The sequence below is a fragment of the Dermacentor andersoni genome, chromosome 5, assembly GCF_023375885.2.
Source record: "Dermacentor andersoni chromosome 5, qqDerAnde1_hic_scaffold, whole genome shotgun sequence".
Lineage (NCBI taxonomy): Eukaryota > Metazoa > Arthropoda > Arachnida > Ixodida > Ixodidae > Dermacentor > Dermacentor andersoni.
In genome coordinates, this window is record NC_092818.1 from 156,464,430 (window position 1) to 156,536,518 (window position 72,089).

The window sequence follows — 72,089 nt, forward strand, 5'->3', positions numbered from 1 at the left end:
TACAACAGGGCCCGCTCGGCACAATCTCAACGGTTGGAGGCGTACTATTTTTTAAAAACTAAAATATATGGTTGTGCAAAATAAAAGCTCTAAGCTCGGTAAATTTCTCTGAGACTAAAAATGAAAGCAACCTGTGAACATTCTAAATGCCCCATTCGAATTTACTTTGAGCTTGCTACCATGGTTACTGCTGGCGGCTTTGCAATGACGCAGCGTCTGCTCTTGCGGGTGGCGACCGTGGCCAAGCAGCCTGCTCTCGCCGTGACGTCGGTGACGTTTGGTCTGCGCGAAGAGCGAGATAACGCAGCAGGCAGAGACGGCGGCGTGCGTGTCGATGTGCTGTAGAGGCGTTATCAGTAGACGGCGTTTTTATTTTTATTTTTGTTTGGAGAACTATCGGGAATTTCGTGCGTCGCTGTGGGTATTTCGAATTCAGCCATAAACTCAAGCAGGAGCTATTCCGCATGGTGGCTCCCTGTGTTGGAAAGCGCCATGAAAGAAGTTCCAACTTAGAAGCGACGAAAGGTACGTCAGCTTACTCGTTTCATATTCCGACGTTATTGACGTGCGGGCGAGCGTCGCTCGACAGTGGTCGCGTCGGAACGCGTTGGCCGCGTCCGGTTATGTTGGCTGCAATAGTGCGCCGAACCATCGGTCGAACTATAGACGCTGTTGTTCTCGCCAACGCGACGTAATGTGTGTGCGCGAACTCGCGCTACGTCGGACTATATTTAATCCTTATATGTGCATGAGAGAACAGTTAGCCTGTTGCAGTATCCGGTGAGGAATAGAACTATTTTGCTCGAAAGTAGAAGTAAAACTAGTTGTAGTTGAGCTTTCTGTGCAGGTGGCTGGATTGCATGATGCAGCTGAAGGGTATACAAGTGCCTCCGTGTGTAGTTGCGTTTTTTTTTTTTATTGCGAAGCAATACTACTTTAGGTCGCACTTCAGCCCGTTCCGTGGCGAGGCGGTGGTAGGCACCATTGACCTTTAGCGTGACTTCGCTGCGTGACGTCACACCACGTGACCTAGAGTGACGTCACACCAGCTGTGTAAAAACGGGGCCCCATCTCACGCCGTCGCGAGGCGAGGCGGTAGCCACCAACGGCGGCCTAACTCCCGCTCCTCTCACCAGGGGCGCTACGGTCAGAGTGACGCCACACCAGCTGTATAAAACAGCTCCGCTCCTCTCGCCAAGGCAGTCATACAGCCAGATGTTAACGATGGTGCCTACGAACAGGGCAGCTCGGCAGAATGCAAAGAGGAAGCATCAGCGAGCTACGGAGACGGAAGAAGAACGAGAAGAACGACTTTCTAAGCGGCGTGCCCAGTATGCAGCTCGGCGACAACGTGCAACACACTATTGCTTCGCAATCACCAGGCTTAACCAAGCTAAGCCACGGCCGTTTTTTTTTCTCGTTCCGATGATTGTTTCGACGTCAGTCTGCCCAGTGAGAAGTTCGTGAACCATAGCAGACGTTAGATTGCTCTGTTTTATATGGTTGCAATGGCAGGACGCTCAAAACAACTTTGAACTATAGTCACATGAAGTTGACACGTCGCAAATCGCGTCATATTATTCTGTGACTACACCCCTCGATTCATTCTTTAAAAGTTATCAAAGTGAAGCTTCCCGAAAGTTTAACTACATCACACGAGCGTCAATAACGCGCCATTTTAGCGTCTTACATACGACGACGATGATAAGCGAAACCGGTGGAAGGGCGCACGGACGCATAAAACACTCTCTAGTGTATAAGCGTTGCCTGTACGCCGCGTTGTTCCCTTCAGGACGAAGCACGCCCAGTTATTTGCGTAGTAGACTCACGTGCAATTTTTCATGTCGTCGGTTACTTTAGTCGTCTTATCCTGAGTGGTGACGTTGAGCTTAACCCCGGCCCCAGGAGACCGACGTTAAAAACTGGCAAACCTGACGAATCCCAAGAAATTGTTCTTAACGCCTTTGAGACGTCGACCGAGCTGGCAATGTCTAGTTGCGACAACCCTTCTCTTGAGAAAGTTCTTTCTGATTTAGTTGCTTCTCAGAAAAATATGTCACAGGACACTGTATTTGAAATCAAAAAGGCTGTGAATACACGTTTCGATGCCTTCTGATTGCGTGTGGCTGCTCTCGAAACCTCATGTTCGATGGCAATGTCTGAACAAGAGACTGATCGGCTTCGTTCTAAAGCGGTTTGCCTGAAGCGCACTGTTGCCGAAGTAACTGCCAAATATGACGACCTTGAAAACCGTTCACGAAGAAATAACGTAATCCTTCATGGCATACTAGCAGATACCAATGAGAATCGTGAAACACTGCGCTCCAAGTTTGCGATCGTGTTCTATAGGCTCTCCCTTGACTGTCCGCGTATTGAACGTTTCCATAGGTTTGGCAAAATGCGCTTTGGGCGTTCTCGCCCTATCATTTTAAAATTGCTTGATTACAGCGATAAGCTAGTGATGCTGAAAAACGCTTATAAGTTGAAAAATTCCGGCATGAAACTTTCCTAAGATTTTTTGTCCAGAGTGCGCGCAGCTCGTAAAAAGCTATGGGACGCTTCGTTTGAGCCGCGGAAAAACTGCTTGGTTTTTAAAATGAGTTTCGATCATTTATTTATCGATAACGTTCGTTACAACTGGGACAGTGCCTCAAATATTTAAGTAATAGCTCCTGGTTTTGATTCTAGCGCAAGATTTCTGAATGTATCGTTACTTTCATTAGTTTCTTCATATTCTCCTCATGTTATATGCGTCACAGAAACATGCCTTCATGAAGATATTCCCGACTCAGAATTCACGCCTCCTGGTTACATTGCTGTCCGGCATGACCGCCAGAATAAGAAAGGCGGTGGTGTTGCTTTGCCTTTACGTTCAGGTTTTAACTAAGGCTCTACCAGGTCCTCCTAATGTAGGATCCGTTTGGTGCAAGTTACTAGTGCATAAGCAGGATTTTACAAGTTGTGGTCTTTATCGCCCCCCTAATAGCCCTAGCGACTTGTTCGATAATATTGCGCATATTATACATGACCATAACCGTGACAGTTGTAGCCTTATTGTACTCGGCGACTTTAACGTTCCCGACATTCACTGGCTTTCCCTCACATATTCCGCCACTAGTGCTTGTACCTGTAGAGACTTTATTACGTTTTCATTGTCCCGTAACCTGATACAATTAGTTGATGAGAATACGCGGCAGAACTCGACACTTAGTGCTTATCAGCGACAGCCTTGCTCATTTAGGTTTTAAGTATGATATCTTGAAAGGAATCTCGGATCATAACGCAGTTCTCACACGCATTAACTGTCCTATCCCACATTAACGCTTTAGCTATTCCGCATTTCATGATTTTAACAGAGTTGACGATACGTCTATCACTGATACTCTGGGGGATAATTCTGACTCTTTTTTGTCACTCAGTACCGAATGTCATGTTGACAGCATTGCTGACTGTTTTGAGTCGTTAATGAAATTTTGAATAAATAATTACGTTTCATTAAAAAGGAACAAGGTAATAATAAGCTTCCTTGGATTAACCGGGATATCTTGGCACCTGTCCCGCCGTGTAGGTAAACTACGTAAACCAAAGCATTCTAATCGTGCGTTTCGCGTTCCTCTTGAAAAATACAAGGAGGAACTTCGTATTCGTACCCTAGTACTAAAGATGCTAAAGATTTCTATTTTTCAGTGCTACTCTCTATACTACTTAAATCAAATTAACGCAGGTTCTGGACATCAGTTTCACTTAGTGCAACGTGCAGTCCCTGTTTCAACATTAACTACGCTATTAGTGATGACCCCACCGTAGTTTCGAATGCTTTTAACTCTTACTTCCAATCTGTTTTCACTCCCGATAACCATGTAGTTCCAACGTTTAATTATGATGCACAAACTAATAAACTAGGCGATATGATAAGTTCTGACGGTGCCTTAAACCTAATCTTGAATCTCGGCACTAAAAAGTGTACGGGTTCAGATGGTATCCCGAACTCCTTCCTTGTAAGATACTCCCTATGGACAGCTCAGTGCCATACTGTAACCTTCCAGAAATCCTTAGACTCTGGTGAAGTACCAACTAAATGAAAACATCCAAAGTCCTGCTTTTGTATAAATCAGGTGATAAACAACTTATCTCTAACAACAGGCCGATGTCTCTTACACCCCAGTCATGCAAGATGTTAGAGCACATTATTCACAAACATACAAACGAATTCCTTAACTTTAATGCCGTTCTAACATCTGCACAGCATGGTTTTCTTCATGGTTTTAGCACTGTAACGCAATTAGTCGATTTCATTCATGATATCGCTTCTCACCTAGACATAGGTAATGAAGTGGATGCCACCTTTAATGACTTCTCTAAAGCTTTTGACTCTGTGATTCATTCCAAACTAGCGGTAAAATTAAACGCCGTATTCAATAATGCCTATCTTGTTTCTTGGATAGCCAGTTTTCTTCATTGTCACTCATAATTTGTTTCTTTTAACTTCAACTCCTGTCGACGTTACGACAGGCGTTCCTCAGGGATCCGTATTAGAGCCCTTTATTATTTCTAATATACATCAATGATTTACCTCATAGCACCTCAACCAGAATCAGACTTTCTGCAGATGACTACGTATTATACGAAGCTATAAACTTCATTGAGGACCCCCACCGTCTTGCCTAACCCCTTACGTCTTTCTGCGCTTGATGCAAAACGTCGCAAATGAACATCAACTGTAGTAAAACCGTCGTGATGTCATTTGCCAATAGGCAGAGGCCCCTTTCTTTCGGTTATTCTTTGGATGGCATCCAACTTAAAGGAGTGTCCCAATATAAATACATGTGTGCCATTCTAACAGAATATTCTTCTTAATTGGTCTAAACATATTGAATATGTAAACGGGAAAGCCATAATAAATTAGGTTATTTGCGCCGCACTTAAGCTAAGACCCCCCGGAATAATAAAAAAAAGAACGTTAATTCGCCCTGTTCTAGAATATGCATCTGTCATTTAGTTTACTCCACCTCTAGTCTTTCTGTTTGTAACTATATCACATTTATTAACGCAAGTATTATCCGTAGCGCCCACGCCTTGAACATAATACCTATTTATGCCCGTACTAACACATTCAAATACAGTTTTTTTTCCAAGTACAATAGAGCTTTGGAATGCTCTACTCGGTAAGGCTCGTTCATTATCACTAAAAAATTTTATAGCTACCACTGATATGCGCTTCGATAACACGTAAATCGCTTCTTTTTTGATCATTCAGCTTTTTGTGTATGTGTGTGTTATTAATGTGTAATGTATACTAATGCATAATGTTCTCACTCCTGCTATAGTCCTATATTGGGCTGCAGCATATGTAAATAAACAGTGGGCTTCTTCGATTTTCCACTTCTGGCCACCCGCGGGCTGCCAGAGCCAGCCAGAGCGTCTTCGTTTTTCTCGGGTTGCTCCGCCCACCACGCTACGGACTTCCGCCGGGCGTTCGTTTTGCTCGCGCTGGATGGTTCTGGCTACCTGCGGACTGCCAGAACCTGCCAGGATGGTTTTGGTCTGGCTGCTCTCTGGAAGTTCTCTGGCTAGGAGACGACTAAAAGAGGCGATGGGCGCTTGCCGCCATCTTTGCGGGGACTTCACGGATTGCAACGCGGGCGCTTGAGGACTTAAATTTACCTCGCTCAGCCAACTGTCTATGGTCATCTTCGGATTTCCTTACCTATAGCGTTATCTTTTTTAGGTGCTTACGCTCCGTTCCGCATTGCGAAGCGGTGTGATACGAGCAGTGGTGAACCGTTTAAAGCTTTCGTGTATATATGTGTGTGTCCCCTGAAGGCTTCTTCGCAGCGGGGATCAGCGCGCTGCGCTCTCATGCGTGCATGTTATCTGCATCGTCTTCCACGCAAGTTGTAGTACGCTCATTCGCACATTGCGGTACATTTTGGGTTCGTCTTTCTCTAGTGACTTTCCTTTTCACATATCTGGCGTATGTATATATCTCCTTTTTCTGCAGTTAGCGAAGGCTTTGCAGCTAGCCCGAGTTCGCTCCGTCTCTCCGTCGTATGCTTAGGTGGCAGCTCGAAACCAATGTGTTGGACTGCAGACCGTTGATCTAAGAATGCACTGATTGCACTCGGTACATTAGACACACGTACATTGCTTATTGCTCTCATGATCGCGACTAATGTGTGAAAAGTTTCGCTGATCACAGGCGGCCTGCATTTTCATGCGCCAGCCGCGTCTCCGGCTCCTTAGGGTCAAAATGAGAAGCACAATCAGCCACAACAAACTTTCTGAAATCGAAGCCCAAGCAGGTCGGCACGAAATTTTATGCGTATGAGAAGTACGCACCGATCACCTGCTTTTTCATCCCTTGTGATGACACAGCGCCAACTCGTCAATGTCACCGGTGGGCGACGTGATCGCTGCGAGTATACAATCACTTACGCGTGATTTCGCGTCTTGGCATCCGCCGCGTCGGAGGCCATCTGTCGCGCTGCGCAAGGCGAGGTTGGCCCAGTGCGCGTCCTGCGCCGAGTCGCGTGAAAGTGGTCGTATCCCTGAATGCAACTATACATTTTCAAACTGGCAACGCATAAATGGGCCGACTACGCCGAGCGCTGCCATGCTGGTAGCATGTTTACATTTAGCCAGTTGTACCGGCGTTCGATTTTGCTAACTTCGGGCAGGTTTGGGTTGTCTTGGGATCCCAGCCCACGTGACTTCCTATCAGATCCGGAACTAGCTGGCTGCCATCTGGCTGCCAGCGGGCTGCCAGAACGCCGAAAATCGAGGAGGCCGAGGGTTGGCGTGATATAGTTAAAAAACCGGGAGGGTGCTACTCTATTTCATCCCACCAGGAATGTATTCTCTGAATGTCCACTGAGTGGTCTGTTCATTTCCACGCGCAGTGATTGGATACAGCTCGGAGCCGGTAGGGCAAGCGCCACTCGTCGCCGCCGGCTCTCAAGCTCTACCCATTCAGCGCGCGCTGAAATGGAGACTTCACTCAGTGGAAACGTACAGAAGACCCCCCAGCTCCCCTCGGGGTGGCGAAAGCTGAACTTACGGCGCACATATTCTGAAGCCGCAGGAATGAAGCGCCGGTTTCTCTATGGGCTGGTAACAACGGTACTACTCAAGGATAACGCAAGTTATGTATTGCTACAAAGTTCTGAAGGATTCCAGGAGTCTCAAACTTACCAAGAAAAAAGCTGACAAACACAAACAAACATATCGTTGCACGACAAGTATTCTGCCTCTTTGAATTTGGGGTCCTTTCTTTTTTGTTCTTTCAGTATGGATGTCAGGAATTTATTACAAGGAGCCTTTCAAATTCTTGCAAATGTGCACACATGTTGCACTCTAGATGTTTCCTTTTGCACTTATTAAACAAACTAGAAATTATTTGTTTTACTTGCTTGTTTCTGTATGTCCCTGCTGGTACAGAGCGAACTCCGGAAGGATAAAAAAATGTAACTGTATGATGTCAACAAAGTATTTGAATTTGGCGCCTGCTCCCGCGACTTCCCTCAGTCTAAAGCACGATGGCGTGACCTTATAGACATGGCGCACCACCATCGTATTTCTTGTAGCGCCTCCAAACACCTGGTCACTGATGTGGTGCTGCTGACGCCGATCACGGGTTTTGTGGGAGGGGGGGGGGGGTGAGGTGAAAGAAGTTTCATCAGCCTGCTACTGCTTTATGACGTAATTGGCGTTTGGTTGAAAATATACCTGTTCACTTTTTAAATGCGTAAGGATTTCTTTGCCTACCCAAAAAGAAATTTTCCGTCACGTAAAAAAAATGAATGGCTCATACTCCCTTAAGTACCGGTTCATATCCCCGTATGTCGGAGGCTACGAGCGCTCAGCAAAGTGAAGCGAAGAGTGCATACATTCATTGAAATCACCCATACAACACACAGAACAGCATACGTTTCAATAAAGAACAACCATCAAAACAAGCATTCGAACCATCAATAAAGAATTGCACAACCCCCTCAGGAAATGTAGCGGTGGTTTTGCAACAGCTTCGCTAAATTAGGACTAATTCACCTTAATTAACACTGAAGGTCATGGGTTTGACTCCCACCGAAGGTCAAGGGTTCTATAATATTAAGTAGATCTTAACTAATTGTGTCTAATTAACCTCACCTTAATTAGCACCAATGTCGTGGGTTCGGGTGACGTAATGGGCACTATCTTAATTAAACCTGCCTTATTATGTTCGCTATCGAACATGATAAGCGAACGACCGATGAGTGTAGATAAGGGCTTATGCTCTTCGGATCAAGTTCCATAACATTGATGATGGCACCGGACTGCATGGATGGGAGCAAATGGCACAATGCTTACGCATACTTAGACAACTGCCAGAGCAGTTTCTGTATGAATTTTTCTTATAATTGACTGTACTAAATCACACTTCGACATTTAGGAGCGTGATTCACATACGCATTTGGGATTGCTGGTTAATGACGTGAACAGAAACAGCGCAAGGCAACAGAACGTAAGAAAATGAACAAACAACGGCACTGACAAGCGCCTTTGTCTGTCCTTTCGTATATCTTGTCCCTTTGCGCTGTTTATGGTTGAGTATTGTTTTATCTGTCGATTCGCGCCCAGAGACAGCCCGTCTCTTTGGTGTTCGTGCGCAACGAGCCCCGATATCTGCTGGCGAGTCGGCGAAACAGTTCGCGAGCAGATATACTTTGGCACGCAATACGTTTCGTACAATACCTTCGTAGCAAACATGTTTGAGGGCACTGCTTTCTGATGCGGGTGTACGTGTGCGTACTCACGTGGTATTTGAAAGATTTCAGGGCTTTAGCTACCGGAAAAATAGGTATGGAATGGGTGTCTTGTTGTGAACACCTCTGTTGAATTTTTCATATAATTGACCACAATCATTTCCATTTCGACAGTTAGGAGTGCAACTCACGACTTACATAATTATCGTCATCAAGAAAAATATCACTCGTGAACGCCCAACGTGATTCTGCACAATATGTAGTTGACCGCGTAAAATTATCAACCTTTTTTAAAAGTTCAGTATGTGATAGTTCTGGGCATTATGCTTCATTATCCTAATTGGCTGTAGCGAGATATCTTCCGCTGCCAATACGCGTGCGCGTCGGGCGCTCTAGAAGAATAAGAACATGTAGTTGACGTCGTTGTGTTAAGAGTCATGCGTATGATAACGGTTAATAAGCATCTCATGTATCTTGTGCATGTTACGCTGCTTGCAGGTGCTGATAATACAATTGAGCAAAGCTCACACATTGATTGTCTTCCCTCCATTGCTCTCTTTATACACTGCGTGCCATCAAACAACAATAAGAGATATTCCTACTTTAACCCATGCTCCGGTGTAGCTGACCTTTACCTACGGTCAAAGAGCATAAAGTTACTTAATGATGTGCTCTATCCGTAATCTGGCAACATCACAATGTCAAAAGGTGCGCCTGAATGGGTGTGTTTGGGGGAGACCTTGAGAATAATAAAAGAAAACTTAAGATAGAAAATTATTTTGAAGGGCAAGATATGTAAGTTCGTCCCTTCGAGAACTATTCGTAACGTAGTCAGTAATAACCGCGAAGTATTCCACAACATGCTTGATTTGTATCTGGATAAGTTTGCAAACTCAATATTCGGACACCTCTGCTTTCTGTCGTTAGTGTCAGTTTCATGAACTCATACGAAAGACACACATACATGAAGCAGTCCTCGATGAACCCCTTTTCTTTTCAGGACGGTCCCGTTGAGGGTGGTGTAAAGGTCGGGCACTGAAGAAGGCGCGGCTGTCTTTATGGACCGGGCTTTGGCACAACGTTCTCGGCAACGTCTTCACACCGGGTGAGCGGAAGGGTTGATACTTTCGTTAGTGGTGCTGGTGGAACCAGGTCTCCTTCCAGGCCGCGTATGGGAACGTGCTATATTACGAATTAAAGCGTCCAGAAAAGCGTTATGAGCAGGCTTCTGTTGAAAAGAGACTGTTTGAGAGAAAGGTGACTTCGCGCTCCGCTAGCGAGCTCCACGCTCCGCGCACGACTGCAAAACTTGGCTGAGATCCTCACAGAAACGTGTGCTATCCGTTGATTTTGTCTTTTCACAAAGCCCGATGGGTGGTTAAAAACCCCTTTAAGCTTAGCAAAGGTGATCCCGACCAGTACGTTCTAACAGACACCATAGGAGAAGAAAGAAGATGCCGAAAGCATGTTTGGGTTAAACGTGACTGCTATTGTGCGTCATAAATAAAATGGCTGCAAAACATTACTTAACCATTTCTTTTTTTAATTTACTCGCGGCATCGCACGAACACACACCGCTCATGATATTCTCATCAAGCCATCAAAATCGCATTCTATGACGTCTTCGATGCCCAAAATTGGGGCACAGTGATGATGCTATTGGCGGCCCGCCTAAGATGCTTTCTAGGGGGCACTTCAGGGCGCGTTTAACTGAGCACACTGGGCGTACCGGGGTGGTATATAATAACTCTTGCTTGTCGAGTCTTGGGTACACCTTAAGCAACACGAGATGGTCAAGGAGCCCTCCACCGCCGATGTCTCTTGCCTATGTTTCTAGAGGCCGGAAATCCATCAAATAAATAAATAAATAAATAAATAAATAAATAAATAAATAAATAAATAAATAACCCGAATCTCAAACGTTGTGGCTACTTTCTGCGTACAGGCGGCGCTTTTTCCATTGGTGTGCGTCCACCCGAATAATACGACTATGCCTAAAACCAACAATGCGGGGCTGGTAACGGTTCACAAGCTGGGATGACGAACGAGAATTATTGAAAGGCTTATCGGCCGATTTCGTGTCCTAATAAAAGATTAACGATAAGGGCGATTACAGACGGCAATTATCGAATCAAATCTTTTGTTCGATTCCGTCTGCTATTTGTATAAGGGATTCCTCTCACATTATTTAGAAGTCGTCGGTGTCACCTTGGTTTTGAATATGTAGTGCGGTGCTTGTGACGCGCGTACAATCTAATTGTGGTGAAACCATGCCGCTATCGATGTGACGAGATACGCTCACGATCGAAGGGTCAAGCACAACACTGGCGCATCTCGCAACGGGAAATACTTAATAACAGTGACCACTATACTTGGTGATAGCGATTACAGGTAAAACAATTATACAGATATACTGTGCTCTAGAGTGCGATCATTAATGCAGCGCCCCATTTGACCGATGTACACACTCCCACAAGGTAAAGGAATACGGTAAACAACAGCGATGACACACGTCGGGAAGAACGTTGCGCGCTTTTTTGCGCACACAGACGTTTCCTGTTTGGACATCAGCAAGCAAATCTGTCCTAACTTTCAAGGCACTGAAAGCATCGCGTTCACGCCGTACCTGCTCACTATACTTTCTCGACATTGTGGGTGACATTGTGCATGTTCGGGATAACTTGAACTGGCTTCTTATCCCTTTCCTTATCCCTTTCCTTAACATTAGGGCTACATTCCTTGCACTTTTGGCGCAGACTCTCACATGCACTGGAGACTAGCTGCAAGGGATAACCGGCTGCACACAGACGATCCACGTGGGCATGGAAGCTCTGCTGCATCTGGTGCGGACATGATTTTTTCGAAGGCCGCTGCCTAGGTTCACAGAACAATAGCCCCCTTTTTCGCCGCCTTGCTAATAAATGTACGGAAGGCTTTTCGAGACTGTTTGAAGGACTGTTCTCTTCTATATATATAAAGGGCCAAGCTCTTGATCTTGGTATATCAGTGTATACATAAGGGAAATATCAAAATCCCAAGGGATTCAGATGAAGTGCACGGTCGCTCTACCTAAATTGCACCTCGCCGCTCCCACCTCCTAAGCCGAGCTTCGTCGCACTTGCCGCTCCCCCGTGGGATCTGCAAGCGCGCTCGCGCAGTCGCGCACGGACGTCGACGGGATCGTGTTCGGGCAATCCGACTCTGCGTGAAACGAAGGCAGGCGAGAGAGCCATAGTCGAGGAGAGGCTGCAGACCGTCAGGCCTTTGTTTGATCATTGGGGTTCGATCCTTACGGCAGCAAGACAAAGACTGGCCCCAGCCCGATTGCCACCCTGTCTATTCAAGGAGCAATACACTGAGGTACGTCGTTGCCAATTTTCGTCGCCCTATTAATTTTTCTAATGCCAGTGTAACCGAGTGAATTAGCGCGTTACTGCAAGAATTGGAGCGATACGTTTACCAGGGGAAAAAAATTAAACAGTGATACATAGCTTTGACAGCGCATCGGGACCACCCTTATTACGCAGCATGAACATAGCGCGAGGACAGGTTAATAAACGTCACAGCAACAGCGGTGTCTACTTGCTTGTCCCTCTGTCTCGCGGGGTTCCCATTACAGTTAGTATAATAATCTTTTTTGTGAATCAGTACACTGCCACTCCATTATCCGTAACTCATGTTGTTCGTTTAGGTTTGCTGTTCCGCTTTCGAACAAAAGTTGGTCACTTAGATTCAAGGCCACGACGGTGACATTCCGATTGATTCAGAAAGCCTCTGTATATGCTGAGATTTTGGTGCACGCTAACGAACAAAAGCTGGTCAGTATGGATTCGGTGCTCTCAACAATACGGTGTCGTTCAAAGCGCATCTTACTCCACTACCCAGGCGGCGCGCAGGAACAAGAACTATCACCGTCTCGCGCGGCAACTGAGTCAACACTGGCACGGAGGGACCGGCCCGCCCGCGTTGTGCTAACGTCGAAAGCGCATGCGCACAATTAAGCAACAGAAATGGCGCTAGTATTGCTTTGTGACTTCAACAGTAAAATTACTCGCTTCCACTTACGACAAACGTTGTACGCCGCTGGGCGTGAGAGAACGTGTTTGTTTGTTTGTTTGTCTGTGTTTGTGTGTGTGTGCGTGTGTGCGTGCGTGTGTGCGTGCGTGTGTGCGTGTGTGTGTGTGTGTGTGTGTTTGTGTGTGTACTGGAGTAGCAACACTTAAAACGACAGTAACACACATAAAGCGTTTTTTCAGACGTCGCCATGCCGGATATGAAGTTATCCCTTACAAAATTTTTTATAGAAAGTCCATAGACAGTCTATAGACATTTGTCTATGAAGTCTATAGACCGTCTATAGACATTTCTTTAGACTAATCTATAGACAGTCTATAGACTTATGGCCATACACTTTTTATAGACTAGTCTATAAAAAGTCTGAGTCTATAGACTGTCTATAGACATTTCTTTAGACTAGTCTATAGACTTATGGCCATACACTTTTTATAGACTAGTCTATAAAAAGTCTGAGTCTATAGACTGTCTATACATTGTCTATAGACAGTCTATAGACTTATGGCCATACTTTTTTATAGACTAGTCTATAAAAAGTCTGAGTCTATAGATTGTCTATAGACTGTCTATAGACTTATGGCCATACACTTTTTATAGACTAGTCTACAAGAAGTCTGAGTCTATAGACTGTCTATAGACGGTCTATAGACTTATGGCCATACACTTTTTATGGACTAGTCTATAAAAAGTCTGAGTCTATAGACTGTCTATAGACTTATGGCCATACACTTTTTATGGACTAGTCTATAAAATGTCCGAGTCTATGGAGTGTCTATGGATTAATTAAAATTCATGTTTGTAGACAGTTGTCTGCAGAATGTCTATGGACAAGTGTATAGGCTTACAGTTCTACTTTTGTAGACTGAAGTCTATAGAATGTCTATAGATGACATTTGTCTGTAGACATTTTATACACTTCAGTCTACAAAAGGAGAACTATATATACAGTTCTACTTTTGTAGACTGAAGTCTATGGAATGTCTATAGACAAATGTATATAGATAGTCTATAGACATTCTATAGACTTCAGTCTACAAAAACAGAACTTCATAATCCGATACACTTTTTTCTATGACATTCTGCAGACATTTGTCAACAAACATGAATTTTCATTAATCTATAGACACTCCAAGACACAGACATTTTATAGACAAGTGTACAAAGAGTGCATAAGGCCATAACTCCATAGCGGCTATCTACAAGTTAGTTCACATTTTTCTTTACATGCGGTAGCAAAACGTTTTGAATGTGTTTATGCATGTGCACCTGTTCCTTTTCATCTGCACTTATGCATTACCGTTAGTAGATTAATATTGCTCCTGAACCAGCTGTACTTTTATATATGTTGCATAAACAGAAAGAATTCATATAGTGCTGAATCATGCAGCGCAAAAAATAAAACAAATGCACCGGCAATGCATTAACAGTTTTTATTGCTCGATATAATAGATGAATTCCTTAAATTCATGTCTTATGCTATTATGGAAACAGATTAAGTATTTACACTACTCCTTGGCAAGCATGGTCGCCAGGCTGGCCTTGACCTTTGTGTCATTAGTCCCAAAGGTGCTGCAGGTGTATGCTGCAAATAAGTAGATGCAGCAAAATGAGGCAAAAATAACAAGTGTGTATTTTTTGTATGTTCATTAGGCAGCTTAATATATTTGCTCAAACCATCTAAGTCAATACTTAATGCGGTTTAACTATGACTAATGGCTGCTTGTTAATACAAATCAGTACCTTTATACAATGTTTTCTTGCATGGTATGGTGAACAATTAAACAGTCACAACTGCTGCTCGTGCCAGCAACAGTATGTTCCCTTTTATGAAAAGTTCATATATGATGCATTAATGTACTTATCCCAAATGGTCTCTATATTTATTGCTGAAACGTTACCCAGTTGGGCTGTCTGTACATTTTCTTTGGCTGGTAGTTAAGTATGCCCGTGCAGAGGGATATTTTCAGAAGACGTGACTGGAATATTCAGTATCATGCCTAAGATTGTAATTAATTTTGCTTAATACACATTTAAATGTCTTTCTAATACTTTTAAATGAATGGGTCATTGGCCATAACTTCAACAGAAGGCAGATGGGTTGATTGTATTGATATGGTCACTTAATTTCTTACAGGTAATGAGGCCTCTTGGGCATGCTAACAGGTTTCCAAGTTAGGTATACCACATGAGCACCCGAAATACCACACGAGCACTTTGTGTCATGGCACGAAAGATATGCACCTCCTAGGAAACAGAACTGATAGTATAGTTCGAATGAATTCTATGACAGTAAATTATTTAAGGTGCTTTGAAAGATGAAAATTTTTTCTAGGCTATCGAGGTTCAGGACGTTTAGCTAACGCAAAAAAAAAACATATTGAGTAAGAAATGCCTTGTCAGTATGCTTGACTTTCTTTTTTTTTTAAATAAATAGAACCAATTTCCCTCAATTTTTATGAAGTGAAACGTTTTAAAAATATGTTTAACACAGAGATTCTCTGGAAACTTTGTATGACATATAACGAGACAGCATACCTATGTGGCCATTTTAAAATTTCCCGATCTTTTTCCAAGCCTTCCCTGGCTGTTTTCATGAAAATTTTCTGGCAATCTATGACGCCTGCAGCTTAAGTGCAATAAAAAAATATTGTGGTTTAATGCTTGCCAAGTACTGCCAGTCCATAATATTTTGATAAAACGAATAACACGTCAGTCACTTGACATGTAGTATTAGATGCAACTGACATGAATCCCTTGTTTAATAAAGCTGACAAGGGCTTCGGCAAGTTCGTAATTGATGGCCACACGAGTACAGCACGGAAGACACAGAGACACACGTAAAACAAATGCAACAATGTGAGGGAAAACTATACAATGAGTTATTTTTACGGTTCAATAGTAGTTTTCCATATAATATGCTCTCATCACTTATGCCTCTAGTTAACTTTGTTTACCTCTGACTAAAGACTACATGGCAATATTAATCAGTACCATTATGATGTTTCGTTATACTACAGTATGATAAGCAGTTAGACAACCGTAATGGTCGCCGGTGCCAGTAACGGTACGTTTCGTTTCAAGACAGGTTCACGTGACACACAGTGTACTTATAAAAATAAAAGAAATGCGAGAATCCCAAACGATTCCCATAATAATAATTGTTGAAACAAAGATACCCGGCTGGACTCTGCACATTTTTCAGGTGTTAATGCAATATGCCCGTGCCGAACGAACATGCTCAGCATACTGACTGCAGTTTTGAACAATCACGTTAACATTTGCAATTTATTTCCGCTTAGAACAGTCTGCAATGTCTCTTTTCTCATACTTCGAGATGAATACATTTGCCACACTTTCAGTAGAATGCACATGAATGGGGGCGTACTGATCAGGTTACTTATCAACTAAAACATGTTACGATCTCTTAGGTGTGTTGATAAGGGTAGAACAAATGCAATGTCCACTGAATTATTTGAATAATCTGTGCGTTATCTACTAAGAAAAGACCACCAAATTGATAATCTGGCTCTTTTTTCTTTTGTACAGCGCATATAGTATGCAGTCTGTCCAAGACGACGGCACTACATGCAACAGTAATGAAAACCGGAACACTTATTACGCACGACAAGGGCTTCATACCATGCACGACTGGCACAATGCGAATCTGCGCCAGCAGCTGCCTAGTGATTAAGAGCACGTAAACTGCATAACGCCGAAGCATCGAAAGGCGCTTAACGCTTTTCATATAGCTCGAAAGACAATTTCTGCTGCTAAACTGTTTAAAAAAGAGACAAAAAACAAATCTTCCAACTACCGTCAAACGCAATGCCTTCAGTTTGAAATGTGTAAAGGTGCTTCTCGGAGCGACTAATTTATTGTTCTCCAATTTTTTCGGCTAAGTTGCGAAGCTGCGAGTGACTGAGCTTATCGCAGGTTTCATGCTCCAAAGGCGTTTGTGGTTGCATATAAATAGATTGGGTGAATCTAGTGATTTCTGCTTGATATTTCTTCAAGTCTCGTGTTTTGCTTGCGGTAACTTCCCAAAATTATTTAGATTGGTTGCCAGGAACCTTAAAAATACTGCTACTTTTAAACAATGCGAAAACGGCAGCGCACACACTGCTGATGCATGCCCCGCAAACACGGCCTTTCATCCGAGTACGTTAGCAGTTAGTCAACTATACGTGTCTGTCTGAACATTCTTGATGCCAACACAATTTCGAGATATACACGTAAAGCGTGTCACGAGAATTTCACTACACATGCGGCGCAGCATTCATCGAGGCGGGATCAAGCGCCACGAAATGAGATCTACCACACTGGCTGCCCAACATACACAATCCGCCTAGTGGTAGCTCAGTATCAAGTTAAAACATGGTGTACTACCTTCTTTACGCACCTAAACTATAATGCTAAAATCAACGGCGATTTTACGGCGATCGCTCGCCGTAAAACATTCCGTATAGTAGAAGCGAGAACAAGAGCGCGTTATCAAACCATGTCAACGACAAACCGACACTATACCCGAGTCGCTTGCGCTACATGCAGCCGCTTCGCGCTACGAAATGCGCTCACATAATCATTAGCTATTGACGCAAAACATTTGCTAAAGCTTACCGTCCGGTGTAGTTGACGTGTGATGCCACAAAGAAGACACGCATACACAGACACCAACGTTCAGGCAGACACCGCACACCGGTACAACCGTTTACGTGCCTGGCGCACTCGTTGAGACGACGCACCGCCGCGCATGCGCAAGAGCTCCGAGCATGCGCAGGAGCTCCGCGCCCGAGGGCGTGCGCGCTCGGAAGAGTGTGAGCGCCTTTTCCTTCATATTTTTTTTTTGTCTCTTTCTCTCTCTCCCTGCGCGCCATGCGCTCCGGAACGGGTGGCTTATGCATCTTTATCACCATTATTCATCTTTTTTCATGGACGAAGGAAATGCGCTGGCAGGTTGCATGACAAACGCTGTGGGCTATCGTATGAGACTGGAACGCTAACATGAATGCGCTGTTTGTAAAAGCCGTTACAGGGCCCTTCAGACGTTTCAGACGCATTATTGCCAGCGTCGATTAGTAATACAGCGTACTTGTAGCATATCTTCCAGCCTACCGCCAAATGTGATGCCCGCACGTATGTTAGTGATACTTTTCTGTTCCCATGATAGGTCAAAGCAATCAGTACAGCATTGAGGTACTCATATGCGAGGCTGCGCAGGCATACCGCCGGCGAAACACTGGGTGGGCTCAGAGAATTTGGCACCTATTTCAAGTGAATGAGAAACTTTGATGGGTTTATAGTGCAGGATATCAGTCAACAAAAAACCGCCCGATGTTAGTGACGCAGCCGAGATATGAAGACAATGTGAAAAGTATCCGAGAATCGGACGACACACAACGCGAACACCACATGCACGACATCGGTTCATCGCACATTCACAAAGTCCGCGTTGTCAGCTACAAACATTACGAGTGTCTTTGCTGTTAGCTTGATGCCTGTTTGGAATCCAGTTGTAGCTGAAGCTGGCGTTCATAACATCTATTATAACAATTGGATCGGCGTTTTGCTTTCTTTATTCTACTGCCGCAAAAGTGGTGCGACAACTGTGAAGACTGTCTTGGGATTGCCGAGAGCGACTACGTAGATCATATCATGTGGTCAACAAATGCGGAGGTATACACTATGTGCGTACTAATGTCTACAAATAGGCTCTACAGCAATCTTAGCAGTATACAACTTCAGTGGCTTATATCAAACGCAGCTAAGTATTATCCACCGGTACCTGCGCTTGGTTACAGCGTACACGGGTTGGGCCCAGATTAACGATGTTTGTCTATTGTTAATCTATAGACATGCAAGACCACGACAACTCAGAGGCAGACCAGGTGGTGAATTCACCGCCTGGTCTGCCGGCTTTTGCCACTTATTCACCACCTTTGCCACATCATCACCATCTGACCTTCACCACCTGGTCTTCGCGAACTGTGCGTCCGGGAAGCAGCCAGGTTTAGGGCCTTCGGGTGCCTGGAAGACATTGGTGACTCAGACAGTGCCTGCTCCGCCGCGATCCTCGTTCGGGGAAGCTGCACCGAACGCAGACTAGCAGTCTGCACGGTTTTCCCGCCGCGCCGGGGTTGCGGTGCCGTCGTGCATGAACCAGCGCCATATCATCGCGTTCGCAGAGGGCGGGGGGTATGGGAACTCGGAATTACATATTATCGACTTTCTTCTATAGACATTCAATACACCGGGAGTAGAGAAAAAGAAATAGAAACCTTGTCGACTATTGCCCATAATATAGAGAGTCTATGGACAAAGTATGGACAAAAATAAATAGAAACTGTATCGCCTTTCCTCTACAGGTAGTCCATATAGAGGGGAAATAGACAAAGAAGAAACAAACACCTTATCTAATTTTTTCTGTAGACTGCGAGTAGACAAAAAGAAATTGAAATCTTTTCGACTTTCGTCTATAGAAAGTCTATATACAAAGTATATGGACAAAAATAAATAGACACTGTATCCACTTTCGTCTATAGGTAGTCCATAGAGGGGAAGTAGGCAAAAAGAAACAAACACCTTATCGACTTTTTTCTATAGACCGTCTATAGACTGCGAGTAGACAAAAAGAAATAGAAACCTTATCGACTTTCGTCTATAGAAAGCCTATAGACAAAGTGTGGACAAAGTGGATAGAAACTGTATCGACTTTCGTCTATAGGTAGTCCATAGAGGGGAAGTCGGCAAAAAAGAAACAAATACCTTATCAACTTTTTTCTATAGACCGTCTATAGACTGCGAGTAGACAAAAAGAAATAGAAACCTTATCGACTTTCGTCTATAGAAAGTCTATAGACAAACTATGGACAAAATGCATAGAAACAGTATCGACTTTCGTCTATAGGTAGTCCATAGAGGGGAAGTAGACAAAAAAGAAACTATCACCTTATCGACTTTTTTCTATAGACCGTCTATAGACTGCGAGTAGACAAAAAGAAATAGAAACCCTGTCGACTTTCGTCCATAGAAAGTCTATAGACAAAGTATGGAAAAAAATAGATAGAGACTGTGTCGACTTTCGTCTGTAGGTATTCTATAGAGGGGAAGTAGACAAAAATGAAACAAACACCTTATCAACTTTTTTCTATAGACCGTCTATAGACTGCGAATAGACAAAAAGAAATAGAAACTTTATCGACTTTCGTCTATAGACAGTCTATAGACTTTGTAACAACAAAAGTCCAAATCTATAGAAAGGAAAGGTCGTCTATGAAAAGTCTATAGACTTTCTATAGACAGTCTAAAGTCATTTTTGTAAGGGATGCTTTGAAGTAGCGATTCAATAGAGTGTGCGAGCCCGACTTGGCTCGGTATTCGAGTAGCTCGCTCTTTCAGGCCGCTGCTTCGATGCTTTCGCCAGACCTCAGTTTTCGCTTACTTTAGCTTGCTCATCGCGATTAGCCACTTCTCCAGCTAATGCACATAGGCAGTGATGCCCATTATATTCACGTCACTGAAATGTCAATCCATTTCGCTGGATCCCTGCTATTATGGCCACACTTTGAAGAAAGCGAAATGGAAAACTAAGATTTAGGTGTGCTTTAACTTAGACGTAAATCCGGATTTTCGTAATACGGGAAGCTTCACGGTGGATTTCTGGCGTATTATTATTAAGCACTGCAGCACTATCGCAAGTCGGTGGCAGGCATCACACTAACCTAAGGTAATTTGAAAATATGAATGAATATAACTCGTCTCGAGTTGCAAACCATAACGAATCAGTCCGTTAAGCCAGACACTGCCGCTCCATGTGAACAGCACCTCCCAAGCGCATACCTTCACCGGATGCTGAACAAGAGCCTGCCCTGGCCGCCAGCGCGAGAGCAGATAGAGGGATGAAGCCTGTATACGAACCATCGGTGAAGGAATCGAGCGAGGCATCAGGTCGCCCGTAGCAACAATCTAGAGAAGACATGTTCGTTACGTTAATCTCAATTTATGAAACAATTTTCTCGCTCTAGCATGGCGACCAAGACATCTTAACTAAGCCTCTTCAGAGAGGCAAAAAAAAAAAAAAAACCTCACGCATACGTCCGGCGATGTAGGAATGTAAACTTAAGAGCGCCAAAAACGCCGTCGCCGTTGATTTTAAAGCTTTAGACTAAGCAAGGGTGACGATGTGGAACGGAAAGCGTAAGCGCCGACTCAGGTGTTTGAAAAAAAATTCATTCTGTTATTGAATACGCCAATACCGTGCTGTGCCCCGACCTGTTTCAGAGCCACGAACTGCGCTGTCTTATAGAGTGTCTATTCAGACTGTTCCAGCTAAACTCCTCGGTTAATTTGGTTCCGAATATTTAGGCTGTGGAGCAATAGTGAGTTCTATTTCGTTTATACTTTTTGTTGCTGTGTCACTTCCCGTGCAAAACTGTTCGCAAACCGCACGAGCATGGCTCTCGAGATAGGGTTGGTATAATATCGGTGAATGATTAGTCGATTAAATGATCAATCTTTATCGATGTCCACCTTTCATTTAATCGACCTAATTGATTAGACTTTTTCGATTACACATTTTCGAGGATTTCACAGTAGTGGCGCGAAAATTTTGAAATCGTAGGAACAGTGACTGTGCGGCTGTGGTATAGAGAGACTGTCGACTGTTCTTCCGAGTGATGCCTAGCCGAGCGCTTTCCCTCTCTTCTTCCACACCGCACACGCCACGACGCCACCCGAAAACCGGAGGTTTGAAATGTCCTCGCGATTTAAGGCATAAAATATGGCAACCCAGTCGTTGATCGCCATGCCACTTCCAGTCCACTAAAGACGTGGCAGAGTATGCGCGCCGGTTTGGACCGTGTTTTTGACATTGCGATGGAATTCATGTCGATTCCAGAAAATCTGTGGTGTCCGAGCATCTATTGTCATGTGATGGTTGTATGGCCATTCTAAGAAGGTGTCGCTTTCACCCTTAAAACCCAGCGAATGGACATTCCTTGACTCTGTAGGATCTGTTTTAAAATCCTAAACAAGTAATATTGCTTTCACCTGTGCGTATTACAATCTCTTGCATATCTCAGCGGGACTTCATCTTTCATTTTTGCGATTTTCTTGCTTCTTGTTTAACTGTACTGTACAGGGATTCAGTGGTGCCATGTGTTTTAGTTAATTTTGCACTAAGTGACATTTTATAACATTTATTGTTTATTTTTTCAAAAGTCACTAGTGCCAACTGTATTTAGTCGTTAACAAGTTGAAGATTATACTTTATCAAACGTTTATACACTTCTGTTTCAAACTTGGTTCCACCTCTCAAACATTAAGATAGGGTCCTACAAAAGTAGTTAACTGTGTTTCAAGCTTTTTAGAAGTGCCCGGCAAAGATTTTGATCAATCAATTATTTGATGAAAGAAATCTGCATCGAAGGTCATTAATCAATTAAGGCTAAATGATGAATGACTAATCGTTAGCCGAATAAAAGAATTAACCATCCCGAGATCTTGTGCGCTTGCCGATCTAGGAGTCCGTGTTGGGGGCAACAGTGAGTGCGTGTCGTACACCGAGTGGGATCTCGTATTCTCATCGCTGCACATATGGCCACACATGCCAGAACGGCAAAAAGTACGAGTGGCAGGTTATCGATGCGGACGGCCGTTAACTCGCCTTTATCTTTTTGTGTTCAGCGCCGCACAATCTGGCCGTATGGACGATAAACATTTCTCACTCTCGCGAGAAGCTGACAACCCATCGGTTCCACTGCCACAGTAATTTTCAATGCCAGTGGTTGGAACGCCCGTAACGCTACCCTGACAACAGTCACGGGGTCCAAAGGTCCACAAGGTGGCGGAGACCTAATCGCGTGCTGGCATAGTGCTTCGTGGAGACAAGGTCTGTTTCACATTTTCATCTTAATTTGTCTTCCATTTATGCAAGTGTGCAGCTAGATATATTGTGTGTAACTGTGTGTGTTTAGCTAAAGATTGCTTGAACTAGACAGGCGCTGCAGGCAAGGGCTCTGAATTAGTTTTACAGCGAACTTGAAAAGGGGAGTTCCGCAACTGCTTTTGCGAGGTGACGGTGTACGATGATATGGTCGATATCAAATGTAAATGCAATGCAAAGTGTGTCGGAAGCCCGCATACGCTTCGAAACGTAATGATAAACGATTATAAAATAAAAGTTACCTTGCGTGTATCTCATTCGAATAGACAGGAACTTACATGCACGCTTCTTTTTTTTTTATACCAGTAAACCCTCATTTTTTTTCTCATGTCGAGTTGTACGGATTCCACGTTAGAGGTCAGTTACAAGTGTTTGCGCGGTTGTAGCGCTGAAAGGAGAAAGCTGACGCTGTAGTGCTCTGTATGAGCGCTTAGCTAGGCCAGCATACAGAGCCTTTGTACATATGAAGCGAATAACCCACTTGTATACCGCTTCGTTGTCCTTGATGTATAAATTGTCAGACTGGTAGACATACGTGCAGGATTTTATCTTCTTCTTTTTTTTGGCTACCTGAGAATTTTTACATGCACCGAAATCTTAGTACGGTACTGCAATTTTGTACTGTGTATGTAGGCAAAGCGTAGAAAGGGTGCTTGGGGTGGTACCACCATCAGCAATGCGAAACTATGCCGCATAATGACCACAAATTACACACTTCAGTACATGACGACGATTGTTGCGAAATAAAAATATCGGATCTATAAAAGTGACAATAGTCGGGACGAAAGAGTGCTGGGGGCTTCAAATTAGATCTCAGAACAAACAGTTCATTTGAGTTAGGTTACAGGCTCGGCCACAACGACCACTTTCTTTACTCTGACATGTGCATGCGTTTATCTACAATGATTGCCAATCCAGCGATAACTTTTCACCTTATCCAAGTAAAATCATTAGAATTTGCATAACTAATGTGCCTGTGCCTTTTCGTGTTTCATCAAGTGACATGTCTCATACAAGCACTGAGTGTTTCAGGGCACCCGACTTTCTGTTGAGCGTTCATGAAAAGCTCATGAGCTGTAGCTGCGGCGGTCCCATGCGCTTTATCAGAACTCAAATACTTTTGCTTAGTTTGTATATTTAGATAGCGGCCGTCTGCAAACAAAGACTAAGAGAAAAAATTATCTGTGCTGTGTAAGTGATCGAGTAGGTGTTCCTTTAATGTTTCTATGAGTGTATTCGTTATTGGTATTCGTTATTGTAGCAATATCATTTAGCTTATGTTCAATCACTGTATTTTGCATTGCGTTACACTTTCTTTGAGCCTTTTGTTTCATTTGGAGTTTGTTTGTACACTTTCGATGTGTGATTATGCATGCTGCGGTCCTGTTAGTGTGATTTTATATGCGTATTTATGACTTTGTTATCATATGTGCGTTCAAGGATAGGGATCTATGGAAGGTCATAGCAACCAGTTCCCACGAAAGCGTAACATCATTTTAAAGGGGTACCGACATGATATTATTGGCTATTCAATTTATTTGCACTAAATGAAGGTCCTAGAGCTCTAACCCTCGAAAAAGAAGTTGTGGCAACCCAAGCGGAATTGGCTGATGGCCGACGGTTGGAAAACTGCTTGGGGTACGTCTGCTGCCTACTATCGTGGCCAGCCATAGAAGGAAAAGGTAGGGTCGAGGTTGTTTGCCGACTACGTCTGCATATGGGTGGCCAAAAGACGTGGGACCGGGGTTGCCGTACAACCATTGCCCAGGGCTGGCTGTGATAGGTTGGCACCAATGCGAAGTGGGAACTACGTCGTGCCTAAGTACGTTGCCAACGAATTGCATAAGACGCATTCAAAAGTGTTTTCAGGCCTTTCGACCTCAATGTGAGGTTTTTCGCAAGTGCCTAAATTAGATTTGACTGAATAATAACTGTGATAATTTGATAAAAGTGTTCCGGTTGTCTACTTTGTTATATGAATAAGGAGTTTTTTTTTTTTTTTCATTGCTTAGTTGAGAGCACTATAGCACCTTCCGGAAACCAGTGCGCCTTATAATGGATCTGCATTCTTTCTGTCTTAAGTATTAACGCGACAGCGTTAATCTTAATGTATGACCTAAACACAACCTACAGACGTGAAAGCGTCGGGTTTAAGTTAATTATAGTAGAAAACAATTCTGTTGCGCGGAAACTCAAACACAAACCCTTTTCCGAAGCGGCGAAACAAAACCATCGCGCTCGACTCCGCGCATCCGCAACAAAGATGCGGTTGCCGGGAAGCGTGACAAGCAATCAGAGATCTTTGAAGGCTATCGCGATCCACTGTTAAAGGCAAAGCTTAAGCGAATTGATTAAGTGAATTATTATTTTTTTTGCCTATATGTCATTTTGCATTTGACATTTCTTTACTGTGATATTTTTAATGGCACCAAGCGTATCCTTTGATGCAAGCCAGATACAATCAGTCTGTTTAAAATTGGTAATCATATTTTGATAACGTCGTTCTAGTGAACCATTTGTTCTAGTCAATGGGCACTGGGCTATGTGGCACAAGCTTCAGCATTTTGTGTGATTTTTTAATATAACTGCTTCTAAATAAAATTTTAAATGAACGTGCTCTGTGGTGCAGCACATCTTATACTGTGCATGCTGAACAGCATGCTTGCTTGCTATCGGCTGGGAATATGCAGTTTCATAAGTATAACACATGCAGGAATCCAGCTATGCCCAGTGTAGGCCCCGACATAAGCTGACCTACAAATTTCCGTGGGCCATCCCAGTGAATCCACTTCGTCCGTAGGACATTCGAATCATGTCCGAGTGCCCATGCACCATTTTGAATACCCTATAGTTAACCGATGTAAGAACGATGTCAGTCGCCAAGAACGGCCCGAACGAAATTTCGAAACATGCGCCACATGTGGTACGGTTGGCCAATATATACTTGCCCGACGTGGGGCCGAGCAAAATTTTCCCATTCAGAAGCCTCCTCATCAACAGCCTATTTTATGTCCAATGCAGGACGAAGGTGTCTCCCTGTGATTTCCAATTACCCCTGTCTTGCGCCAACTGATTCCAACTAGCGCCTGCGAATTTCCTAATTTCATCACCCCATCTAGTTTTCTACCGTCCTCGACTGTGCTTCCCTCCTCTTGGCACACATTCTGTAACTCTAATGGTCCACCGGTGATCTATTACATGGCCTTCCCGGGCCATTTTCTTTCTCTTAATGTCAATTAGAATATCTGCTATCCCCGTTTGCTCTCTGATCCACACCGTTTGCTTCCTCTCTCTTAATGTTACGCCTAACATTCTTCGTTCCATCGCTCGTTGCGCGGTCCTTAACTTGTTCTCGAGCTTTGTCAGCCTCCAAGTTTCTGCCCCATGTGTTAGCACCGGTAGAATGCATTGATTGTAGACCTTTCTTTTAAATGATAGTAATTGAACTTGGTAAACGGGCTCCTCCACAGACTCTAGAGGCTGACTATTGAGAAGCCTGAAAGCGCAGTAAATAATTTAATATTGTTCCTGCAGCCACTTTCGGTTTCCTTTCCCTGGACGGTACTGTGTCATGACGTCCCAACACAGTATGTGGTCACGTGGGACCAGGACATTGTGATGTTTTGACGCTCGCTCTTGCACCGTCGTCTTCTACGCTGATACACTGGCGTTCACAACGAGTAGCAGCGTAGGAGGTGACCGAGCGAGCCGGATCGATTGTCAAAACGTAACGTCCTGCTGCCACATACTGTGCCGGGACGTCAGGACACACTATCTGCCTAGGAACGAAACCGAAACTGGCTTTAGAAAAGCTATTATACTAAATTATTTAAAGTGCCCTGAGAATTGTCACTGTTCTGTCTGTGGATTAGAGGCCGTGGAATTTCATCTAACGGACGAAGTGAGTAGTCGAAAATATCATGTCAGTACCCCGATAACTTGAATACTTTGGAAAACTATCCAATGGAACTAAACGACTTGCTGCATTAAGCATGGATATTTAATCTTGAAATCAACAAATAACAGCCACCATTTGTGATATGTCGGAAGTTACCAAACAGGAGGTTGCCACACCGCAATTCGCAGCGTTGTTGGACTTCGAAGCTCGGCCAACTGCTCGACACGGGCTAGCATGGACCGCTGTCCGAATGAAGGGTGCCTGAAGGAGCTTTCGGAAACAGAAGTCAAGGTGTGCCTCACCTATACCAAAGAGCGTTGCTTTAGCAGTTTTATTTTTTATCATGCGATCGCAGCGAGAAAACATTGGCTACTATGAAGCCCGATGTCTCAAAGGCTTATATCGTATAAGCAACGGGACATAAACTCGACATTCCACGAGTTTGACCATCTAACATTTACCACTCTGAGTTCTTGCTGAAGAATTTTGTCTTCTACCAGGAGATAATGTTTCATCGTTAATCTTTTACCAAATGTTAAGTGAGAATGAGCCGCATGGCCAACACATTGTGGAAAATTGTTTATTTATTGTTGCTGCAATGCATGTCGTTTTCGTTATGGTTTCTCATTTATTAAGTAAAGGGTAGTAATTCATAACATATGGTGCAAAACACCATATGTCAAGCACTGCTACAAATGTGAAGGATAGTCTTGCATGTCAGTTCTGCGGAATCCCGCGAGGTGGTGGAAGTGTCATGAAAGGAAAGTCATCCACCCGAATAAAGCACGAAGTATCAAATAAACCCAGACGAGTATCTCTGAAAGAAAGCTTCGCGGTCGAGTAGCATTCTGTCCTGGTCCGCTTAACCACCTGACCCTCCTAGTTAGCTCAGATGTTAGAGCGACCGCCCCTGAAAGGAGTTGGTCCCGTGTTTGAATCGCGGACCGTGACGAATTTTTCTTCAACTGCGAAGCTTTCGTTCTTCTAAGAAACCTTTGTAGCTCCGTGCTATACGTTCGGGTGGATAACAGTTTTCCCTTTCATGAAAGTTATTATTATAGTTCTTATTATTATTATTATTATTATTATTATTATTATAACGTAATTCTACGGAAGGACGACGACAACGCCACGACAACAATGACACCACAATGATACCACGAAAATAACGGCGCGATGACGATGGAGACACCAGCAGAACTAGCCACGATGAAGTCACTACCGTCTATAGCTTAACTATGGCACAGAGTCAAGCAAAACCTAATATTCTGGAAAATGCTATCATGAGTCACTCTGCATCTGATTACCCGCATTAAGGCAAAGCTTTCTTTGCACACCATTCCAGGATTTGATGACCTGCCGCCGCCAATTCCATCAAACTCGCCCAATACTTCACACACAGGACAGCACCAATATAACGAATCTGCTTACGGATACATAATAACAATACCCAAATGTCCTCACTGCAGCACTTCCTTTAATGAAGCTAAGTTTTCGCATGCCTTCCTCCTGGAGCGTGGCGCGCCTGCTCGGTCGGTTTCTTCCCGAGTAAAGTAGGCCGATATTGAATGCAAGCTAACTTAAAACTAAATGGTGTAATCAAAACTGGGCCAATCTCGGATGCACTGCATATAATCGGCAGTCGTGAGGCTCACGCGGCGGGGCTATTCGCGCACTGCAGTCTTGCCGGGTATGCACGTGATCGCTATGTTGCTATGTTGTACAGAAGAGAAACACTTACATGCGCGTGGCCGCGAAGCCAAGTGACACAGAACTTCTGCGATGGGAAAAGAACGGGAAGAGTTCTTTGCATGTATCCGGAGGTAAAACAAAATTGTCAGGAGCGTGCGTTTCTTTGCATAGCATTTAATTGATACGTCTCAATACAGGTTCATTTAACGTTGATTCTAACAAGCGCGTTGGTTCTGTTGTAATTTGTTTCTTTGTACTCACTTATTGCTAACATCTGGCTCTGGGTGTGTCAGTGAGAGGTAACCGCCATTGAAGTCTTGATTTTGCATTTCTCTTTTTCTCTCGCGATCTCTCTCAGCCGCACCTGGAAAGATGCGCCTATCGAAAGACGCGCTGCAATCTGTGCAGCACAGACGTAGTTTTGAACAGTTTCCTTGAGCACTGTACCACCACTTGTCCCAAGAGAAGCGTTATATGCAAGGTCTGCACAGCTGTGATCTTCGCAGGGGAAATGCAGGTATGAAATCGATAACGAGTGCTTACTTTTTACAAGTTTTTCCACTGAGGCAGATATTGACTATTTATAAACGTTTACTCAAGAGTGTTTTTTCTTGTTTCCACTTGTTTGTCGCCAGAGCATTTGGGCGCTCAATCTTGTCTATTCAGCCATTTCAAGCGAGGGCGACCCCACTTAAGATGATCTGATTTTTATGGAAGCATATTAGCTGTGTTTGAGAGATGCTTGGGCCGGTAGGCAGCGTAGGTTACCCCTATTCTTTGACACAATTGTGCAACAATACGCTGCAAATTCGGCAAGCTAAAAGGGGGAAAAATACGCAGTGAGATCAATTCCAATACGCACAAGAAAAAAACGTTCCTAGATAAGTTAAACGAGATCTCTCAACAACGTCCCATTATGAACGCTGGGGAACGTATAAACAAGAACTATCCAAACACAGAAACACTACTCTCGTGAGGAGGTAGAGGGCAGGGCTCCCACTCGAAAACGCTTGCCGCCTATCGTGTGGCGAGTTCTTTCTCATTTATCATAAAAGAAATGAAGTGTTTGTGTTAAAATTAGCCACTAGGGCAAGAGTTAAAAGTACGATGTTTTTATTTCTTTTCTTTTCTTGAGATAAAAAGAAACAGAGGAGTTGTCACCGTTTGCTGACGACGGCTACCCATTTTCTCTTGGTTAATAACATAGAATAAAAAAAAAAAACTTTAATCCTTGCACTAGTGGTACCTAAACAAAACAAAACAATATGTAGTAGATACCAGCTTGAGGAAAAATAGCACATACTCTGAATGGTGGACGCAAAATTGGGTGGTATGTTCAAGTTACCTTCCGTGGGCCATAGGTTCTTATTGAAAGCATTAGAAATTTAAGAACAAAGAAGGCAATGCTTTTCACACACCATGGTTTTAGTCTTGTTCGGCTTATTCTCATAATTAAATTGGAGAGCAATATATTACTCATGCAGTCTCAAAAGCTACACTTTTTTCGCACGCTTTTCAAAAGCTACAATTTTTCGCACGCTTTCTTCCGATAGATGCTACTTAAATGGCGCTTCGCTCGAGTTCTTGCAAAGACTGAGCGCTTGCTGCGACTTCTTTTCAGGAACATTCCAAGACTTGTCACAATGTGGGCGATAAAATAGAAGTGAGTCCTTCTCTTTTATTTTCTTGTTTTCTTGACGCGAAGGATGACCTTGATTGGCATATAGGCAAATAAATATGAACGGCAGCCACAAGTATCGCTTGTTACAGGCAGCAAATATCATAGATACAGAGGTGCGACAGCAGTAATTCATTATGAGCCTTTAAATCGTGAATAAACGCGACAACGGCCGGTTATACTGTTTGCCTTTTTGTCCTACCGGTAACCCTTCTATTTGTAGTCATGAAGGATGAGTAAGCGGCGAACTCTACCTTTTTCCTGCTCTGAACCGTGTTTCAGGGAATATAAATAAAGGGTGTATATTAGAAGACTTCTGAAAATTGTGGTCATAGGAAATTCATAGAATTTAACCTGTACAGAGGATAAACTTCTACGTCACTTTCTGTTGAAAAAATTCCGGTCAACACTAGTTAACGTCGCTCCAATCTTGCATAGCCTTTCAGTCTTGTACAGCATGGAACATTTGCTGAGTGAATTAAGAGAACGTGCTTGTTTGCACTTGCACGCAGCGTGTTTGCAAGTACTGCTTTCTGACGGTAAGTACTTGTAACAGGTCATTAGAGAACAAGAATACAATTCCCTTATCGGCAGAATAATTACACGTTGCCAAAATGTAATGCACCAAAAAGAAAAAAAACAATTCTGCACTCTGTCGGACATCCGAAAAGACGACAACAATTTGTATCTGTCACTTAAGGCGCATTCAATGTTGCAGAAATCTATCGTCCCACAAGGTAAAGGTGCCTCGAAGAAAAAGGCGAAGAGTGGCAACATCAACACGGACGCCGAAATCAAAGAACTGCGGAAACTACTGAACGCTGCGATGAAGGAAATAGCCGAGCTGAAGCTTTCACAGGTGCATGAAATATTCAATACAATAGACTACATAATTGACTTACAAGCATTTATACATTGTTCCGGTAAATGTACTACTGTATGAGGCACTTAATAGACAGTTACACACCTGCCAATGATTGTGACACAGTGAGAATCATGTCCCACAAAAAAAGAAATGGCGTTATTGTCGGATGAAGTGCACTTCATTACAATCTCTAATGTGCCCGGTGTGTTGCTCTCGCGTGCGATTCAATTCACGCAGTAGTACTGATGCGGTCACGGCGATCTGCATGCATGGAGAATTCTTCAAGTACACCATGTGCATGTAAAGATATATAAGGTGGTGGCCCTGACAGTCCGCATTGCTGGAACATTCGATATGCGTGTTCGATAGTAGCTCAATATGGTTGTTCGTTTCGTCGTCGTGCTTTGAAAAGAAGGAACCTTTAAACTAGTTAATAGGTTAAATCTGGCTGATGGTGTAGTGCAGCGTTAAGAATTTCCACAGTTTTCCGGTGTAATACACTGGCATTGCAGTTGTTTTTAGTGCTTTAATGCACGCACAGCGTTTTATCATAAAAGTATACGGTGCATTACTGAATTTCTTACCGCACGTTTGACGGCGCATGTCTCAAAACTGTTGCCATCTTCAGAACTTCTTCAAGGTGCATATACCATGCATGTACACCGGCAACAATTCGTAAATTACAATATGTGCCGCAATGCAATTTGCTGAAAACTTAAATAGCGAGATTTTCACAATTAGTGAATTATGAATTTAATTTTACTGTGTAAACAGGGGCCCTATAATGTAAAACTATTCCAATCTGTTTTTATTCCAATCTCCTGACGTCAAATTTGCGTAACCGCCGAAGCAAGCACCAGGCGGTGACCCGTAGGGTTGTCTGAAAAGACCAACCAAGCGCTCTCCTCGTTCATAGTAGGTCACTTTTGTTTGCTTTAAAGACGAATAACATTGCCTACACTGAGCGTCTTGTCTTATCTAATTGGCTGAGAAGAGGCGAGGAGCACGCTCAAGTGGAGAGGGATTCGATAGGGCCGAGCCACTGCACTGATAGTCGATAACCGGATGAAGAGGGTGCTACCGGCGTTTGCGATTGGTCCACTTTATCTTACTTAGCCTGCGGTGGCTCGTCGAAAATCGCGGCGGCATGCAACGGAAGCTTAATAATGACGCTGAAACGGATGCTCAGCAAAGAAGAGTTGGCAGAACGAGGTCGTAAACGTTCCGAAAGTGCTCGAAAACATTATACGGCCACGAAAAAGGTTTTATTATATACGCAAATAAACCCATGCTCTCTAACAGGTGCGAGTCGCCAGTGCCTGAGCGATCGGCGACAGCCATCTTTTATTCCTTTCGGAAGGGGCAGTCTGCCGCTATTCAGAAGAAAATTCAGTTTTGTTCGGCATATTAATGCATATTTAATGCGTACACGTCACTTCGACGAGTTGAACTTATGCGCTTTTGTGACATCGCGTGACAGGCAGGTGAAGTAGGTGCAGCCCGAAAACTTTTGACCAATAGCCAAGGGCTAATGGCGAAAAGGCATCGAATCAGAAATAACTATTTTTCTTTTTTCGGTCAAATAATGCATAATCAGTGCGTACACGTCTTATCGGATGGGGAGCTATCGCGGTTTTCGTGACGTCGCGTGACAGACAGGTGAAGTGGGGGTGGTCCAAAAAAGTTTTTGACCAATCGCGGAAGGCTGATTACATAATTGGAATAGAAAAGTTTGGAATAGTTTTACGTTATAGCGCCCCAGTATCCGGGCTTTCCCATCGATTACAACTTCGTTATTTGCAACGGGTAATAATAAAAAAAATCCTTAGTCTAAATAATAAACACCTGCTATATATTTCGATATCTTGACGCTGCATCCTCGACCCTCTTCTTTAGAGCGTTCAGGAAAGAAAGACGGCCGCCCTACTGCGTCGAACGGGGGCGTCGTACGTCTGGTGCCTGGAGTCGTACCGCATACTTCGCCAGCATGCGATCTCGCGCCGTGACGACTGTCTCAGTGAGCCAATCTTCTTCGGCCTGGCCGGCTGCAAGTTCAGGCTGCAGGCTAACCTGTATGGCATCGGATGCGGTGCTGGCACGCACATGGCTTTTTTCGTCCAGTCCAAGGTCGTAGATGTGGCCAGAATGGACAGTTGCTGTGTCAAGAAAACAAGGGTGAGCTGCCTCTATCTTTCGCCGCCTATATAAAGGGGGAAAATAAAGCCTCACTCAAAACAATAGATAACAGCCAACTATTTTCACGTCTGGCGCACGGGAAACCTAAGGAGACAAAGAAAACGTTCAACATGTACATCTGGCAATGATGAATGTGTCGTCAGCAAATGTAGGAAATCTACAAGAATTTACGCGCTATCGAGTTGTCATCTTGTTTGTTTTAAATACTTCAATAAATAAATAAATAAATCATTTGATCGATTGCATATTCGTTGATATTTCTCGCTTTAGATGAGCAACACAATTGCATGGCACTGTTCATTGTGCGTGTTCACTTCGAGTCAGTAACCTAAGAAACCAGTCTGTGAATGGGCAGAATGAGCATTTGCGCGACACCACAATGTAACAATCAAGGGTAACTAATTAAAGAGCGCAGATAATCGGAACAGGGAACTTTCAAAATCTTAACGATCCAGTTTACATTTGTCGAAGTTCCTGTGTGCTGAAGCAAGCGATTAATCCCTGTGTCGTAGTACGAACAGCTAGCCACATTGTTCCAAGAGGACGCCTGTATCAGGGACGGATACAGAACAGCCTCGAGAAGAGGTGGGAAATGGAGCTTTCGAAACGCTGAGTTTCGCCAACGTTAAAGTGCCGGCATTCCTTGGGGAGAGAGATAGGGGAAATAGTTGTATGCGCCACTGTCTAGCAGAAAGTGTTTATGCTGCGAATCTGCTTTTCCTCGAGAAATATTGTAACCTTAGAACTGCTCAAGGTAAAGCTGCCGGGCAACAATTCTGGTTATCATCTTTATTACCCTTTCAACCTGTTGATACTTGTGTAGTGTTTACATTATATTTGTGTGCATTTGTGTGCACGTATTTTTCTGTGCCACGCATAATCTAACCCATAAGAGTAACTGTTACGATGTCGCAGTGCTTGATCCGGGTGGCCTCGCAACGGGAGGGCGTGGATCACGTCGACCTTACGTTCGACTTTTCTGTCTCGGGTCAGGACCGTCGACGCTCCACGAGCCGTCCGCTGCACATGTGGAACACGCTTTTCGGCCGCGAGAAGTTCATCCTCTTCGAAGAGCTCGAAGACCAGCGTGTTGGATACGTTGTTGATGACATGTTGATCCTGGAATTCCACGTGATAGACTGATTAAGTAAAACAAACACAAGAACAAGCATGAAGCAAAGAAAGTTGTGTGTTCTGAAGGTGGGTTAAATCCACAAATCATCTTGGGTACTAGGCGCGAACACACACAAGACACAAGGAAGGAGACGGGACAGAGCGCCACTTACAACTGCTTTATTCGGAGGCACATCACACACTTATATACCCGTCTTAGACGCAAGGAGCGCAATCAGGTCAAGGTTGATATAGAAGCGAACTGGTTAAATATTTCTTTTCAGCCATATATAAAGATATTGATGGATCGCTGACGCACATACTTCCTTTCTTTCCGATAAAGAAAGCTTCAATTAGCTCCCGAGCTTTTTTATCTTATACTCTTTGCTAGAATCACGAAGTTGCTAAACTTGCTTTGCTAAGTTGCTTTGCAAAATTCACAAAGTTTCGATCATTACTTGCCGGTTTAGTTCCCAACAAAACCGGAGTGCTCGTCGTCTACGGTTACGTCACCTTAAGAAAAAAAAAAGACAGTTTTGCTGTAAAAGAACGATGGCGCCATCTGGTACCACTACGGTGATACTAGCGGTGATATTGCGACCGTGCGAGCCTGCATATTGTTCAACTTTGAGCTAGTGAATGGAACTTGTCTGTGTAAACTGAAAATGGCTGACACTGATTTCCCTCAGGCAACGGAAAATGTACCACATGGAACTAATTTTTAGACAGCAGACGCCTCTACCTGAAAAAATCCGCATTTTCGTCGTAAAGCGCACTTATCCCACTGTCACAGGGCTCAGAATTACGTTTCAAGTAGCACGAATGATTCCTATCTCCCGAGTTGCACCGGCAGCAAGCTAGATCTGAACATGCACGCCGTCGACTCGTAGGCTGCCGATATCCTGCGTCCTAATGATAGTCTTCCCGCGTACTTTGTGTTCCCTTAAAAATGCAGTTATGAACAAAAACTACGTTAGCCGCTTTCTTAAACCACTGAAAACGGAATACATGCCTTATTTTATACCGCGTTCCGTTTTTAACGCTGTAAATGTGTCTCACGACTGCTTTTTCAGAAAAGAAAAAAAAGGAAAAACACAAAATGAAGTTCGGTAGGTTGTACCGGAGACGCAGCCGCAGTGGGGAAGGTGAAACGTCTTATGCGTGCATAGGGTGTATGGGCACTATAGGATATAGAGAAAAGGCGTTAGAAAATACAGAGGTGGCATTTATTCACGCATTGCGAAGGTTACTTATGATACGGCTGATGGGGTTCCTATAGTCGAATCTTGCAATCGTGCTCGCTCCCTACTCGCAATGGGCCCGCCACAGTCAACATTGGTGGTCCTTGATTGGCATTCCTCTGTCTTGCTGCCCGAGTCTCTTCACGCCATCTCTGGGCCCTACGTGTAGAACGCGGAGGCGCCATAGCCGAGAAACCGTCGAATTTCTGCAACAAATTGCACACTTGTAAGCTTTATAACTCCTAATGAGCACAGATATGAATTTGATCGATTGCGCCTTCCGTACAATGACTCTCTCAAACGCGACCACTCCCGCTCGAATTGACAAACGTACTGCCAAGCTACGCCTCTCTCAACGCCGAACGAGAGACCCAACTGCGATTGCGTCATCTATGGCGCGTTATGCATGCGACCATAGGCGCCGACTACGGGGGGGGGGGGGGGGGGGGGGTGTAGTCTCCGGGGCCCTAGCCCCCTTCCGAAGATTTCCGGGGGGGGGGGGGGCTGAGCCCCCCCCCTCCCCGCTCCCGCACGCCCACCTAAAGTGCCATTACCAGAGCTTCATCCCTCACATCATTTGAGGATTCTTTTGACTTTTCTCAACCTTTTCACTTAAGTTTACCTGGGGCTAATTGCTTACTGCGTCATTGTTGTTGCTCACGTCCACGACTTTTAATTCTTACTTTTACTTTATTTCGCGGCGGAGGACTTCATCTTTGAGTCCTAGCCTACGCACGGATGCTTTAGTACTTATGGCCTCAAACCCTCATGCTAGCGTGCGCGACGTGGCTGCCCAGGTACCAATTTCCAAGTCATCAGTTTGGAGGATTCTAATGACGGCCTTTCACCCGTACCACTTTAACCAGGACTGGTGCTTAGAAGGTAGGGACCCACACGATCGTCTAGATTTCTCGAATTGTGTCCTCACAAAGGCCGATGAGCCACCGGACTTTTTGAGCAACATCATTGGCACAGATGAAGCCAATTTTCACAGAAACGCGCAGGTAAATTAGCATAATGCACGCTATTGGAGTAACTACAATCCACACTGAGTAAAGCGCAATCGGCACTATAGTACCTGTGGTCGTTCAATGTGGGGTTCGGAATTTACGCAGGTGCTATAATCGGCCCCATCTTCGATCACACACTGACAGGACAGCGTTAGTGAACAAATTCCTTGAAGGAGTGGCGGATGAGTTTCTCAGCGAAGTCCCGCTATCACATCTTCCACTTCTGTCGTATCAGCAAGATGGGGAACCCACACACAGAAGCAGCCGAGCATGAAACTGGCTAGATGAGACTTTTTATGCGCCGTAGATTGGAAAGTACGGGCCTGTAAATTGGCCAGCGAGGTCACTTGACCTCTCTCCACTCGATTTCTTTCTTTGGGGTAATGTGAAATATCGTGCTTACATGACCGAGACGGAAGTCACATTAGTTCAAGGCAAGGATAACGGATGTCAGCCGTAGAATTCCGGCGTCGGTTATCAAGAAAGCTACTGAATATTCACTGAAAGCCACTGAAGCAGACATCCTGATTGCCAATACGGCTCACTTAGAAGTGGTATATTTACTTTCTTGAACGCATCGGTTTTGCCTTTGCTCTACACGTTGATCGCGACGCGCTTCCCGGTTTGTTTGTTTCGCTTTTATTTTTTGACACTATCCTTTTTTTGCAGCATGTATACACTTTCATGAAATATAAAATTGTCACTTTAATTTGGCTTTGGTCCGAAGAAAGTTACTGGCGCGAAATATATCTCGTTGCGATGGGAGCAAAGCCGGAATTTTGAAACATTCTATGCCTATTACTTTGCCTTTGGCATTTCGTGCGTGGTCAGAGTTGCACTTCGGCCGCGTTATCAAGGGGCTTTTGTTATCAATATGATCAGTCGGCCTTGAGAGACGGATAATAAAGAAATGAGAGGAAGGAATAACTGCGAAGCCGCGAAACCAGCTGTTGGTGCTCCTTCCATACCATTAACAAGGTGAAGCGCTGTCCCTTCTGGTTTACAGTTGCAGGCAATACAGTTGCTTTCAATAAGCTTATTTGAGAGCGCTGCTGTATGATGCGGGTGGGAGCGCACTCACGTGGTATTTTTCATACTTCGTGAGGTTTCTTTGCCAGTCGGAAAAAATTGTACGCAGTTAGCACATCGCTGAAAACACCGCAGTTAGATGTAATTTTGGGCTGCCTACGAATGCCTCATTGAGACTTTGAAAATTAGGATTGTACTTCTCGAGTTAGATAATTAATTGCAATTACAGGATTAAATCTCAGTAACGAAATAATTACTGGCGGCTACTCCACTGTACTGGAAACAATATGAATTAGGTTTTCTTTGAGTAATGCAACTGCTCTTTCTTCAAGTCTTGGTGCATGATAGTTGGGGCACTCTGTATATTTCATTCAATAACAGAAATGAGGCCAAGCCGGATTCACTCGAAATCAGAATCAACGGCAGTGATACGCAGCAGTGCTTGTACTAGAGAGAGAGAGAGAGAGAGAGAGGGAGAGGGGCTGCAGTTTCGCCGGAAAGGCGAAGCAGCATTAGTGATAGCCAAGTATGTGACAATTACATGAACGAAGATTAAACCATCGAGAGGACTCGGGCTGTGAAATTGAACCGTCCCCTACCATGAAGGTTTGTGTATGCTCATATACCGCCATAACTTCAGCGCTCAATTATATATATATAGACGAGGTTAGGCAAACTGGAAGCTGGTCCTCAGGCTCATCGGCGAATTATGCAGAGCGCGGTGTTTACATACCGTTGAATAAGAACACATCTTGTTAGTGACAAACGTTTAATGTTTAAAGGGACATTAAAACGAAACACTATTCCAGAAACCTGGTAGCGCTTGTTTCGTGCAAATAAAAAAAAAACTTAGCTTACTAGAAATCTGAAGGGCACGCATACATTTAGGGCAATTTAAATCACTCGCACCCGAGCTCGGAGTGGTGACTGTAGGTTAATTACAGCCTTTATAGAAACTTGCTTATTCAAGCGTTCCACATTGTCATACTACTGGTATCCGCTATATTTGCATGAGTCCTATAGAGCAAATGATCATGAAAAAGTGATAATTTACGCTATGTTTCTCAGTGTCTCGAAAGAACTTTATGTTACATAGACTTCATATTTAGCAAAAGACAAGGGGCACATTGTGGGTTGTGCGTAGGCGAATTGAAAATTTGGGGGGCAATTATGGCTCGTAGAATAAATTACGTATTTAGGCGCTCCTAAGTGCATATAATTCAGCTTAACGAGCGGCGCGAAATGTTTCAGGCAGCCCGGGAATAACTATGACTTCCACCAAGATCCCATTTAGCGAAAAGTAGGGGGACGTCTATGGCATGTCATTGTGCGCAGATAACCGGGTGTAGATTTTACATTGTCTTTGCAGAACAACTCTTAATCAAGTGTATCAGTGTGTCGTACTGCTATTATGCACAGTATCTTGCGTAGTGCTTAAACAACTTTACAAGGAACCAACTTCAAAAAAGCTTTCACCGTTCCTGGCTCAATTTTAAGTGTTGCCAATAATGACGAAACTCTTGTTTTTTCTCAATCTTCATGCGTCAAAATGGGTTCGAAGCCGGTTTCTTCGGTGTAGTCAGTGATCTAAACAATGCACCTTGTATACATTTCTCGAAAATAATGGCTATGACTTGAACAATATGTAGGTAAAGTTCAAAGTATGCGATTTAATAGCAGCCTCTGCAATAAAATTCGTATTAAACGACTCCAGAGCGTTAGGGGTGTATTTTACGAACGGCACAAGATTCAGCACGCTGCCCCGGCATAACTACAATGCTGCCAAGATGAAAGGAAGAATCTTGGCACTGATTACCATGGCAAATGTCTGGGCGAATGAGAGTGCCCGTGATTCAAATACACTCTCTGCTGAAGATTCAGTAATCAAGTGTTGGAATGTGTAACGCCACTGTTATCCCCGACGTTTCCCACTGCCCCAGAAAAAGTCCGTGTTTACAGTTTACAAACTTTGTATTCATTTAGAATGGAGGTCATATTAAGTGCAATGGGTTGCGAAATTTTAATGTTTTTGACTTAGGAGCGTTACAAGTACTTATTTATCCCTGGTTCTTTCTGTTTTCCTATGCGTTATATGAGCTCGTCCCGGTATGCTTGGTGAAATAAACGAGGTACCTTGTTTACGTTTGGTGAATATAAGGATCAGATAATGGATGGCACGTAGTTACATTTGAAATGTGTGCATTAACTGCGTAATGTGCGATGTGTCACATATGCGAGCGGTGCTGAGCGTTATGAGTTTGTTTTACGAGCAGCACACAATTTAGGTCGCTGGCCTGGCAGAATGACAAATCCCACGGAGATGAAATTTAGCGGAAAAGGGGGCAATGCTACTGCAAATCTCTGTGCGGCGTTAAACCTGTCTGTGCCGACGGCAGATTTTGCAAGAAAAGAAAAGAAAAAGAAATCTGCATGAAGCGTTCAAAAGTGCCACACAGCCGTTTCCAGCTATACTTGTCAATGTCCCGAGATAACTCTACCTTGAGCCAAGTTTATATATTGTGTAAATGGGGGTCAATTTACGTGCATTGCGTGGCGAAATTTTAGCGTTGCTGGCCTAAGTAGAAGCGTAGCAAATAATTGCCCAACCTTCGTATTTCCCCTTATTTTCGTGCGTCATGCAAGGTTAGTATCTATTTTGCTTCTCCAGTGTCCTTGGTGAACTAAACAAAGCTCCTTGTTTATATTTGGCGAAAATAAGGCTCGCGTTATGGGTAATGTGTAGGCGAGGTTCAAAATGTGTTGACTATATAATAACAGCATTAGGAGCAAATTACGCATGCAAGCGATCCGGAGTTTTGCAGCTGTGTTTTACGAACGCATAAGTTATGCCGCTGTTTTCGTAGAGCTATGACAGCAGCTGAGGTGAAATTTAGCGGAAAGAAAAGGGGAAGGCGTCGACCCTACGGCGAATGTTCTGGCAAAGTAAAATGTGTACGAATGAATTACTGCCTTTATAAACAATTTTTAAGAAGTGTCTGAAAGCGTTATAGGAGGCTGAGATTTCCAATGAACCAGTCATGATACGGGCAACATTTTAAATTATGTGATTTAATTACAGGCACTAGAAATTCTTATTTCAACTGAACAAAGGACACAGTTTCGCTAGAAATTGGGTTGTGATTCTGCAAGGTCGAGCAGGTGTGCCACATTTTTTGTTCTCTCTCGCCAACTCTGGGACAACCTCTGAAGCCTGGGGCATTAACAACGTAACACTACTCCAATCTGTTTTTATTCCAATACTCTGACGTCAAATTTACGTAACCGACGACAAGAGCATCTGGAGATGACCCGCAGCGTTGTTTTAACAGCCGAACCAAACGCTTTCCTGATTCAGGGAAGGTCACTTTGTTTGCTTTGAAAGCGAATAGCATTGCCTAATTTAACAAGTATTTTTTTATCTAATCTGCTGACAAGAGACGAGGAGTCCGCAGAAGTGGAGGGGGTTTCGCTGGGGCCGAGCTAGCGCAGTGAAAGAAGATAACCGGATGAGGAGAGTGATGCCGGTGTCTGCAACTGTTCCTCTTCCGCTTGCTGAGTTGCGATGGCTGGTCGAAAACGGTGGCGCCGTGCAGCGGAAGGTTAAAAATGCCGCTAAAACGCATCCTCAACGAAGAAGAGTTGGCAGAGCAATGTCGTATATGTGCCGAAAGCGCTCGACATCGTTATACTACGACGAAAAAAATTCAGCGACAATTACGATACTCCTTACGCGAAATTTGAGCGCAGCTCTATACGTGTTTTAATTTCGCGATGTATTGCCTGGTGCGGACAATCAATCTATTGCGGCATGTTGCAAACGTAGCGAAGTGTGGCACGACTGCCTCGCTAGTCGGGAGATCGCGAGAGGCAGCGCGCGGGCGAGGCGTGGCCGCGATTCAGAGCAGCCGCCGCAAACAGACCTCCGTTCGTGCGGCGCCTTGTTTCCGTATGTGGCATCTGTGGCGTAATCGGTGAACAGACAACGTCCGCTACTCTGCGCCATTTCGTTGCCATCATCACCGCAGAGCCCGTCTTGCCCGGCGCTACGCTTCTCGCGTTTTCGCCGTACCCACCTAATCCGCCTTCCACCTTATGGTTCCGCTGCACCCTCTTCTTCCGCTTTCCTCCTTGCACTCTCTTCGCTTTCGCCGCTTTCATCCCCCGCTGCGCTCCGCGTTCGCCCTTGCATCCTTCGATGTGCTCGTTCACTCGGTTACGAGGGACACCAACGCCGATGCTCGCCGCATAAACGGGTGTCTAAGGGCTCTCTAAAATATTTATGATACACAAATTAATACATTCTCCCCGGCAGCTCCGCGCAGCCAGTGCCAGAGCAATCCGCTGGCAGCCATATTCTATTCTTTTCGGAACAGGGTAGCGCTATTAAAGAAGAAAGTAAGTTGTGTTCGGCCTAAGTAATACATCTTTATTGCGTACACGTCACGTTGACGTGGCGCGTTCTCAGGGTTTTGCGATGGCGCATGGCAGAGAGGCAAAGTGAGCGCCGTCCGAAACTCTTTGATCAATAGCGGACGGCTAAGGACCTCACAGGCGTAGAAAAGGTAATAACTATCTTTCTTTTGTTCGGTCATACCCTGCACAGTCAGTGCATGTGTACGCGTCATATCAGATATGGAGTTTTCTCGGTTTTCGTGACATCGCGTGAAAGACAGATGAAGTGGCGGCGGCCCGAAAAAAAAGAATTGACCAGTTGTGGAGGGCCGATTGAAAAAAATGGAATACAAATAGTTTGGAATAGCTTTACGTTATAGCACCCCTGTTTTAAACTTTGCAGAAGGTATCGTTCGGCGTGTTCTTGATTCGAGCCATCGAGTCTCACAGAGGTGAAGAAACGTGACGAATGTTTGAATGAACGTTTTCTTGCCGACTTGTGAGAATGTGCAATGAAGCACAAGTGATGGATAGCTTACCTTACTGTGATAATGCAGCATGTGCCTTGTCGTATTTGTCGGAGAAGCCAAAGGTTGCACTTGGTCAGCAACCGTCAATCAGGAACCTCGTCAGGTGGAGTGGCTTTGTCTTGTCTTGTCTCCCAAGCACTGGCGCATACCCACTATGGGGGACTGGCCAAGAAGCAGGCGGTTCTCCGTATTTGTAGAATTAAAGCAAAGCTAGATTCGAATGGTAAAGCGTGGGACTAAAGAACTGTAATTGAGAAGTGCAATGAAAATGTTGTTAATAATTTTGATAAAGTAAGTTACCATAAATAGATGAAGTAATATCAATAATTAATGATTTTAGAAATTCAGCAAGGTACTCTTTCTGTCTCTCTAATAAATTGAAAACTGCAAGAAAAACATCCCTGTGGCTGGATCCCAGTGAAGTCGCCCCAAAAGAAAGAATGGTTGGCGAGGTTAGCGATAGCCCAAGTTCGCTATATGAGTTTTCTATGAGTTTTCTTTGTCTTAGAAAGCGGCGGCACGAGAGAAAGTAATGTTCGATAGATTCAGGTGCACCGCAAAAAGAACATAGAGTGGACATAGCAAGACCAGACTTGTGTAAGTAAAAAGTGAGAGACGGTATACGACATCTCAATTTTGTTAAAGAAACTTCGAATTGCCTTGATGGAAACCAATTATTATTCCATGGGAAGCCAAGATAGTGGAATTCAGAAGACGGTGTTAGCATGAATATTGCAGAGTTTGGCGATATAGAGAAATTTCTGTGCCTAGCTGCCCTGACATAAGCTGATATCGGCAAAACAGATATGATAGAGTCATTGACGGATACTCGTGCTGGTGAATCGGCCATTTCATTCAAGTGCAACCCACGACGTACCGTACAAAAAGCAAGCATACTTTCCGTAAGTGTGGAGGTACTGTCGAACAAAATGTTCGTTGAATTCTTGAATTTACAGATGCAGTAAGTGCTGTGCATACAGATAGCGAGTCAGCCACATTAACAGCTAATGGGGGATTTTGGGGGAGTTTTCATAATGCTAATATAATCGCTAATAATTCTGCCTGAAATATGGGTGTGATGTCTGAAAGGGGAAGGAAGTAAGACCATTGAAGAGATCCAGAGAAGAACCCCACTCCAGCTTTCATTTGTTGTTGTTGTTGTTGCCTCAAAACACGGCTTGGGGGTACCCACGACGGGGATTGGCTACACTGGATTGGTAGAAAAGTACACTCAACTAAATACCAAAAGGCGTAAAGGCAAACATTGAAAATGAAGCATTAGGCAATGAAATGATAACACAAGTTTTGAGAAGGCCTATACATAAACTTAGGAAAAAAAATAGAGTGCCCCACCATCGCAGCGTAATCTTCCGTACACTTCAATGCAGCTCAGAGCAGTAACCATAGTTGATTTAATTTGGTGCCCATAAGTATGGTTCAACCCACTACGGAGATTCGGCCATGAATCGGTCGGCATGAGGTAAAAAACTAAGCAAACTTAAAGCGAAATTTTGTGGGTAAGTGCCGTGGTTGAGCTATGCACCACAAGCTGCGATTTCTCCTTGTGCTCTTCGTCGCTCACTACCATCAAAAATGCCGGAGGGTAGTGATGATGACGATCATTCAATACAGTGGCCCATACCATCTCCACAAAGAGAGATTGGCCAAGATGTGGTTTCGTTAACGTTTTCTTGCGACCACATCACAGCGCGAGGGGGATGGGAGGTCTTGCTCTCCAGCTCGGAGGCGGCGGCCCAGAGGGCTCCAGGCGAGCCGAAGAACTGACGCCAGCGGAGCCCTAGAGAATGGGGGCCCCGACCATCCTGAAGACCACTCGTCATGTTCTGTATAGATTTTCTACTACTGCTACTGGCCAAGATGTACCCGTAGACGTAGGGCCTGGATGTTAGTGGCCCATACCCACTCTAGGGCATTGGCCAAGAACCGTGAAAAATAAGTAAACGAAATGATATAAACGAAATTCGGGAATCAGTAGATGGGAATCAAGATATATATGTAGCTAATGATTTTAATCTAATCACAATATCTAATTGAAAGCAAGAATATGGCTAATCGAAATCGATACTGTAGAAAGATAATAAAACCTAAAGTTGAAATTGTCTACTCGGAATGTCATTGACCCTTCAGTAAAAGCCTGGATGGCATCACCAGCCTTCCTGTCACAGTGTCCAAGGATCGAGGTGCTGAAAGATAGTTAATTTGGAACATTCAATCTAATCCGAGAAGGCGGAATGGTGTTTCTAAGGTTCTTTCTGGCAAATTAGGATATATTTGAGTATCAATGAGAAAATGATCTATTATTCCATGTTTCCAAAAGAGGAACAGTTCAGTGAGGTTACCAGACCCACTCTGCGTTGGTAAAAATTAGTGGGTAGCGTAGTATAGTGAGTGCGACTTTAAGCGACTTCAACGCTAAACAAAGAGGCGCTAACAATTTGAAACCTCGCAAAGGCTGGGAGCTGCTAGAAAGAGTGAGGGAGGAGGCTGAAGACAGATGATCCGTCACGACCAATGCGAAAGGTATCGATGCATTTAGTTTACGGAGGGATAGAATTAACAGGTGAAAAATTATGCTAGAAAGGTAAGTACCAAATCCGGGAAGCGAATAGAAATTAACCAATCGAGAATAGAGAAAATATTATAATTCCACACTTCGCTTTGTGAAGCGTGTGCGGCAATAACTATTTTGATGTTATGTGTGAAATGTAATCATTTAAGGCAGATCTAAACGTCCGGTAAGATAGTACCTTCGCCATCGTCAGGAAATATATAATCAAACTCTACTTTAATTGAATTGGTGTTGCAACAAAGAACAGTCACCTCATGAATTAGGGCCGTTAACTGATCCAGGAGAGTTCGCATAAAACCAATTTGAGGTGTTTGGAATCGCGGCCAGTACAGCCCCAAGAACAAATCAAAGTGACACAAGAAACTGTTTGTGAACGCCTTATAAGGGATTCATATAGCCTTAAGGATGATTCAACAGCAAACAACCCAAAACGCATAACAAGATAAGGGATCGTAGCTTCCACATGTAAAATTTTATTTGCTACAAATTTAGGCACCCCTAAACATAGTAGCAACGCCTGCATCTCTAGAAAAACAAGGGGGTGAAGTTTATACGCAGGAGCTGAAGAGTACAACACACACCCTAATTCCAATGCCATGTGAACATACATGCTGTAGATTGATAAAATCATGTTTCTTCGCCTTACTGATAGACAATTGCACAACCTACGTAGCAAACCAACTGCACAAGCACCCCTTGCTGCAGTATAGCCTATGTGCGTCTTCCCAGATGAAGAGCAGTCATATATCACACCGAGATACTTGACAGCCCTACTTGTGGGATGATGTCCAGATAAGAGAGTCATATATATGGGGTCCTTTAAAGGCAACGCGAGCACAGAGCATTTGTTCACCCTGAGATAGAGATGTATCTGACCAAGCCATCTTTCTACAATGGATAAGTATGTCTGTAATATTTGATAAAGCTTTTGGTTGTCATTTGCCGATGAGAAAAATGCTGTATCATCGGCATGCACGTAAGTATGTACATCAGCATGACATGGGATGGAACTCATCAAAATAGCAATGACTGCAGGCGGTAAAACCACGCGAAAATAGTAATAGTTTAGTCAGAATATTAAAAGCCGGATATTATTATTATTATTATTATTATTATTATTATTATTATTATTATTATAATTATTATTACTTCAATACACTATTAAGAATAGGGGAATAAGAAGCTCGTGCTAGCAGCCAGTCCACCAATAAAGACCTGAAAGAATTGAAAACTGGAAATAAAGATGGCATAACAGCATATAAACAAACCAGGGGAGCTTGAAAAGGAATGAAAAGAAACTGAGAATTCGCCTGAGAATTTCGTACAAAATGTTAGCGAGATACTATCGTAACAATCTTTTTTTATTGTTGCAAAGGAAACCGCACAGGGCAAAGCAGACAGCAATGCGGAGAAACCCAGTGCCAAGGCCCCGAGGGAGACCAGTGGTCAGCCAAGGGAATAAAATAGGCTTTATTTCTCTTCACCTACATATAAATTTCCAGTGACATTTATGCCCCAAGTAGTTGCTCATGCGAGGAAATCGCGCAGGGAATGCGCTCATATATGTAACAGGGTATCAAACAAGCAAAACACTGGATTAATAAGAAAAAGAAATTGTGGGATGCGAGTCTCAGTATGGGTCATTAACGTGCGCCTGAACGTAAGGGCATGATCGGTTTTGCTAAAATACACCGATGCTACAATGTAAAGAGTAAAAAAAAAACGTAAAGGAGTAATACAGGTGACGGTTTTATTTGTTTTATTGCAGAATTATAAAGTTGCAGAGTGAATGTGAATGTATATCACTAGACGCACATCTTGAGAGGTCTTCATGAAAAGATAAGAACGAAACTGGAAAATCTACATAACAATACGAGTGTAGAAGTCACAAGAACTTGACTGTCTCTTTTAATTAGAAATGTTAATTCCTACCCACACGCTTCCCGGTTGCATATGGAGGCCATTGATGCGTTTGATAGGACTCTGAGAGTTGACTCCGAACCCTCCGAGCTAATATTTCTGAAACAATGATGGAATAAGGCACACAGGTGGCCTAAATAATAATTATTTTGTTTACTTTGCTAGTAACTTCTTTATCGCGGTCTAAGAATTTTAGAGGCGAATTATAATTATTATTTATTTTACTTTTTCTATCTTTAAATCCAACTTGGTACCTGCGTAGGTCAAATTATTTTTGAACTCGCCCACTTGGTGGGAACGGGTGAATGTGCACTGATAGGGTGATTATATAAATGGATTGTGCCAGACTATAATACTTGCTTCTTTGTTTAGCCTTTCTTCCTCTGGTGTTTTTTTTTTCTAAGCGGCACTACTGCTACCAATCTGCTGGTAAGCTAACCACGCCTCATTCTTTTTGAAAGAAACAAATCATTCCATGCACACCTAAGCGCTTGAGCGTAATAAAAGCTCCCTTGCGTACTTGGTTTTGTGGCGCCATCTGTATAGATTAAGAAAATACACAACAGAGCTGAATATAGCCTCCAAGATTTCCAAGCAGTGCAAAAGTAATCTTGGAGGCATTATATAGCCTCCGCGCCACCATGGCGCGCTTCGCTCCGTATTTCGCTCCTGGGGGACGGCAATGAAAAAGAAGCCGGCTATGAGTAACTACCTAAGAGGTAAAAGCGAAATAAAAAACAAAATATTTATGGTAACTCAAAGGAAAGCTCTTTACTTATCTTTACTTTAGATAGAAAAAAGGAAATAAAACAGAGACACAGCGCAGACTATCTTGTTCAAAGGTGGTCATGAATGGAGTCGCGGTCTCCTCTTTGAAGGCCGCACTTAAGAAGTGAGGCGCGCGGAAAGTTTTGCCAAACAACTTGAGCGACTCAAGCTTTGGATATTTCCTGAGTAAAACTTGGCCTTTCTGTGCGAAAGGGTTCTGCAAATAGTAAAAGCGGAAGTGAGAGGCTTGGAGTTTGCCAGGATTCTATATCTTCCATGGTGTGCCCCATCGTAAATAAAGGTGGGGGCAAGGTACGGGTGTAACGTGGTCTTTTCGGCGAACAAGCTTGTCCAGCCATGTACGGCTCTGGACAAGAAGGCAGAAGGCGAAGCATTCATGGGTGCACGGTCAGGCACCGCGAAAGATAGGTCGAGTGCGGCACAGGCACTGTTTATCACGGTCCGTTACCTTGCGGGAAGTGTTATGTCGGACAAACTGGTCGTCGTCTGAATAACAGATTAATGGATCCCAAAGCTTCTTTGAGGGGACAGCCGTGTTCAAACTTATCGTTACATTGTAAGGAATGTTTCTGCGCACCAATGCTCTCTGAAACCAGGGCAATTTCGAGATTCAAACACGAGGTGGCGCTAGAAATTTAAGAGGTATTTTTTACTAGAAAATAGTGTGAAACATGTCGCGAAGCTATCCGTCACGCTGCATGCCGCAGAGTTAGTTTTCTTAAATGCTCACCACAGAGTGAAGTTTGGACTTAAAAGTTTCTTTCGAACTTTTAATTCTTGGGACCCAATGTTTTTCAGTGCTTCCATATCTCTGTTATCTTTCCTTTCGTCTCTGTTGTTTTGCGCTTCCCACGTCAAGATGCATTACCAAGTTGCCCAGCAAACCACTCTTCTGAATTAGTTTTTGCTGTGAGATCAACATGCCTTAGAACGCGTAGTTATAAAGCGAGGTACACGAAGTCAGAAGAAACGCGTGCTTGGTGAGGTAAAGTTAGGGAAACTATGCAACATGCTTTATTAGTTATGAAACCCGGCTGTCGGTTTAGGATCCACTGGCCCCCTTGAAGCTCTTGGGCGCAGGGATAGCAGGGGGAAAAGGTAAACATGTCCGCAAGAAATTAATGAAAGGTGGTTGGAGCTTTTGGGGGCAGATAAGTAGGGAGACCACAAAAAACAGAGCCGCACAAGAGCTAAGTTCTCAAGCAGGGCTCAGAAAGTTTGATCCTGTGAATATTTTGTTTGTAAAAAAAAGAACATTTGGAAAAATAAGAAGAGCTTATAATGGTGCAATCCACCAACCCGTTTCAAAGGGGACGCTGATAGCATGCATCACGCCGTCCATAAGGCGTTGTTGCCATAGCTGCTGGCGTCTGCATGCCCTCCGAAAGAGTCGCAAAAAGAATGCGGTTTGAAGCGGCAGCGATTAAACTTTTTGCGGATGATGTCGGCGGATACGCCACATTAATTTTACGTTCCCATAAACGCTCGACAATTTCATTAATCTATGATCAGTGAGCAAATTAAACCATGAGATGTTACCAGCAACAACGGTGCGCTCGAGTATCTGTTTTTAAAATAAACTTCGTCTCTGTCTCTTTCCTAATGCGCCCTTGTTTGAATTTTCGCGGGTATTCGTTACTCGGGAGTTACGCGCGGGACCAAATTTTGCGGTGATGCATGGTCGGTAGACGTAATTGAAGTATATTGAGTGCGTGATGTCAGGACCACTTGATTGATGACATTCGTGTGTTAAGCGTACAGTGATGGTTATAGTTCCCAGTGGGCTTGAACTATTTTTAATCGTTCCCAGACGTCTGCAGACGTGTGTGTGTGTGCGTACCTGTGCGTAAACACACACACATACACACACGCACACCATAAACGTCAGTTCTGTGCAGAAAACCATCGTGAAGGCTGCTGTGCTTATGTAGACTGGTCTCAACGAAATACTTTGTAGGGTGTTAAGTTATGGAGTTTTATGTGCCAAAACCACGATCTGATTATGACGCACGCCGTAGTGGGGGGCTGCGGAAATTTGGACCACCTGGGGTTCTTGAACCTGCACGTAAATCTAAGTACACGAGCATTTTCGCATTTCGCCCCCATCGAAATGCGGCCGCCGCGGCCGGGATTCGATCCCGTGACCGCGTGCTTAGCAGCCCAACACCATAGCCACTAAGCAACCGCGGCGGGTAGTTTGTAGGGTGTTGTGGTGGGCTCTGTGTATGTTGTGTATATGTGACGTGCACTGTCCATATAATTTCACTTTTCACCTTATCCGTTTGGATCAGCAGGCTAGGCATGCCGCCAGGCAAACCTCTCCAGTATTACTTAAAGAGCACCCCCCCCCTCTCTCAGCGTCTACTAGCCTAGAATTTTATTCTACTGCAGTTAAATTTCGGGCAGGTGACCAAGTGACCACACCCCAACCGCAGTTGCCAATCACTTCCAACTACCTTAGTGCTAGCTGATGCCAATGAGGCGCGTATTACAGTTACGGGTAATGTTGTGTGTTAAGATTTTTCTGCTGTCATGACAATTTGAGTGGTCGTCAGCCACGCTGAGTTTTTAAATAAACTGATATGTACTTCCACGTGAGTGGCAACATGGATGCGGCCATCTTTTAGTTTGCCAACACCACCATAACCATTTTAGGCGTCATATATTCTAGCCATTATAGTGTGAAAACCTTAACCTACGTTTTCTGATTCGTTATTGAATTAGCAGTGCCATATTCTATGAAGAAATGAACAAACTAAGGTATTTCTGAACGTTTGCGTCGTATACGAATGCAGATATACAGCTGGAATGCTTAACCTTACACGTGCGCAAGTTCCACTGATGTGAAAAGAAAGGGTTCCGAATAAATTAGAGTGCATCTTCGGTTCACTGTAAGATAAGCGTTGTAAAATCTTTTCTGTAATACTGGAGGGCCACTTGAAGAAGAGCGCAGCGTCCATGGTTGGGCCAGCGCGCATGAGTACATTTCCTCAGATTGTTAGGGTGTGGCGACGGATGATCCATCATTGGCAAGCTGGACATGGCTCGCAGGAATCGGCGAACAGCGAGGCACTGCCAGAACTGCAAGGCCCTGCGACTGTTCAGCTAACGCCTGCATTTAAGTATTTCGCACTCATAAATTCCTACAAAAAAAAAAAAGGACGTTAACGTGTAATTCTCCGAGACAAGAGGGTGGGAGTTGCATTAACGGGTTGATAGAGTGCGCCACCGAGCTGTCTTACTGGTGAGACTGACTACGCCGTCTGCTTGTAGTATCTGTTGCATTTCTCATACTATGTTTCCATCGGTGCCTACAGCATTTATAGTGTTTATTGTGCTGCGTGCCTCTTTAATCATCCAGTTTTGTACTCGTTAACTTGATTACGGCGCCTTTTTGTGCACGCTTAATTCAATATTTATCGATTTGTCTAGTAATTGCTTATCTTATTTGCCTGTCTTTTTTTTTTCTTTTGGTGCCCATGTATTTGCCGATGCCCGTATTTCTTATGATCATGCTGTTTTCGTGCTTAATTTATTTCTGCACTTGTTGCAGTAATTTATTTTCTGACGTTTCTGACAATCTGTTTACTAGGCCACCCCTCAAGTACAACCACTACAATAAGTGAACTTGAGCTGCAGTAAAAAATAATAACAAGAAGAAGCTTCTCATTGTGCCGTGCATCATTGGTTTGAGCGGTATACAATCAATTGTTTTAAACCCTGCTCTTTAATTGCGTTTCATTGCAAACGAGCAAAGAAATGTTAACTTGAATCCGGGTCCACCACCATCACAGCAAGTAGCTTTAGAGATACGAAACTGTCCATCGTAAACCACAGTCCAAAGTTTCAAAGACTTGTCATAGAGAACAGCACGGGATTACACAATTAATTGCACCAAACGTTGTCGGAGTGGAAGCTTTTTCAGTCACTTCAACAAGCACGCTATCATATACTCTATCAAAAAAGAAAAAAAAAAAGCAGAAGAAAAGTAGAGGCTTCGGTAACCGCGGCGGCAGCGTCCCAGAATACTGAATGTCGTGTAGGTTTAGTGCAGAATCTGTGAGCATTGGTGCTTGGGTGCACTTGAGGGTGGGCACATATCTAAGCGAATCGGTGGAATGTGTATATATCGCAGTGCACAGGAATGACCTCTATTCAGTTCGAAAATTGGGTTCACTTACACTAGACACTCAACCTCTTTTGTAGGCACGCGGAGCAAGCGAAAATTGATTCTCAAGAGGCCTGAATGTTCCGACTGCAGTAGCAGATGGGATGGAAAAAGGAAACAAAAAAACAAAAAAACAACATGGCGTGACCTCATCACGACCGACATGGCTATAGTATAATTTTGCGGCGGTATGGAAAACGGTGCCCGCACATAACCGGTTTGACACACGAGGAGGCGGCAGCTTCATCTTTGCAAGCGGAGGAAGCGATCGCGTCGTCAGCGAATTCAAGAGAAGAACCAGAGTCCCCTGGCTCTATAGCCACAGGGGTCTGGCATGGAGTTGTCTAAAACGACTTTGAGTGAACCTCCAAAGTTGAGGCGTAACGTCGACAGCGCAAGACAGGACACGAATGCACGGCCACGTTTGCTACCGCGCGGGCTCCCGAACATCAACGAGAACCGCGAGCGTGCTTCGAGACGACCCCGTCAGATTCGGTCAACAGGGCGATGCTGCGGAAAATAATTGACACTCTGCGGCAGCTGAAGTACACCTGCGCCACGAATAGCCGTGGTAATCAAGCATGCCATGAATGGTCCCCTGGCTACATTCCAGTAGCCTCGAGGCTTCTTCTCCAAGGTGAATATACCGTACAGCGTCCATGTTGGTGTTGCACAAAAACAGTTGAAAAACAAGAAAAGCTTCAGCAACTTTTATCATTACTTTGTTCCACCACCTTCGTATTCCTATCCTGTCCATATTGTTCTACCAAACCGCTTCCGCCACTCAGAGAAGCAGGCTAAATAGAGCCAGACCCCTCATGCTGAGCTCTCCACCTTCCTCTTATTAAAGTTTCTGTGTGTGTGTGTGTGTGTGTGTGAAACGGTGGCTTGATTGTATGTAATGCATTTCTCGGTTCGGATTCAGTTGTCCTCCAGCTGCCATCAACCACAGCGTGCTAATTGTTCAGAGACCGTCAGTGTAGGTTTTCCAAAGAATTCACCCTGAAACTTGATCTATATGTGTAAAAAAGAAAGAAAGAAAAAAAAACAGAGAAACAGTATTCGCATCGGCTGTACTGTGCGCAGTGAAAATCAGTAGAACGTGATAGCGGGATGAAAATAGCGCTATATTGTAGTTCGTTAGTGTCTCTGACATTCCACAAGGAGTCAACCTGTTACACGGAGCCTGGTACCATGTTAGGTTACAGGGCTGCTAGTTAAGACCGTGCTCAAGTCACTCATTTAGTGTGCTTGTTACGCGTTTCACAGGCTTCACAGATTAGAATGCGCGCTATGCCTGACCTGAAAGTAAGCTGGCCCGAGGAGCGCCTACAAACTGAGTTGTCTATCCTTTTTAAATAAACTCCATTCCTTACTTACCTTACTATATTTTTCGCAATGTACTCTGCGAGATCAGAAGCTGACAATAGAAAAGGTGCGTTGTCATAACGTTAATGAGTGATGCTTTATCGAACAAGTCACGGTAAACTACTGCAAAAAATGATGTGCTCGAGGGTGTAGTTTACTTTTGAAGTGAATGAACAATCCCGTATTGTGTTACCATGCTAGTCGTGATGCCTTGGTGGAAAACTACCGCACATTGGGGAGGCAAGTGACACCCTTGTAAGCTATGCCTTTCTTCATTATAGGCTGGATCCGGTAATTCAGGCTAGTTGAGATGCCATACTGGCATCTTAAATAGAGCTACGAAGACAGGGACGAACGTAAAGAATGACCAACCCTTACCCTACCGGAAAATGGGGGTAAACGAAGCTTGTCCTGCGTGCACCTGACCTTCGTCACGGTTAAGTAACCCAAAGGTAACGGTGCCGGATTGCTTCAACCTCCCGCTCCCTCAGCTCGGGATCTTCTACTCGTTGCTGTCGGATTGCCTGGGCTCGGGCGGCTCTAACGGCTGGATCGGCGCGCTGACGGCGAGCCCTCTCATGTGCGAATTGTAGCCACCGCCGCTCGTCGAACGCTGCCCGTTCCTAGGGGGAACGCACAATGCGTGGCCGTCCCATCCGTTTTCCCGAGATTGAACTGTACGGAAACGAAGCCAGCGCAGCGCGTGCGAGACCCTTTCCTGCCCTTTCCACCCGCAGGAGGAGCGAAACAGCTCTGATTGGTTGCGTGCGTGGCGTGAGCTCGCGCCTATGCAGCTGGAATCATCGATGATGAGTCACGCTCCGGCCCCGGCGCAGTTGTCAACTCATCAAACCGCGCTTTGCCGCAGCTGCTCTGCTCTGGGAGCAACTGCGTTTTTTTTTTTTTTCGTGACCACCACAACGCCACTTTTGGGCCAATACAAGCTTCGTTTGAAAAACGACAACACACGTGACCCTCTGTTGTGATTTTGACGTTTCTGCCTGTTTTTGCAGCGCTATTGAAGATTCCAATAAGACCTACCAACTTGCCGGCGAATCACCGCTTTGGTCGAAAACTGCCGTTTTAAGAAGGATAAAAACGAACATTTCACAAAATAAACTGATAAATAAATAAAAAACCGTTACTTGGAGTTATTGCGCTAAAACCACTTAAATTCTCAAGAAGTACCTTCTGTTAAATGTCTTTATTTTCATTACAAACTATCCTAAACCAAATTAAAGCACGTCTAAAACTAAAACAAGGCACTTCAAGAAAACTGTTTGCTCCTAAAATAAACTAAAACAATTGAATACATATTTTTATACGAAGGGTGGGAATCATCCACTGGAATATTTTGCAGCAGGATGTTACAGATGTTTCCCTTCCTTTTTACTATAGGCCAATAAAATCTTCAGCCTAAAATGAGGAATGACATGGCTTACAAGGGCGCCATTAGTCTACCCAGTCTACGGTAGGCTCGAACGAAGGTGCACCGTTCAGGTGATGTGAGTCCACTCAGGCAGACGGCTAATGCCGTTGTCATATATAACACTAAATATGCATTGCTCAATCCTCACGAACCAATAGAAATACTTTGGTTCAAAGCCTTTGAAGGAAGGCCTGTATGATAGCGTTTTGCAATATATCCTTGAAGTGTTATAAGAGATTGTGGATTACGTTTATCAATGTCAATAGCGGCGATTGGAAAGAAAGGGCCTGGCAGCGCATTGGTCCATAATCTAATATGCGGAAGGTGATGAAATGTGTAAATTGTGGTGCCCTTGGCGCCATAACTTATTTGCTTGCTTCTGTTGTGTTTTCTTTCGCTTTTCTATTCCTGTTCCAATGCATGCTAATGCAATCTTGTCTACTATGCTGAATTTCTGAAAAAAAAATATTATCCAATGCATTTGCCCATCAGTTAACCCATCAGTTACGACATATACAAGACTGGCGTTGGAGTAGCCTTGCCTTAATAGTTAGCGGAAGAGCAAATAATTCACAGAGCAGACACACATAGACACAAAAAATTCAGAGCGTGGGCTAACATTCACAAAGAGCCATCATTGATAGGCAAAAAACTTTACCTAACTAATATATGTCGAATGTTGTAACTTGCTTCATGCTGACATTTCGCGTTATGGCCACTTCAGAGCAGATCCGAGTTTCAATTACATTTCAAGCCATTGACCTGGACAAACTGTAGCCCTGTGTGTCACATTTTTATGGCTTTGTGTATTCGCAAGTAGCAGGTGAGCAGGCAATTTCACAAGCAGGGCAATTGTGGTGAACACTTCACTTAGCGGCGAATGCCTTCAGAGCGTTCTAAGCCATTTTAGAGCCTTTGTGGTGTGCATGGAGTATCATACTTCTTTAATTCTTTATTCTTGCTGTTTAATTATCACATTTTCACCTTTTATCAAGACGTCTCGTTTCATTATCCCGGATCAGAGGACTTCAGAGAAATTTACAATAGGATAACATATATGACCTTCACTCGAGCTCATTTTTACAAGTTGGATGGGAACATATGAAAGTTCACATAGGAACTACAATTTGATGTAGATTTATCAATTGTCTGTTTTGACCTCGGTTGATAGTCACACATTTGTTGCGGGCGTATACACTAGTAAACTGCAGCTGACGCAGTCCGTGTAATTCGGTACGTGGGCGTTTCTCTCCAGTCTACAAGGCTGAGAGGGCATGCACATTTGTGCAGAAGAATGCCAAGAAAATAATCGCCGCTTTTCTTGTTGGGAGTTAAAGCAAGCAACGAAAACACAAAATAAGACTTGCAGGCTTGATCAATGCGCTATAACACGATTGAAATGAACAACACGTGTGTCATTTCTCCTATAATCAAACAAATGAAGCTATACAATTGCGATTTGCATATGCATGGAGGCGGTGCATTGGGCGTTACTAACACTGCTATTTTAGCCGTCCTTCGACCCGTAAACTTGTTTCACGGTGGTATCTTAATGTAGATTAGGAAATAGCGATCAATACGGCACAGGAAAGGGTGACATGCTGGGTTCTTGCACCTTCTTTCGACAAGGTTTTTTGCACTTTCTCGCTTTCTTGGTGCACGGACGCTTCTTGACGCACTTCTTCGGCGTCTTGGTGCAAGGTGGCTTTCGAGTGCTGCTGCACGGGCACCACGACACCGGCCCCTGTACGGCCTGCAGGTCCCGTGCAAACCGCTTCAGAGGGCTCGAGGTGATTCGCGTTCCAGTTCTTGCCTTGAGACGCCGCACCTTGCGCTCGACAGACAGGGATCCTAGAGGGTGGTTCGTCGCTGCGCCTGACTCGTGCCTGACGGCTTCTGGGCGCACCAACGAAGCTAACTTCAGCTGAGGCACTGGCTGTGGCTGCTGATACGACGGCGCTAGCACCGGTTTCTGCGGCGGAGGTGTTTCCTGCGGCTGCGGCTGGCTTTCGTAGTACGCCGTGGGGAAGTAGTCCTCGTACACGTAGGTTGTGGCATATTCGTAAACGACATCGTTGGGAGGTGGGTAGCGGAGGCTTCCGAATATCTTAAGCGGTGGCTTTTGCTGAAGCTGGGGCCGCAGACGCTCGAGGGTTTCCGCTCGGGGCTTGAGTAGCAACTCCTGTGTGCCACCAAGCTTGAAGCCGTTTTTGTCCCCAAGGTCAGCATCGCTGCAAATGCACTGTTCGACGGGCCCACTGCTTTTTCGACCAATGTTCCTGGGTCGCACGGCTGCGGCAACGTTCCCGTTGGGAATATTTAATGACGATTCAGGTGTTCCAGAGGCTTTAGCCCTGTATACCTGTTTACTGTCGTCGCACTTGAGGCCTAAGCTGAGTGACTGTAAACAAGTAGATGGATCTTTGAGATCAATGCTCTGCAACTGCTTCTGGAAGAGCATGTCCACATCTGCCTTAAGTTGACTACTGTCATGTGCGCGTACTTCAGGTGGTATCAGCAGCGGCACCGTAAATTTTAGCACCGGAGCTGGCGGGCCGAAGCGCATGCTCAAGGGAAAAAGCGGTTGCTTAGAACCTCCATTGGAACGATAGTCATCAAAACTCTGCTTCGGAAAGAAAGGTACATAACTTGCCGGTTTCCCCACGGCGTCCACTGGTGTCGGACGGGAGCGCGTAACGTCCGTAGCGGTGAACAACAGGTCGTTCAAAGTGACGTTACCTTCCTGTGAATACTGCGAGGGGGGTGCGTACTCCAAGGGTGTCGCAGCATAGTTGTGGATGACGTCCTTCTCGCCCTGAGCCTGTAAAGGAACTGATTCCATTCCGAGTGCGCTGCCGGGGGCGGTTTCCACGACAGTGTTCTCAGTTACGTTGGTGCCAACCACTTCAGTCGGAGAAACCGGCTCTAATGAATATCCCTCGAAAGGTGGCTTTGACTTAATGAAAGGCCCATTATCAGTTGCCATACCAGCATTCGCTAGTGCGGATGCAGTGCCTAGTTCCGGAGCGGGAGCCTTTGCTGATGCTGACGATGCAGGTACTGGAGGTTTATATGGGATGGCAGAAATTGTTTCCGTGGCGTTCACTTCTGGTTTCGATGAAATTGTGGGTGGCGATGCCTTCCTCCTGTGCCAGCAACCTTTCCCGGCGTTATTGAAGACATTTATCTGGACCATGAGAGACTGATCACGCTTGAGCCTGTTCCTTAACAGTGAGTCCAAGTCCGGAAAGACCCTAGCGTTCTGACTCGCGTTTGCGATGTCCCCAAAAACCTGTTGAGACTGCTGCCGTTCAGCTTGCTCATGGATGTCCCTTTGGCTCTGATGCCGTTCGTTTGCAAGGTTGATCAGCCGGAGCTTCTGCAACGCTTCAAGTAGTCCTTGTTGCTGGGCTTGGTCCATCTGGCCATCAGTTTGATGCTGTCCGTTTGCAAGGCTGAGCGGCCGGAGCTTCTGCAACGCATCAAGCAGTCCTTGCTGCTTGCCTTGGTCCACCTGGCCATCGGGGAACGACAGGGCACAGCCTGGCAGCAAGAGCGCTATCAGAAGCAGCGCTCTCAGGTGCATGATGTTACCGGAGCGGCCCGCCTTGGCGCGGGCCCATGTCCACAGAGCCGGGATCCTGGCACCGCCACTGGCTATAGCCATGGGCTTGCTACTGGCTCGGGCTCCTATCATGGCTCGAGTGACGAAAGGAGAACCGTTCGTTGCAAAAACAAATTTTTAAAATAAATCGCACTTTGATTTTCTGTATCTGATTTCATCGACATTCTCGAAACGAGTATTTAATCATCTGTTTCTTTTCTTCAACAATAAATTTATCACTTCATAGCTTTTAGCTTGAGCTCGAATGCCTGATGAACCATGGCAGGCCAGTTCTCATGCCATAATACCCCGCGAATCTACCATATACTTTTTTGTTAATGTAAGGACAAAGAATACCTTGAAAATAAGGATTTTTGGTGCGTATGCCTGTGAATGTCAATAAGGCAAATAGGTTTAAAGAGAAAAAGGAAAACGATTTCACAGCGACTGCATCATCCAGTTGTACCTAGCCAACTGCTTATTTAGTTAATATGTATAATAGGTAATACGTAATAGGTATTGCAGCTGTTGCTATGTGATTTACAATACTGAGAGAATCGAGGAACTTTCAGCAACTACTCATGCTCGCCAACAAACAGCTGATGTGGATAACCTTGAAGGCAGTAGAAGAGCTGTTGTTGTCGTCGTCGTTATGGTGGCAAAATACGGCTCATACCTACGAGAAGGATTGGTCACAAAGAAGGGAGATGAAAATTACAAACTACAAGGGCAAATGCAAGAAAAATACGCTCCAAAACGGAAAGAGTTGGACGAAATGGGATCACAAGTTTTTTTGGGTCCACTTCACCAAAAAAAGAAAGGAACCACACTTGCAGTTTTGTCGAAACGCGAAGCAGTGAGATCGATAGCAAGGTCTTGCGTTGCATTCGCACTACTCGCATGATGTTATGGTGTTCTAACAACAAAAGGGGGCTTGCCGTTAGGCACATATCAAGCAAGGAAACCACTGAAGGTCAGAAACGATTCCCGGTGGAACGCGTTTTGTTTTTGCAGTCTTTACATAGACAGCTGAACTCTGCAGCATGTAACATGCCCATGTGCTCGCACGCACCGTCCTCATCCCGAAACACGCACACTCCCACAAACATGCACGCAGTAACAGCAAGTAAAATTATTGTATGGAAGAACAACAGCAATGATGACGGTGATGGCAAAGGCAAGAACAACGACAATAGCCACAATGACAACGACGGTAGAAACGACAACAAATGTAGAAGCTGAAAACGTTACTGCATTGGACAGGCAGGCGGCAGTAGGTATTGGCGTGTGGCAGGCGTATGAAGAGCGTATCTGTACATCTACGTTGAACTGTTCTTTAAGAGAGAATCAAAAGCAAGTCATATACAGTATACACTGAGTCGGCCGCCCGTTCATTGGACCCCGTGTCTTTATTGCTAAGCCGTGTACAGCGATTTTCTCACAGAGTCGCGCCATGGTGGGCTACCGACCAAACCTATCTCTATTAAGAGACTGGGGCACCGGTTAGCTGTAGCGGGAAAGGGCGGCGCTCCCGAAAAAAGGAAAGCGGGAAAAGATTGCTGCGGATGAAAGAGATTGTGGCTACACACGATAAGTAAGACAAAACGCAGCGCCGACCGGTGTTGGCGGCATGCCTGTACAGGCTTCTAAGCTAAGCAAAGCGCTCCTCCTGAGGCAACGGTGTTACTTGAGATTATTAGGCGTCGGCCGAAATGGATGCGGTCGACGTGTATATCACTCTTTCTGTCCGCAGTGCTTCTATGCAAGGTTGAAACGAAAGAGCAGTCGCAGATTGCTATGTGCGCGGTTACATCGGTTTTTATGCAACTTCTCTGTTTGGCGTCAGTGCACTGAAGGATATAAACCGGACGATAGTTCGTGACTTGGTTGTGAAACGAAAATTGCCACGAAATCCGTTCAGCGCAGCCAAGCGTTACGCCCATGCGTTTCTGCAACGAACAGGAGCATAACTGAATTACGAGTGAATTGCTCCCCTGTGCGAAACACTCTTGCTGCAGTTTGGGAATTTGGTTTTGGAACTCTGTCCTCTACCATTAAGGGAGCGATATTTAAGTGAACTGAACGCTGCACGTATGTGAACTCACTGTACCTAGAGTGCTTTATTTAAGTCTTCGCATTACTGCCGAAGGCCGGTAAAACGCTTTGATTTATTCGCCTAGGAACTTTGCAGAGAACAAAGCCATCGTTTTCCCAGACGACTACATCGGCCTGAAAACGCCGGCAGAAGATGTTTAGTGGCGCATACTCTTTTACCTACCTTCGAAAGTTTTCATAGTCAGGTGGACGCCAGGTTCATCCTCATCATGATCATCATCATCATTATGATCACCATATTTTTCTTGTTGGTCATTGTCATCATCATAATCAACAACAAGGATGACGACGATGACAGTCATGTCAACAAGGACTTTAATTTCCTTGTTTTTTTATTCGCTTAACTTAATCACCCGATTCATGGCCAATCCCCCACTTCGGGTATGTGCCACAACCACTCAGGTCAACAACAGTTATCCCTGTTGGGCGCTGTTTAATCAAGCGTGCAGTCGGCCACAAAAGCTTATGGACCATAGGATGTGAGAAAAAGCTTAATGTCTCCGCACCTTCGCAACGCATCCTCGTATGGACATTTCCAGTCTCTACTAGTATATGCGAATATCATTGTGATATATGGTTTTACTGGCTGCTGTTAGAGGCTACCCGAAAGTTTAACATTTTCTGAGATTCCGTAATCAGCAAACTTTTGTATTTGACTGCCTATTTCTGAAAAAAGGCAATCAGGGGACTCCTAATTTTATCTGTTAGCTATCCTTTAACCTGTGGCCGATCTCACCTTTCTGCTGCGTGTTTGTGCACATTTTAGAAACGTGACAAATTTTCTGTTGCCAAAGTGCGGGTATGCATATTGGTTTAGTTCACTACGACACTGATCCCGCCATGGTTGCTTAGTGGCTTTGGTGTTGCGCTGCGAAGCACGAAATCGCGGGATTAAATACTAGGCACGGCGTCCGCATGTCGATGGGGACGAAATGCAAAGACACCGGTGTACTTTGATTTAGGTGCACATTAAAGAAGCCCAGATAGCCCAAATTATTCTGGAGTCCCTCGCTGCGGCGTGCCTCATAATCATATCGTGGTTTTAGCACGTGAAACCCCATAATATTGCTTTTTATTACGACACTGCGAGTGAAAATCTACGAAAAATTATTTAACGTTTATCCTCTTACCGACGAACTACTATCTGGATAGTGGCTCAGCCAGAAATCCACTTTCGTTTTTTATTCTAATAGCATAGCTTAGATTCGCGCGAGAAGCGTTTGGCTCCTGTGTCTGCATCCTTGCAATCATGAGCAGTAGTAAGGAGCCCCTATTGAGTAAAATCTAAATTGAGTTCAACGAACTCTGTTTCCATCAATGTACCTCAAGAGCCTAAATGAATTTGTTACAGTCACTTGTATTTCTAGATGTACTTCTCATCAAGATAACATGTGACAGTTAACTGACGCAGAGGAGATTGTTGGGTGTATCAGTCGTAATGTATGTAGAAATACAATACACACATGCAAAAGGTGTATTTTCAAAAACAACTTCTGAAACTTGTAGGCACTTGCACCTCCGCACTGCGGTTCTGTCAGACACTGGTAACACGCCTGATGAGACACTACTCGGTCTTTTGAAACGGGGAAACGGCGGCTTGCTGTTATTTTTTTACCAGCCAATATAACATCTCCAAGGCAGGAATGCTCAATGGCGGAGTGCACATATCCCCATTAAATCGCTGTCAAGCTGAAGCACTCTCCAAGAAGCTATTAAAGTATCTGCACACCTACCTACTGTGCTGCCAAGCAAAACAAAATCTTTCCTTTGTGTCTGTAACTGCCCGCCCGCCACAGCGCAGTTTTGTTCTGGATTTATTTTGCATTTTCAACAACGGTGTCATAAATGCACAGATAGTACCTGCCGGCGGTGATTTAACATAGGGGAGCGGGAGGGGGGGGGTTAGCTGAGCCGTGTTGAAGAGTAAATCACTACGGTTTCACCTCGAAGGCGTTACGTCGGTGTTCGGAGACGGCGGCGTTGCAGAGCGCCATCGCGCTGATGAGCCCGACCTCTACAATAAATCGCATTTTCGAGAGGTGCTGCTAGGACGCACGTGGCCTTTGCTCCGTTCGCCTCGGCTCAAGGATCCCCCTGTTTCTCGGTATTCGCTCCAGTGCCCTCGACACTGAACCTCCATAACTTTTTGGCGAACCACAATAGGCTTTAGATTCGTTACACTTCTCAAAGCTTGTTATGCTCAGCCGCAAGCTCGCTGCTTCCGTATCGCCAAAAGCACTAATTAAAGGCCGCTCGCTTATTCTAAGGCCGTGACCTATGCCATTTTAAATGCGAAGCGTTTCTTTGCGAACATTTGCCACTTTGACAGTATCTATCTAGCCACCTACGTCTTGGTGCTCTCATGGTCGTTTTGTTAACTTGGTACGCACCAAAATTGGCATAGTGTGACAAGAGCGTATGAAGACCATAAATAATAGGTCCCGACATGAATGTCATGACATGGTCTTGAAACAGCGGCCTACGCACTGGCGCTGTCATGGTCGTTTCGTTAACTTGGTACGTACCAAAATTGGCATAGTGTGTCAAGAGTGTACTACAAACATAAATTATAGGTCGTGACATGAATGTCATGACATGCGTGTCATATAGGTCTTGAAACAGCCGGCAACGTCTTGGTTCATTCATGCTCGTTTCGTTAAATTGGTACGCACCAAAATTGGCATAGTGTGTCAAGAGTCTACTACGAAAATAAATGATAGGTCATGACATGTGTTTCATATAGGTCTTGAAACAACCGCTTATATACGTATTGGTATGTACCAAAATTGGCATAGTATGACAAGAGTGTATGACGAACATAAACGATAGGTCACGACATGAATGTCATGACATGCGTGTCGTATAGGTCTTGAAACAGCCGCATACGTCTTGGTGCTCTCATGGTCGTTTAGTTAACTTGGTAGGTTCCCCGCACACTGTTTCGCGCAAAATCGATTCCGACAGGGTGTGGGATCTGACGGATCTTTTTATTTCTTCCGACGTTTTGCTTTCCTGCTACGTCGCGCATTTCGGGTGAAGGTATCGCGCCTTCTGCGTGCGGAGCCAATTCACACACATGTGTACAGGCTCAAGCGCGCTTACGAATGCTCGCAACGTACTGTAAAGGGAAATTTGCACTAAAAAAGGCGGAAATGCAGGAAAGGAAACGCACAGAAATGCTTGTGTTCGCCCGCCTTCCTGTGTGCCCGTCTCTGTTAGCGCCGATTTCCATCGAGAGTTGTGCAAAACCAACTAGCCCAATGATAATAGTTCTGAAGGTTCGCAGCTCCCTGCGTTTCAAGGGCATTCCCGTGCTGTTAGAGCTGCTGTCGGTTATTTGTGCGCTGCAGGCGGGACCTGTTATGTCGCCTTCGAACGCTGGGAGGCTCGATGCTGAGAGAAGGCCTCGCGTGCTGTCGCCTGAGTTTCCGGTTTTTTTCCTTTCGTGCATTCCTTTCGGGTGTAATGTGTTGCGGATACGAATGCCACCGCTTGATCTACGCACCTAGCCTTTTATTTGCGACGTCTAAGCGTTGTGACGGACACTTTAACAGCTGGGAATGTTCTGGCACCTACTCAGGGGGTTGCTACAATATATCTTATTTCTCTCGCTTCCTAAGATAGGCCACTGTGCCATCACAATAATTCTTTTGGTTTTAATGCGGGAGACTAGGAAGGTAGGCTTCTTTAGGGCCGGCACTCTTTCTAGATCCCCAAAATACACTACTGAGGTAAGAATAATGAAAGTAAAGAAAGCGAGCAGTAAATAATAGTAAGCGCTACACACGTGAATAGAAGTCGCAATGAGTTAGGTTTCTTCCCCTCCAGGTCTTCTAGGCAGACGATTCTTCAAGGAGTCAACGCTGCCATCCGGCGACACTTTGCACTGAGGGAGGCTAACTTAGAAATATATAGGTTTATTTGTAGAAAGTCGCATACATCGACTAGCAGCGGCCGATTATCGGCTTGTTCGCTTCTCCTCTTCTCACCTCTGCACACTCTTTTAAATATCCTTGCGAATTAGGTTGGTACCCTTGTTCTAGATCTCCTCGCTCACGTTCTACTGACCAATTCTATTTTAAAGTAGGCGAGATCTCAGTACACGCTTTCACCACCCCCCTTTGCTAGCCCGGTTCTTGGAACACTCAGATCAACATCACTTAAACGAACGCCCCGTGGCCCTCCTGCTCGATGTTCACATGCCTCGATGCAGCCGGCCCGGCGTAATGGCGTGGCCCGCGAACCCATAAATCACCGCGCGAGCCACACACTCCGGACATGCCGCAGAGTTGTACTCGCGCGCGATGTGGCCGCCAGGTCTCCCGTTACATACGCATGCTCGACGACGTGAACGCTGCGTATCTCCCACACGGCATCGGGAATGCCACAACCCCTGGCAGTGCCTGTGTTTGTGTTAGCCCCAAGAAAGCACCTATACGCCGTTGAGGGACGCACGTGCGGTGACGCGGCTGCTTAGCGTCTGGTTACATATATCTTGGGCACAGCAGTGAAAGCTCGCCATCCGCAGCGGTCCCTGTCTCGAAGAGCAGCGCTGTCCTAAGAACCTAAACGGCCGCCGGCTGCAAAGGAAAACAACTTTCGCGAGTGCCATGCATGTGGCTCTCGCGTTCCAACGTGGTCTCGTTCAGCACATACAAGGCCGATTGTGTCAGCCTATTTAACTCTATACATTACTGCGGTCCACTACTTGGAACAGTCACTCATCGCATACCAGAAGCGGCGCTCCACACGTCGTTGTACGTATCTGTGTAAGTACCTATCTGCATCATCCACAGTTGCCATTACACTGAACTACAGAAAGGACGACACGGCCGCAAAATAAAGACAGCGATGCAGAGCCTACGAATACCAAAATCGTGCAGATAGGGCCCTTCAAGATTTTGCAGTGGACGCTAATCTTATAGACTACCTATAGGCAGTCGATAAGATCTGTGCCCACTGCGATATCTGCAAATGAAAGATGCATTTCGATGTTTACTTTAAAAATTGATATTTCGAAACTGGTGCTCCCCAGCGAATTCGTTCCAAGTGGATACACCATGCGAACTCAGCGGCTATAATTCGTAGATTGAAACATGCGGCGTAAAGTAATTAATTAAACATTATTAGCGTAATTACTGTAGTTATTCAATAGAACATTTCGATTTCTCGTAGAAGTAATGGCCGCCTCATCCGGTAATTTAGATCAGGGGCTAGAAATGTGCTATCTGCCGTAGGCAATATTTAAAAAAATTGGTGCAGCTAAAAACAAAACAAAAGAAAAACATCCTGTATAATAATAAACTCCACTGCAGCGTCGGGTTTGTCTCAGAACTTCACTCTGCGAACCAGGGTGTCGGAACGCAATGTTTTCCGTTCTGGATTTAGCTTAGTTCCACCGAAAAAAGTTCCGTGCCGGTTCTGCTCCGGAAAGAAAGAAAAGAAAAAACAGAAAAGAGATCCCTAACGGTTCACATCGGTTTCGGTTCTCATGAAAAAAAATTTCGAAGCAAGCTAACGATAAAAGCATAGTATTTATTTTTCTCAATAAGTGAATTATGTATTCCGAGATCATGATCTCAAGAGAGGCACGTCACCCAGTGCACTCGGCGAAATTCAAGACCGTTGTTGCAATAAAACGAACTTTGGACTAACATAAACGAAAGATAAAACTTCGGAAACAAAGCGTTGAGACCGTAGAAAACGAAACGACAAGCTATTCAGCGCGCAAGCCCTGGGTTTTGCTTCGAGGCCGATCTGCTAAGTGCACCATGCGACAGGATTAGGTTAGTGGAGCGCTCGACCAGCTATCGCTCGCTACATATCCCTGCCCGAGACACGAGCTAAAGCGGACGCCTGAGATACGCGCTAATTCTGACGCTGCCTGACGTCTATTGTTTCGGATTGCAGACTTTCTCCTTGAACCGAAAACGGATAAAGAATATTTCTGTTTCACTCCGAAACGAAATAATATATAACGTTTGGGTTACGTTTTCGTTCCGGTCCAAAATATAGCTTCTTTGGTTTCTCGTTTTTTTGTTTTCTTTCTGTTCCGACTAACTGCTACAAACATTATTATTTGAATGCGCCACAAGAACTGAGGTGTATATACTTCATCTAAGCGTGGATAATGAAGGAACGTGCCAATAGCCTGGTCAATCCTTTGGCTTTGTGTGAACCACAGGAATGGGTCAACTCTCCGCGGTAGTGAAATTTTTGCCTGTTTATCGAACCATGCGTCATAACAAAGTTACTGCCACAAGGTGCGAAGAACATTCATGGGAGTCTGAAGGGGGAAATTCAACGGCAATCAGGGTACCTAGTCAGTTTGCTTCAGTATGTAATTGGTTTGCTGCTATAACTACGGGGCTTGGCAGCTACTAAAAAGTGATGTAATGTCCAGCGATGTAAGCTATGGTAATTTTTTTTTTCATAATTTCGCATATATTGGAGTCACCCACATGATAACAAAATCACATTACTGTATATCTCAGTTATTGTTGTTACTGCTGTTCTTGTTGTTATCATTCCATACCATGGTCGTCGTCTTTGTAGTTGTAGTTGTCGTTCTTTTCTTTTCATACCATGGTTCATATCTGCATACCAGGTTGGCCACGAATCAGGCGTATAAAGCAAATTGATAATAGAAATTAAACTACAATTGCAAATCACCGTATTGATAATAAGATACCAAGAAATTAACACACTTTTTACATTAGCAGTGTTTTCTTCTTATGATTGCCCCCGCATACGACGGTCATTGCTTAAGTCGGTGCACGAACTGAAAACTTAACTTACTCATTTTTACGTCTACCTTTTATTTTACGTATTTTAAATATTAGGTTTATGTTGCTGTTCCTATCTATGCAACGCTAACTTATTGTACGCTACTTAATTTCATATAATTTCGGTTCCTTTCAAATCCTCGATTATTCATTTATATTCTTCTTTTATTTTTCTAAATCCCTTTAGCTCGTGGCATATCCTCCGCAATGGATTTGTGCCATAGAATAAGGCATCATCATCGTCACCATAATGGCTGCTTCGGGTGACTGAAATATCGGTCCCGCTGCTCGTCCATATTCGGCGCGTGACGACAAGGCTACAACGCTCGCAGCAATATTTCACCACAAACGACGGCTTACCAGCCTAAATTTTCCGCCACCCGGTGCCCCGTTCCTGAGTCGAAGGCCACGTGATGCGTCGGCAACAAGACCTAACAAAAGGACGTTCATCATGGATACCCCTGCGAGGCAAGGATCAAAGACCGTTTACTACTCGGATCCGGCGCAAATAAAAATCCTGCACGTCTGTTAGGTGGCGTAGGTACACTGTGCATGTCTGTCCAGGTCTCCTCTGGTCGCCCAAGAAACAGTGCGTGCCGCACGGCACCATCGCTGCTCTAGAGTAGCCGTTTAGTGCAAATGGTCATGGGGACGACCATTGCCGACGGCCTGCAGTGCAACAGTTTCCCGCCTGTATGCTGCCTGCAGAAGGTTTCCTCGGAAGACACCACGTACAGCGCGACATCCGCCGACCAGCCACAGATCATTCGTGTCGTACCTGAGGACGAGAACATCTTTCTAGAGGAAGTGAGACCGTGATCGCAGCCGCAGTCATCGAGGTCAGCTCGCCATTGGCTGCCCAGAGCAATGAAGATCGTAGAGGACCACTACTTGTATGACGATCTGGACGTTCATACGAGCGCCAGTCCTTACCGATATTCTAGAAGAATTGAAAAGCGGGCGAGTTGGAACCTATCCGTTCTTGTGCAGCGTACATTCTAACTAAACACCAGAAAGTATTGGGAACAAGCGGTGGTCCTAACAATAAAAACTTTCAGTAGTTAGACCAGCACTAGTCCTGTATTCCTTCTCGTGTTTCGTTTGTATATGCGCTGCCCAATAATTCTTACTGATATTTGTCTGTTGAACGGAGAAGCACTGAAGTTTTACATTATTTTCGTTACTGCTGTTCTTGTTGTTTTTGCTAAGCGCAATTTTTTGTCTTGCGTTGTGTGTTGCGTTATAGCCACTGCCATTGTTCTTGGATAGAATAAGTTGACTTGATATTTTACTGCTACGTCTTACTACAATTCAAAATATTGAAGTAAGGCCAAGTAAGTCCCAAGTGGCGCTTGTGGCACGTGGACGGACATACATATACAGAAAATATTGTCGGAATGCATTAATTTGGTTAAGCACCGTCGCGTGTATTTCCCGCACAACGTCAAGTGGTTGCGGTACAAAAGCGAAAAGAAGACTTCAGAGGGGTGGAAGTTGTATAAATACTAGAAACGGACCTATATTAAAGGAACTGATATTAGGTGTGAACGTGGTATTTACAAGAAGGCCGCAAATTTGGAGGATTTAATATGATTTCGAAGATAATCGGCAAGATTGTGAAAAATAAAATTATTGTTTTACGAAATTAACCTGACATTGTCTTTGTGTAACTGACGTTTTAGTCGTTTGCTCGGTCAGAGGATGAAATTTAGTCTCCAAATTAACAATCTTGTTTTGTACAAGGATAAGTGAGTGACCACAATGTCGATGATGTAAAGCAAGAAATTAGGAAAATGATGCCTCGGTGTATTTTCGAGTTTTCAACGGTAGGTATTCCACTCATAGAGTTCGCATTATTCCGTTCTCGTAACACATTGCCCCTTTGTACCTTATGAAACCGAAGGACAAGCACATAAAAAAAATAATATGACTGAGAACGTCTCTAAGGGCTAAATCTCGATATATATGTTTGTAAAACTACACGCCAGTTCTACGAGTCAACTTTTTAGTTATCGCAGGCAGCTCGTTATTTCAAGATATATGAGAAACAGTTATCTTATGAAGAGCAAGGGGGGGCAGCCGTGAAAGTAACAAGCCTAACCTGGCATAGAAGCAAAGGACACGTCAAATGGCGCGTGTCAGCAAAGGGATCGCGTCTTGGGCATTATAATAATGCGTTACCTTTCAAGTCAGAATGACCTATGAATTTTATTTGAACCAGATGGGAAAGAAAATCGCTTTGTGTTATCCGATTCGGTCAGTATATAGTTTATCTGTTATCAGATTGCGTAAAATAAAGTCGATGATCAAAACTTCCCACGTGAAATCACTGAGCATGGGAAAGTTCGCAGGTTTCCAGTAATCTACGCCATGCCGGCTGGACAGGGGCAGACCCAAGCAGCAATCGCCTTCGATTAATCACCCCCACGCGTGAAACTGCATTTCACCGCTTACCCACGATACGTATACTTTTTTCGTGCGTGCGTGCGTGCGCGCGCGCGTGTGTGTGTGATTTTGTTAATAAATTGTTAATTTATGTGTCGCTGTGTTTGTTGTTATGTGTTTATGTAAATGTGTTGTTAATTTTGTTAAACTTCCCGAGGTGCAGGCGTGGGGCACGAAGCGCCACCACAGATGCGCCAGGCTTAATGGTTAATGAAAAGCTTATGGGGGTGTGTTCTCAAATTCGGTGCGTTACACTTCCGCGTCGGCGTAAACGCGCCTTGTGACGATGCTAAGCGCAATCATTGCTGTGCCACGCGAGGACATAAATGCTTCGTCAATCGAAAGGTGAAACGTGAAGAGGGCGTTGTTTCAATCCTCAATCGTTATTCATAACTGGTCACACTGTCCCCGCTTCCAACGCACCCTGAGGTACAAGCGCTGTGGTAACGAGGAAGGCTATGTGCATCCACTAGGCCAATGCGTTCTCATCGCTTACAAGCAACCGCTCACCGCTTGTTAGGCAGGCCTGATTGGGCTAATTGTTAGCGACAACCGGTGCTTGCAACTGCGCGCCGAACACCGAGCCCCGTGATATCGCGTCTTATATAGCCCCAAAAGCAATCATTGTCTCTGCCTTCTGTGTTTTCCCAGGGCAAGAAGCGAGATTTTCCGAGGACGCGCTAATTGCGCTCCTCTGCGTCTGGGGATGCCTACGAAAAGGATTATCTAGGAGCATCGTTAGGAGCGACTTTCTTCGAGAAAGCACCTCTCCGTGTAAGTACTTCCGTCTGGGTTCTCTATCGCCTTTGTCTGCACTTGAAGGCCCTTTCACTGTGATTCAGCACTGCAATACCCAGCGTATAGTTCATGTATAGCTGCGAAACTTCCCAAGGCACGTTTGCATGTATGGATGTCAATAATTATAGGAAGAGAAACTAAAAGCACATGGAAGCAACTGGCATAGTCAACAACTTTACTCCAAATCGAGCACCTTGTTCCTGCAATATACTGTTTGTGAAGCGGACGTGGACAAAGAAGAATTAGTGTTCGCAGTGGATTACAATAATCATGATCATCGGATGGCGACGCTGTAATTCGAACACCGGTGCGTTTGCTTCCATAGTAGCGCACATTCTTGTTCAAGTCAGTACATATTTGAAGCGAGTAAAGGCGAGCTTACACATTAAGAAAAAGACAAGTCGAAACAGTGGGATACCCGTTTTGGAAAGTCTACGCTTGTCTTTAATTACTACTGCACGTTTTCTCCCGTGTTTGTCTTTTGAAAAAACGCAGCTCTATACTACTTGTGCACAATGGAACGGGTCTTTGCACACCGGCTGACTAGAGGGGACGAAGGAGCTATCCGCAGAACGAGGGAAGGTGGCGTCTTTGTTGCTGCACGAAGGGCCAAGTTGGAGGGCTTATCGCCCTTCCCACTAGGACGAGCCACAAATAGATGCGCGCAGACAGTGAGGACGGGAACGCGGGCTGCCAGGCGACAAGTATGCAGCATAACACCATAGGAGGAGCACCTTCGTGCTGCTGATCATAGGATGGAAATGCAGTGCTTGCTTTCAGCTTCCGGGTGGACGGTGCGCTGCGAGTGCTATCAAACGACTAATTTCGGTGTGAACCTTTCCGTGACGATGGGACGATTGATCGAGGTGGGAAGCGACGGGCACGCGCGGTCCCTCGGTGTGAAGATGAAGAAAGGAACGGACACTGCGCATATTTACCGTAAGCACTAAGTAAACGCGTTAGCGCGTTTGACCACACTGCGGAAAAAGCAGTTATATGTACATGAAGCGAAAGGAAGGAGGAACGAGGTCAAGGTGGTCCAGTGTCGGTGCAACTCTAACCTATTGACGAAACTACAAATGCCTCATGAGATCAAAACTTGAATACGCTTCTGCTTTCTGGGACCTTCAGCGAACATATCTGATCAACGAACTTACATATATTCAGTATCGTGCTAAAAAGTTCATTCATTCCTGATACTCATACGACATCAGCATTTCATCCCTAAAAGCACAGTCCGCGGCTCGTCAAGCTCTCTTTTCGCCGCCGCACAGACAGTCTCCTGTTGTTTCACAAGCTTTTCTTTAGCCAGCTTCTGCAAACTCCTGGCATTGTCCCTCCATGCATCACACATATCCCGGCGCACTGGTCATACCATTCAGGCTACTCGCTAATGTGCCCGCATTTCTACTTTCTTGTGCTCCGTTCCTTTCTTTCGCGAACAAACTCGAACGGCATTCCTCACAACGTCAGGGCAATGAAATTTTCTTTTGAATTTCAAGAAGCAGCTGTTAGCCCCAAGTCGCCAGGAACACATGTGTGCAAACTTGAGTAGTAATTTTTCGCGCAACACGCTCCATATAGAATATGATTAAACGGGGTCTTTCAGATTTTAAAATGATATGGTATGATGAGGCCATTTATTGAGCGTTAAGTTTTTTTCTTTCTTTTGTTGTTCT

General features: G+C 44.5%; 2 protein-coding genes across 5 annotated transcripts; one reads left to right on the forward strand and one right to left on the reverse strand.

Moving 5' to 3' along the window:
• The first annotated feature begins 272 nt into the window (after positions 1-272).
• LOC126531443 (uncharacterized) lies at positions 273-34,268 on the forward strand. Of its 4 annotated transcripts, none has more exons than XM_055071169.2 (8): positions 278-525; positions 9,742-9,846; positions 26,842-26,944; positions 28,704-28,862; positions 29,967-30,008; positions 30,742-30,882; positions 32,785-33,063; positions 34,000-34,268. In XM_055071169.2, the coding sequence occupies exons 2-8, from the start codon at positions 9,800-9,802 to the stop codon at positions 34,225-34,227; spliced, it is 999 nt and encodes a 332-aa protein (XP_054927144.1). In that variant the 5' UTR covers positions 278-525; positions 9,742-9,799; the 3' UTR covers positions 34,228-34,268. The 4 variants fall into 4 exon arrangements, with proteins under 4 accessions (XP_054927147.1, XP_054927144.1, XP_054927146.1 ...); XM_055071171.2 differs by lacking the exon at positions 278-525 and adding an exon at positions 22,497-22,701 and having other exon boundaries at positions 9,761-9,846; XM_055071172.2 differs by lacking the exon at positions 30,742-30,882 and having other exon boundaries at positions 273-525.
• Positions 34,269-56,074: 21,806 nt separating this feature from the next.
• LOC129384811 (uncharacterized) lies at positions 56,075-58,415 on the reverse strand. The gene has a single exon (XM_055070394.2). It carries the CDS (start codon positions 58,358-58,360, stop codon positions 56,237-56,239), a length of 2,124 nt encoding a protein of 707 aa, XP_054926369.2. The 5' UTR covers positions 58,361-58,415; the 3' UTR covers positions 56,075-56,236.
• Between the last annotated feature and the right edge of the window lie 13,674 nt (positions 58,416-72,089).

Coding starts and splice junctions, on each gene's coding strand:
- LOC129384811 (XM_055070394.2), bottom strand. CDS start 58,360: ATGATAGGAGCCCGAGCCAGTAGCAAGCCCATGGCTATAGCCAGTGGC.
- LOC126531443 (XM_055071169.2), top strand. CDS start 9,800: ATGGACCGGGCTTTGGCACAACGTTCTCGGCAACGTCTTCACACCGG. Junction 30,009..30,741: donor ATGTGGGCGATAAAATAGAA/GTGAGTCCTTCT, acceptor TCAATGTTGCAG/AAATCTATCGTCCCACAAGG. Junction 33,064..33,999: donor GCTGTGTCAAGAAAACAAGG/GTGAGCTGCCTC, acceptor ACGATGTCGCAG/TGCTTGATCCGGGTGGCCTC.